Source organism: Calypte anna, chromosome Z, assembly GCF_003957555.1.
Source record: "Calypte anna isolate BGI_N300 chromosome Z, bCalAnn1_v1.p, whole genome shotgun sequence".
Taxonomy (NCBI): domain Eukaryota; kingdom Metazoa; phylum Chordata; class Aves; order Apodiformes; family Trochilidae; genus Calypte; species Calypte anna.
The window spans coordinates 69,842,467-69,914,555 of NC_044274.1; the positions used below are offsets into that span (position 1 = coordinate 69,842,467).

Genomic DNA, 72,089 nt, shown 5'->3' on the forward strand with positions numbered 1-72,089 from the left:
TTAGTGGAGCAACTTTTCCCAAACAGTGTACTTCATACAGTACAGATTGCTACAGACACTTTTTAGAGCTAAAAGCTCAAAAACACTTTTACAAACCAACCTTAGAGGAAGGCTACCTTTGGTAGAGTTGAATCAGCAACACCACCTCAACTTGCAAGCTTTTCACATTTAGAAGACATAATTAACTCAAGCACAGGCATTGCTCACATTTTAATATCCCTGCTGAAGCAGGCAGGGCAGGTTTCAGCTCTTGCCATTCCCAAAGGCAGGGAAATAAAGTTGAGAGAGGGTGGTTTTGCTGTCCAGAACCCTAACAGCAACTTGTCTCTTTTCTTTTGGAGTGCTTTGCTTGGTGCCAGCTAGTCATGTCACAGTCCAGTGTACAACCTTTTTGTATACTTTCTGCCCCAAATCCATGTGGATGTGGTGACTCCCAGTGGAACCTTTCTGAGCTCAAGCTGAACCACTTACCTGGCTGGAGTCACCCTGCAGTGTGCCTGCCTGACTGCAGGGTGTCACTATGAAACTTTTTTTGTTATGAGTCAACCCTTTTAAGAGTCGTGTTCACCCTCTGCCTCAGCCATAAGAAAGAAAAAGTGCATGCACAGGTGGCAGTGGAGTTTTATAACACCAGTCAGCTGGCAGGCAAGCTAAATTAAAGTAAGAGGGATGGAAAAGATTTGTTCAAAATCTTTTTTGCCTCCAATGTGCAATGACACCCATGGCCATTCTAGATGCCAAAAACTGTTAGGAAACAGTAATTTTATAGCAAGCTCCGTTTTAAGGACCAGCATCCTTGTATTTTCTTTCCATCCAAAAGTTAACCTTCTATTATGTAGCAAAATAACTACAAAGGTACACACAATAAATTTAAAGCATATCCCCTAGAGACCCATATTTAGGCACTTCAGTCTGCAGTGTACAAAAAGAATGCAATGTTTCTGTAGGTCATTTATTATTTGTAGTAATTGTACCTAAGTATTATCCACACTGACTTTAGAAAAAAAACAGCAACGAAATAAAACAACAAATGCCCACAAAACCTCAACCCAAAACAGAGCAACTGCCCAGCTTTTCCAACAAGTGCTGCGCTCTCCTGTTCACAGATCCCCAAGAATCTCTAAAGCATTAAGCAAATGAGACAATTTTTTTTTTTTTTTTGAAACAGCAGATAATGCAACACCAGTCAGGACAGGCCAATACAATGCATCCACCATTTCACACCATCTTCGCTGTGAAGCATGACAGTCTTAATATTCGTAAAGCTGTAACTACAAAAATGGTATTTTTAACAGTAATTTAGCAGTAAGAGGAAGATAGAATTTCCATAAATAACAGAGTCTTTCCCATTTGGCAAATACTGAAATAAGGGGAGGCTTTTGTTCTTAGGTTTGTTCTAGAGTAGGAAGTATTATGTGCTTTTCATTTAAAAAAAAAAAAAAAAAAAAGACCATTAACAGAACAACAACACTGAATTTACGTGTGTTCCCAGCAACATAGAGACATAATTAAACTATTTACAACTTGAAGGATGTTCCCTGTGCAATTTGTAACAAGTCTACCTCATGAGAAATTTTAGGCTTAAATTATTTAACAGCATCTTTACATTATTTGCTCACATAAATGGGAAGACTGAAACATCAGACATTTTCCTGTGATTGCTATTGCAAAATATTTCCCCAACGTGTATTCTTGCTAGAAAGCCTTACATACTGAAAACATGCAAGTTTGTTAACAGTGGGACAAAGGAATGATTGAAGGTTAAGAAAAATAAAAACTGTTGGCACGTCATGACGTGGGTATGAATTGTACTTACAAAATAGAATTTTTGGCTTATTTTTCTTTGTCCTAGGTTTTTATCAAAAAAAATACCGTAAGTACGCACTCTTGAAGCTTAGAACTTATATGGGAAGTAGAGTTACAATAAAGAGAGGGACAGAGAACACAGCTGACTTTAAAGAACAGTATTTTAAGCCAGGTTTTAAAAAATACTTAGCAGCATCATAAAATAAATAGAAATGGCCTACTACTAAGCACTTTCTAAAAAGCTAGTCTCAAAACTCTACTGAGGTGTATGTTTTATAAATAGCAGAGTCATATGGATTGTATACGTTGAGAGAAATGCTGCAAATTTGAATATGGTCTCTAGATTGATGTGTGATCACATATGGAAAAAGTCTGGTATTTATAGGTGGGTTTCACACTTCAATAAAAACTGCATACTTGCTAATACTTCAGTCTGGACATTAGTGTAAAAAAAAAATGAGTGTAGAAGTATTTGACTTTTAGTTGGAGGCACTGATACTAATTAAAAAATTAAATGATAAATGGCATCAGGATTATGATCCTATGAGTAAAAGCAATTTCCATTAAAAACAGCAGTGAATTTAAGGTTATAAAAAATACAGATACACTGGCATGCAAAACAATGTCCAGTGCAGCATTCCCCTCCTGGCAGTCCACAGTGAGAGACTTGAAAAAGTTAAGTGCAGCATATATAGATGTCAGTATAAACAGCCTTGAAATAACATCTTGGCCTCATGATCTCTCCCACAGAGGCAGACCTCTCAGACTGGATTTAGGAGTGGGGATGAGACAAAACCCATTTCAGTGCATGTGCTGCCAAAGCCACAGGGCATGGCAGGAATCCCTCAAGCACATATATCACTCTGAAGCACAGATTGACTGCTCTGCAACATTCTGCATTACTAGATCAGATACTCAGCTTCAGTGCTTATTGCCCTGACCCTCCTCAGAGTATCAGTGAGGTCAAAATATTGCTCTGAATTTAACAGTTGGGATTTAGGACTTAGGCTGCAGATGCTGAAAATAACAGTCGTATTTCCTCACAATGGTAAACATTCACATTTAATATTTGATTTAGGACACAACTGACCTGCTGTTGCCTTCCATTATTAAGACCTTGCTAAGCTGCCATCTCCTCCAAAAGAGCACACAATTTTCTTAGGCCTTGTTTTCATTCAGTGTTTCCATTTTCACCATACACTTATTTATTAAATCTTAATGAAAACATTCTAATAACTTTTCAAGTTACAAAATGAACTGTGGGATCATGTCCAGAGTTTCCGTGGCTAACAGACAAATGTCCCATTTATGTCATATGACAAAACGTGAAGCAAAGCATTGTAAAACTGTTCAAAATCTCCAGGGAAACATGCTAATGTTCAGAAAGAAAACAGAGGCCTTTGAAAATAAAGAGGCATAAAGCTTTTTACTTTGTAAAGCTTTACAACACCTTTAAGATTAAATACTCTGAATTTTCTGTGATAAATCCGAGACCTCTGTCACTATTTAGCTGTAGTTACTGTGACAAAACACAGAACTTTCAATTGTTCTGTTGAGATTAGCTGAAATTTCTGTTCTTACTAACCATCTGATACACTTGAGCCTAATCTAATTTTGGTGTTCATCTATTTGGTGGCATTTTTGTTTGTAGCTGAGTTTGACTTTATAGCTCAGGCAAGCAAATCTCTCTGTTCCTACATCTTCCAGTACCTGTAACTGTAAAAATGCAAAGAACAACTGCCATATAATTGATTTCCTAATGCATGTGCTTCTCTTGTACTGATACTACCTGTTTTTCTCTCATTACTCTATCTGTTGATTCTTATGCATGTCAATTCTGGAAAAGGAAAACCTGTGCAGCAAGTTAAAAAGACCTCAAAACCTGACAGATGCTATAGCTTGAGAAGGTATCAAAAGAGGACAAGTGCTGCCTGAGAGCATCACAGGCAAAGTGGAAGAATAGGTTTGTTATAATCCTTTCTCCTTTTCCTGACCAACTTCTATAAGCTCTGAAAAAAGCCCGAGTGTTGTGTTTGGACTTCCCTGTTCTTGATGGAAGACTTGGATTTATCACTATCTTAAAACATTGTGTGAAGGGACTTTTGTAATAAGAGTGCAGAAAACTAACAAGTTTGTTCATATTTCTGCTGGCATGCAAAGCTCCTTCAGCTGTTTAAAAAAACAAATCTTTCAAAATTAAGAGTAATTTAAACCAAAACACAATCCTATCTAATTTGACCCAGTCAGTCCTGTGTAGGGAAGGCAGGGAAAAAGCTGTGGGTAGGAAAAGGAAGGCAAGCTAACAAGTCAGATTACTGGACTGAGAAAGAGATCTGAATTGGGAAAGGAAGAAATGTTGATTCTTTCTCAAAGGCACCTTTCCTTCTTAAATTTCTCAGTAATTAAGTAGACAGTGGGCAAAAAGCAAGACAAAATGCTTAAGAATCCTGAATAAAAGATACTAACCTCTTGTCTGTTTTAATGTTGGGGTTTTTTTAATGTTTTAGCATTTCTTTAATGTTTTCCCCCACCCAAGTGCTGATGAATGTCTACATGAAATTAAAAAAAAAAAAGGGTATTTGCCAGCTGCTATTTTAAAGGAAGTTACTAAAGAGGTGAGCAGATACTCCTTTGAAGGTTACACAATATATATGGAAACCATGACTATCACGTTGCTATTTTTACTTTAAAAGTCACTTTTAAGAATATCAGGCAGTCGTAAGAAGCATTGCTCACGACCACAGCAATACACTCCCTCTCATTTCGCTGTCACCTCACACTTCAAAGGCATTTATTGCTAAGTTTTAGTTTTTAGTAAGCCTCCTAGACTCCCATAAGGATTAAACAGACCCAAAGACCACCTCCCACTCAGATCAGGCTGCTGGCCAAAGACCCAACCACTCAGTTCTGCAGAACAAAGGGACAGCAACTTAACATTACCAACACCCTGGTTTCACACTGTGAGCAGTGTGAAATCTGAAGAAAGAGTGAGTGCTTTACCAAAAGCTCTGTGAGGCTCAAGCTACAGACAGTCCTTTGCTGAAAGTGGTATTAGATGGCTACACTTCACTTTTGCTTTTTCAGAATAAATACCTATGCCAACAGAAACTCTGTTGCTTAACATTATTTTGAAGTCTTGTCCAGTCTCAAAAGTTTATTCCTATCCTTCAGATTGCAACAATGGGTTGTATCACCTGTTTGGTGAGCTTCTTCATTCAAGCCCACCAACAGAATCAAACTGGACTATATTTTTAAATTTTACTTCGTTAAACATGAACATTGAAAACCTAACTATAACTCAAAAGCTGTTCCTGTTGATTCTATTAGTGACAATACATCTCAAACTAACAGAAAGTGGGTCCACGATTCCAATACTGGACCTGTCATATTTTTTTCATTCTACTCATCTGAAACATATTTCCTGGGAATGTTTCAAGATCCGAATCTATCACGTATTTTTCTTTAGGTCAATTCACACAGTTAAGCCTTTGTCCCTGTTAGCTACAAAAATGGGGTGTGAAAAAGCAAAGCTTACAGCACCAGTAGCACTGAGATACTATACTGCAATGAAACTGGTGGAATCATGCAAGGTGTTCTCAGACATCCCAAACACATGCTGTAGGTACTAGCTGGTGTACATAAATCTCTCCCTAGTAACAGTAAATGCAATTTAATAAACTAATGAATAACTTAAAAGGTATTAAGCATAGTAGGACAGTGTACGACCTGCCTACAGCTTTGATTTTCTGCATTCATTGACAGTTTGTTTTCCCTTAGGGTAGGTTAGGTACATATTAAACATTTAGTTAAGCTCTTCCATTTATAAGTGCTTCATATATGCCAAAGCTGTACACAAATTCAAGAAAAAAAGAACACTAACATAAAACCAGCTAGTATTAGTTAAAAAAAATCACTGCCTTTTGCAAAGTGTTACATCTTGTTAAATGATGATTTTTAACAATCTCGTTAAAAATGCTACTGCATATAAATTTCCATTCCTGTTTTATGAGTGCACAAAATGTCTGAAAAATTGTCATTCTACTTTGTTTTGCAATCCTTCTATACTTGTAATCCAGTTAAGCAAATAAATTTTGTTGTTAAACAAATAAAGCTGTAAAGTTAAATGCTTTGCTCCTCCTTACTATAGCTGTTTCATTATACAGAAACCCTATTTCTGAAGCCAAGAGAAATTAGTTGTTACTAGACAGCCAAGTTAACACAGATTAGTGGCAAAAGATTTCAAGATTAACAGTATAAGTAGATTTTTGTCTTCTTCCAAAAGATCATAAGTCTTTAGTATAGCTAAGTACCTTTGAAGAGGCACCAAAACCAAATAGCCCTTTCAACTGAACTTTCAGAAAAAAAAGTTAATTTTCATTTCAAAAGGGATCTTGAAATTACTAGGTACACATATATCCCTCTCCCACTGCCCTGTAAGATACATTCAGTAATTTAAAATAAATTTCCATACTTTATAATTTCATATATATTATATATTTGATATATAATATATATTTATATGTACATTACATAGATACATACACTCTCAGTCAGCAGGATTAAACTATTTTGTTTTAAAATGTTTGATTGGTGTCCCTAATCTACTTGTATTACTTTGTGAATTCAATGGAATTTATCTGTTGCCTGAAAAGAAAAAATTTAAAAGATCCAAATGGAATCCGTGGATCAATATTAGCACCAATACAGATGGCTGTTACTTAAAAATGACTGCAGGGACTGAAATAATATAATTTTTATAACTCTCCTCTTACTGTACAAGCATTTCTGCAACCTATTTAGGCAGCAACACTTGTCAGGTCCATAGATCTATTCCTGTGAAATTTAAATTTTATACAACTTTCCTTACTGTAATATACAGTATCTCTTTTGTCCTGTTGGATTATTTCATTTTTCAAGGAGAAAAGTGATCAACAGCTATCCAACAGAAATTATTTTTAAATCCCCTCTTTCTCCTTCCATTGTATGGCTCAGTTTTAAGATTTAATAGATAGGCAGCCACAAACACTATAACCAGTACCCTTTTAACAGTTAAGTCACTGACTGTTGATGCTTAAAACACAAAGTTTTGAGGTTGGCTTGGTGTTTATGGAAACAAGATACCCAGAGGTCTTATCTTTTCAGCATGCTCACTATTACCTGCCACACAATAACAGTCTGACCCAAAACTATAATTCCACTTGTTACCTACCATTTGGCTAACGAAAATAACAAACCCAGTCGCAATTTTGAACATTTTAAGAATATTCACCCTGAGAACACAGAGGAAGTGTTTAAAAAAAAAAATTCTGATATGTTTTCTCTTCATATGTAGTTTTCTTCTGTTCTCTTCATCTCCTCTTGGGTACCTGGGTTTGTAGCTAGTATTTGACCTCACTTGCTTTGTCAGTTGACTTGTTCATGCCACAGTTAGGTACTGGTGATAGAAAAGCCCAAAAAGGCTCGTAGAAAAGAGGCAAGCAGCAATCCACCAGGTGAGGAAAGACAGGAGTCCCCGGAAGAGGAGAGGAGTGAAAATATTCTTTAGGCTTCCCAAAGCCATTGTTATTTGTACTACAGTTACATTCACCTTTCCATCAGCAGGTGGAGACTCGGCATAGACTGAACTGGGAAGAAGACTGTTATCTACTGGAGTGTCAGAATTCAGTTCTGGGTAGACACCCCAAGAATAATTACCTGTAAAAAAGAAATTATTAAAAGGTTTTTGTGGAACTAAACTTAAGTTCTGTTATTTCTACCATTCTACAGATAATACATATTTTTAACACACACACACAAAAAAAAAAGCTTTTGTAGCAGCAAATACTAATTGTTCATACACATGGCTTTCTGATCATGCTACTAAGGTAGGATTCATCTTGGTGTTTGAAATGGTAAGATCCACATCTGACACAGCTACCTTAGGACCCCTCTCAGTGCTGAGTATGATTCATCTGACCAAATGCAGATGTCTACTGAATGGGACTAATCACAGCCTGATAAACACTATCTTCTTCAAATAAAAGGTTAGGACTGAAAAACTGGAAAAAACTTTGAGATGCTCATAAGGTTAAATCAAGAAGGCTTTATTCAACTCACTTTAAAATACTTTCAAAAGGCCAAGTATTTGAGCAGAATAATTTATTATATTACATAGTTTCTCAGAAATAAATGAAACAAATTAGCATATACTTTGAAGATGTCAAAAGCAGAGGCAGAGGAGGACAGCTTAAAAGCCACATATTAGTGAATTTTAAATCACAGTCTTCAATATATTTCTGTATTGTAGATACCCACACATTTTAATTCTCTTCAGTACACCAAAAATGTAAAAGCTCCGTGTAGAGCAAAACACATTTTTGTTGATCCAATTTTGCCTACCTAGTGTTTTCAGGAGCAGAGTTGTGTGAAGGAGCATTACCAATGGTGCAACATACTGCAGTGCAATTACACACAGATAATAGAATACTCGAGCCACCTGGGAAAACAGAAGAGAGTAATTCATGAGTTCTGGGTGATCACAGTAAACCTTTATGAAGATATCCAGGAAAAACATGGAATTTATTAAAAAAACAATACTTCTGCATTAAAAGAAGCCATAGAAGTTTTCTAGCACTTCTTGACATGTGACATTGTCTTCCAAAGATCTAATGAAGAAATCTCTATAATGAACTCTAGTTTCAGAACATTTACAAACCTGAGAGGAAGCATTGAAAAGAAATAATTAGAGGCATCACTTCTGGTAAAATAAACAGAATCAATTTTACTTTTGCAAACTGCATGTCTAATATTATTACAGTACCCCAGAATCAAGGCTAAATATATGTTTAATTTTTAAAATCCCCATTGGTTCACAAACTAAATCCCATTTCAGAAATAAAGAGGTATTCACAGCCCAAGGCCTCATGAAAAGCAAATGAAAGTTTGATTAATACTGCAATCCCTTTTCAAAAGCAAGATATTTTTAAGATGTCCAACTATGAAGCATCAGTATTTTAAATACAATGACAAGATGAGTTTCTTTATTAGTTGATAAAAACCAAGTCTTTATTTCAGGCACCCAATATCGTTCAGATTTATCCCTCCCCCTGCTCCCAGTCTGCTTACTCAGTCTTTCTCAAGACTGGTATATCATAATTTTTATATAAGCTATTGATCTAAAAGAATAGATCATATAAAGAAGGCAACAACTCATAAAATCAGTAGCAAGAAAACAATGAAATTAAGCTAACCGGATTTTAGAAAAGGACAGAATACAGGATGACAAAAAAAAAGGTGGAGGCAGACATGATGTTTTTAGAAATACCTCTAAAACTTCAAAGAGCTTCATGATGATTAAGCATCAAAACACAAATGTGAGAAGAAAAAGTAGTAAGGCACTGACATAAGAAAACACATGAGACAAAAAATACTTTAAAACAATTGACAGAGTACGATAAAAAAGTATAAATTAAAAAGAAAGACCACTGTAGGGTGTCAGCAGACATTACAGAGGGTGATTAAGAAGACATGGCTAGAAGACAAGACTTAGAAGCCATGGCTTTCTTGAAAAGAAGATATGGAGAAACTGGGTTAACTGGATATGGAAAAAATGGATTATGGATACACCACAAGCAGAGAACACTGTTTTTTTAAGATGGCATGAAAACTCCTAAAACTAAAATTATGTATTCACAGCAATCAGTATAGATCTATCTTAAATGGCTGCTGTTACCTGTACTTCCTGACATTTTTTCTGGAGAAACTTGCTAGCCACTTTTTAAGTAACTACTGCACAGTTTACTTATGACCTTCAGATACTCAGTGAAGCCAAGGACAGGATTACAAGAGATACAGACAGTCCTAAGAGGAATCTTTGTCTTGTGGTATAGTTCAATATTGCTTCTGGAAAATGCCTCAGCTGAGTAGGATCATCAGGCAACACTAGAAACAGAAATTTATTTTGCAGGCAACATGCAAAACCATTCTGCACCTAAGCTATGAATTTCTACCTCCTCATTCTGTTGATGGTATCCTTGTATAAGTTTCCTTTTTTAAAAACTGTAAACCAAAGAAACCTTTCTTCTGCCACAGTAACATGATGGGCACAGTCTGTAACCAGGATAGCACACTTGGGAATGGTCTGACAGAATCAAGCATGACTCTTCAGGGTATGGAGAACAGGTCTTAAAAGCAGAGGCTGAAGGAGCTGGGGCTGTTCATCCTAGAGAAGAGAAGGATGACGGGAGACCTTATTGCCCTACACAGCCACCTAGAAGGAGGCTGTAGTGAGGCAGGTGTTGGCCTCTTCTAGAACCCCAGTGACCAGAGGAAATAGGTTCAAGCTGTGTGAGTTGAGGTTCAGATTGAATATCAGGAAAAATTTCTTCATCAGAAGAGTGGTGAAGCATTGGAACAGGTTGCCCAGGGAGGTGCTGGAGCTGCTGTACCTGAGGGTATTCAAAAACCAGGTAGATGTGGCATTTCAGAAGATCATTTAGTGGTTAAGCTGGTGTAGGACTGATGGTTAGACTCAATGATCCTGAAGGTCCTTTCCAACCACAGTTCTATGATTCATTTTATCCCCAAATATCCCAAACTGATCTTTGGGATTTTACCCCAACTTAAGAGTTGTAGTTAGGATTAGGTAGCAGTATTTTACCCCTCCACCTAAATTCAACTTCCTCCTTTTCTCGTGTTGTAGCTACGGATCACTGCTCAGCCTGTGCACTCCCCAAGATCTATTGACACTGAACATGATCTTCTCACCTTTCTACATATTTGTAAACAACAGTTCATAAAGGCATCTTTTGTAACAACTTCTGAACAACTTAAGGCAAGCCATCTGTATAACACAGATGACATCTCTGCACAGTTTCATTTGCAGAATTTCTCTGTAATGGTGCTATTTTTACAGGAGATGGTTTAGCAACCTTCATTCAGATTTCAGCTCTGGCACTACAGAACACGTAACAAACAGGGGGGAAAAAATCATTTGTACTGAGCATGCCAAATACATAAATTCAGTGCCACCATACATACCATTTTCTGTAAATCAACCATACTTATTCTCCCAGCTTCTTTTTTCATCTGATCCACACTCTTCTGGGCTAAATTGAGATAGGCTTGTAGATGGTGACGCATCATTGCCAACCGTAAAGCACACAGCAGGATTATAATCCACAACCTCATGGTATCAAATGTATCTTCAGACATTCTGTGAATTAAAAAAAAAAACAAACAAAAGGGTAATGCTTTTTTACAAAGGTCAGTTCCTGGTACTTGAATCATACTGGCGATAATAAGGCACAATTTAGAGTTATGAAGTTCAAGTGCAAGTAATAATCATTTGTGCTTTTTGCAGCTACTTCTTAAGTAGCCCTTTTGTAGCATCAGATCCAAATTAGTACCCATACAAAAGAACAGCTCTTAAACGCTTAAGTTCTGAGAAATGAAGTCAGAACACTGAAAAAAAAAGCTCACTCAGATAATTACAAGTTTTGAGACACACAGTTCTGGGTAGGAAATGTGTACTTGAGTTGTCTTAGGTACCCTGCCATAGCACAACCCTCACTTTAACATGAACTAACGTAAAAAATGGAAGCACAAGATATACATATTTGCAATATTTAATGTACTAGTTCAGTGATCACAGAATCACCTTAGGTGAGCATCATCAACCTGGAAAACAACAGAAGATCAGGCAATCATATCTGGTTTAAGTCTATTTGAATACTACTCTTTTAACTAGACCAACAGAGATGATGATGACAACAACCTATGCTATTTATGCAATACTTCAGATACCACTCTTCCTGAAAATTCTTTCCTTTGCTATGTTTTAAATATTTTATCTATTCTATATGCATTCTAAGCATAGATCTTAAGACACATTGCTTATGTCAGTCCTGATGCCAATGTATCTCAGCTGTCTTCAGTGACACCAAGGTTCCAAAAGGTGGTGGCAAAGGTGGTGGCAAAGGTGGTATTCCACCTCTTGCCAGAAAAACACAGCACTGTAAAGATGCCCAAACATAGCAGCTTTTATGGAAACTGCCACCTAACCATTCAACGATAGTTCCTGTTCTTCCAAAGGAACAAAAACCCTCCAGAACTCATCTGCAACCTCCACAATACCTTTGACAGCAGATGCTATAAAATTTTGAGCCTTTCACATTTCTGTGACTTTCCCAGGGCACTACTAAGACTTACGGTTTTGCTCTCAACACCTCAGAAATAATTTTTAAAGGGATTCTTACAAAGGGACACTCTCTTTGCCCAGAGGTGGGTTCATAATGTAGTCCTTAGTGATTGGTTTTACCCACAGTAGAACCATAAATAAAGGTGCCAAGAAGTTTATATGTAGCAACGTTCTGAAAGAAGAAAAGAAAAAGGGGGAAGTTATTAAATACAAAAAATTACCATGCTGTTGGAACTGGGGGTACAGATTCAAAAGGAGAAATTCAAATTTAAAAGAGTTGGGTGAGGGTGAGAAACTTACTTCCCTATTTTATGACTTACATTTCAACAAAACAGTAATATTATAAACTATGAAATCACACTGGTTGTGGATTAAAAAAAGGTGCTTTTAGAATATCTGAAAACTTGATTTATTCCAAATAATCTAACCAAAGGAGCTACCTGCATTACACCACACTATATGAAAAGACAGCTGTTAAAAATTTCTACATGATGGCATAACATCAAGCTGCACTAGTCACCACAGTTTTAATCTAGGTAGTCAGCATCTCAGATGAATAATTATTTGAAATACACTGCTATATTACTTTTTCTTTCTTTATTAAAAATATATTCATGTTAGTTTCAATGAGCTATACAGACAAGGGGAAACAGATCTCAGGGGTCAGATTTCCCAGTTTAATGAAGATTTTTATTTATAAACCTTGACTATATGAAACTTGGTACTTATATTCAATTAAAGATACTCAAGAGAGAGAAAAAAAGCTCTAACAGCTATTCCATTTTTAAAGCAGGGTAGGAAACTGCACAGTTAATGTAATAGTAGGACTATCTTGTAATCTATGAGTACAAAACAGACAGCAGAACTCAAAAAGAGGAGATAGATTTCTGGAGTTTTTCCAGAATTTAATATCCTATTTAATTTCTGAACCAAACATCCCATTCTTTTTTCATTACTGAAAAGAAAACAGTTCAAGACTTTGGTGTTAACAATCCGGTGGCTCTGCTAGTTTAAGACTGACTCAGTAACAGAATCAGCCTGTCTATACTTCCATCTCCAACCTGAGTGCTTCTACACTAGAGAAAATTTGAAGTAATTGAAAGTTATTCTAGAGAACACAAGACCTTACTGATTTCAAACTCTCAAACTTCCTAAAAGCATTAAAATGTTTGCATGTTTCAGAAGATGTCATCACATACATCTAAATCATTGGCTTCAGACAAAGAAATAATCACTGATTCCATGTTGCTAGGAAACACCATAGCACCAAAGAACAGTCCAAAGCATTTCAATGACTTTGGAAAGCATTTTACCTGAGCTTCTACTTTATTTAAGACATCCTACTGAGTTAATGGACTAGAATGTTCCAAGGGTTACCAAGAATCCCTTTAATGTTGAGTACAGGGAGAAAGGCTGAAAGACTCATGAAGAAAGACTTGAAGAATGAGGGTTGATTAATTGATTAAGAAAACTCAAAAAAGGATATTGCTGCTAAAGAAAAACTAGCAAAACCAAAAGAGATACCAAATTATTTGGTGGGTTCTTTGGGGTGGGACTTTTGTTTAGGGGTTTTTGGGTTTTTTTGGTTTTTGGTTGGTTGGTTGGTTGGTTGGGGTTTTTTTCTGGTTAGTTGGTTTTGGGAAGGGGCCTGGGGACTGGATTTTGCTGTGGTTTTGGGTTTGTTTTGTTTATTTTCCAAACATATATTCTGTACTTGACTGCAGAGAAAGGCAATGCTCTCCTGCACCCAAACTGAAAAGGTTAAAACCTTTGCATCATTGGCAGGCCAGCCTCACTCAGTCACTCCTTTCAGTCACTGTCACACAACTGTAAACAGTCACTAATGATCTGCTCATTGTTAAAAACACATCACCAAGAGTAAATACTGATCTCTTCAGACCAACCAGAAAATACCACTTGACAATGACTGTGTTTGTAATTGCATTATCTGACTACCTTTATATCTGACCAAGTTTAAATCCGTTTAACATATTTATTTTATTCTAGTTGAACAGTAAAAGTACTGGTAGATTTTAAAAATAATGTGCTTGGTGTTGCACAGTTATCTTCAACAATTCCAATATTCTCTAAACATCGTATTAGAGAAGATTTTTTTTCATAACACCACACTAGTGGATATTAATTAGCCTTTTAGTTATTGATTAATTAACTTCTGTTTCACAGATTTTATATTTCTGCCTAAGATCTTTTGCCTACATATCAAGGAAGACGTTGGAAAATTAAGAGGATACTTACAGAAAAGGCACAAGAAAATTTAAAATATTGAGTAACATATAAAACAAAAAAAACCCCAAGCAGTTTAATTTATTCAGCTAAAAAGAACAGACTGGGAAGTGACTAAGCCACAGTCTACACATAGGTAGAACCTAAAGAGCAGATAAAACAAGTCAACAGATTGCAGCTGCACTTGGATACATTCAACTACAAGGAGTGCAACTATAACATGGAGTACTTGGTTATAAATATACCAAGAGTGAAAGACACATTCTAAATAGTAGTTTTGAAAATTGGCTTTTTTCAGGGAAGGGGGAAAAAAATACAGTTTGAACATTCATAATATCCGTATCAGAAAAGATAATGGTTCCCTCAGGAAAGTGACCAGACAAAATGATCACAATGGCCTACACTGCAGAATCTGTAATTAACATGTATTAAGACATCAAAGGTCAAGGTCTATGAAAGACATTTGGAGTTTTTCCCTCAACAAGAGAATGCTGAAGAGAAATCACTAAATTGGACAAAATATCTTAGTACCAAACTCAAGAACAGTTGAAAATGAAAATATTCCTTTAAACTGGAATTAGCATTTGACCCTTATTAAATATTCTGGGTCTCTTTTGACTCTTACCATAAATTTATTCAAGGCATGACTCTCACCTGGAGGTGAGGTGATAAAAAAAAAATAAAAATAAGAGCCCATGGTTGCACCTCTACTTCCTGAAAGTTATCTTAGCTTCCAAGAAGGTAAAACGGGGGAAAGGAAGCAGCTTGTAAGCAGAAACATTCACGGTGGAGCTCTTGAAGGAAGAAAGGAAAGCTCCTTTAATTGGGACTCTAATTACAAGGCAAAGATTGTAAAAGACTGGCAGAGCACAGGTTGAGCAGAAAGAGGCAGGTGGCAAGTCTGATCAAGATACAAAAAGCAGGCAGCAACAGAAGTCTTAGTCACTACCTCCTTGTTGGAACAGTTTGCTTTGTTGACTTTCAAACATTACAGAATTAAGACTGAGTAGCATATACCTATGTGCATATATTTTCTCTTACTGTGTTATTTTTTCTGTTGCTAAATTCAGAGCATCCAGATGCATTTGAGCCAGTCGCAAGCCAGGGAATGTCAAAAAAGCACCAATAAGTGAACACAGAACAGCCAGGAACAATTTGAAGGTTAGTTTAGACACAGGACCCCTAAAAGAAAAGAAAGGAAATAAGCATTTTCTTGGGGAGGAAGTTGGGGGTGGGTGGGCTATCAGAGACTACTTTCAACTCAACAGTATCTAACATTTAATAAAAGAAGTAGACAGTATTCTATAGTTGTACTCTGGAATACCAGTATTATTACAAATCAATAAGAAGTTTTAAAAAAACACGTCACCCATTTATCTCATAGAAAAACAGAACACCTAAGCTATTGGCTAGAAGATGTTAAATTTGTTAGTAGAGAAGAACAAAAAATGAGTTTTTATAATTTGTGTTAACTAAAATACAACAGAAATAGATAACAGAATCAATGTAATTATGTTTTTAAGAGAGGAACAGATGCATCATAAGACAAAATCGGTGTGACACTTCTCACATTCTACCTTTATCCATTTTCACAGATTTATCTAAAACATACAGGTCGCCAATTAACATGTCGCTTTCCAGTGAATAATTTTCATGAACTATGCAGTATATTTTAAAATTGCAGAATAAAATATCTAGGATCAACTGAACTATAGAATTTTAAAGCTCTGGATTACAGAGAAAAACCCCAAATAATATGCAACTAACATATTCAAGAGGAAACAAAAACAAATCTAGTGATTCACATGAATTTGATCCTTAACCCAAGACATACAACTACCAAGAGACACCACCATCAACTCCATTGCTGCTGTAAACAGCCAAAGCACTGCACAAATTCAAAATAAACAAACAACATGAAAATTAATACAGAAGTTAGTAAACCTGTAATAGCTAAGGAAAAGCAGAATGAAGGCTAAGGAGCACATGGGCTTCAGTTAAATACTTCCCATGAGTTCACAGATGACAAACTGATCTCATTTGAGGAAAATTCTGTTACTCAAAACTAGAGATTCCAAAGCTTCTGAATGATACTTGAGGACTTCCAAGCAAGATATTCAAAGCTGCACTCCCACAGCAATGACATAGCCCAGAAATTAATTTTAGAGCATGTGTGCTCAGGAAAGAATTGTAGTAAAAATTATTTTACAACATAAAAAGGCTGTCTACGACAGAGATTGTACATTTATACAATGTCACAAGCTATGAGCTGTTTCTTTGCCAGTCTATACAAAACTTGGATGTCCTGTAGCAAGCAGATGTTTTTGCATAATAGGAAAAGACTGCTACAGCCTAAAAACAGGACTGAAAGACAAAATTTACTCCTACTTCATCAAGAGCTCCATAATGCAGCTTTTGCAACACATCCTTTTGGATACCACGGACTGGCAAAAAAATAACTATCATCTGTTTTAAGCAATTCATGCAAAGCTGAAGGTAATTACCATAAAAAAAAAAACAATTTTATAGCTTTGAACTGTAATTTTAGCTACAACCAAAATGTCAGTGCAGAAACTATCTCCAAATAAAAAAGAGCCCTAAAAAAAACCACTAAAACCACACACACAGCCAAAACCCCTGAGAAAGAAAAAATGCAACTTTATTTACTTGTGAGTACTGCCAAAAGATTTTCATTAACCTACCTCTTCACATTATTACAGAGATATAAAGACAAATGCTTGTTAAGAAAGTCAAAGTGGTTCAGTTACAAATGCACACATAAAACAGACAAATGTATTTCCAAAACTTACTGGGATTCCAAACCCTGCTTTTCAAGAAACTGCATAGCACTTTCTGAGAAATTCGAGAATCCTGCAAAGATACATGAAATATATTCATATTAATAAAGTTCAAAACCAGAATCCCTTTTGGAAAAAAAAATAAGATAATAGGTGATTTTGGAATGTCTAGCATAGCTCTTTCATGTGCTAATTTGTATGCCATAATGCAATAAAACTTGGTTATTAAAATATATGACTTTTGTACACTTCAGGAACATGAATAAAATTAAATTTATTTTTTAGAAACATCCATTGTTTTTTTTTTTAAACAAACAAGCTTCACTTTACTATAAAATGCAAAACAGATTAAATGTAAAACAGGAAGGCAAATACAATTAACACAAACAACGTAGCCAAACATTACACTTTTTAAAAGAAAACAGGGAAAATATATAGGATAACCTTCAGAATCTGCATTCCAAAGCAAATTTTTTTAGAATTTGTGCTACACAGAGTTCATTTTAACAGAGATATTCTCAAAAATACCTAAAAGACAGACAGGAAATAAACTTTTTAGGCCATGCAATCACTAGGGCTGCTGCAAACACTAAAGAAAGGACTTACCTGACTCCAGTCCAAACTCCAGGTAGTTTTCTGTCACAATGAGAATTGCCATTGCTTTCACAAAGAAGAAAAAACCAAAGGTGACACAGACTGATCTCTCACCTCCATCCTCTACTTTGAAATAATGGGTAGTCAATGAAAACAGTACCTTACTACATGAGAAAAGGTCAAGGAAAATTTCATAAAATATATGTTATCATTTATTTCATAAAATACATTTAAGAATTATAAAGCTGTGTTCTGGTCATCTGCACTAGGGCTGTTCTATGATATGCCATTGTTTTTAAAAAAAAAAAGCAATACGTGTTTAGCCAGTTTCAGGTTAAAATTACAAAATACTGTGAAGCACAAAAGTCATGTACTGGATAGCCAGAAATGCTCTGGAGCATAATTTTGACTTAAGCTTACTTATAGCTCATAGTATTAATACAGACTATTAACCTAGGAGAATTAAACCAGAGATTAAATATAAATTATTACATAACCATCAGTTACATCAATAAGACAACTGTATCCACAATGTGTAATATCCAGCTAAATGAAAAATGCTCTGTCAAATTATGTAACTTAAGTTTCAATAAATCTTAATTCCAAAACACTGCTTTTGAATTCAAGGACTGTGACATCAGGTAAGTGAATAAACACATTTTTAGCAACAAAGGTACAAGTGTTTTTTCCTGGATACACATCCCTAAGGTACACATCCAAACAGCAAGAACAGAACGTTTTAACAACTTCTTCTACCAGTAATGAAATAAATTTTCTCAACTACGAGTACTTTTGCTCATAGGGACTGCAAACCTGCCTTCAAGGAAACTGTGATAAGTGGCATGGGACTCTTGTTTAGATTGCTGCTTAGCTGTTTACTAAACAGAAAATATGAAAAATTAAACCTATTTCTCTACTTTCATATGCATGTGTTCAGGATTTCTCAGGAATCAAAGACCATAAAACAGCACACTTAGTGCCATCTAGGAAAAAAAAATAAATCTGTCTCATACTCATCTTGGGAAAAACCCCCAACCAACAATCTTAGAAACCCCTATATGGTCTGGTATGATATATTAAATCTTTCCATGTTATTCCAGTGCCACAAATATGAAAATATAAGACATTAACTGTTCTGTTATCAAGTTGCTTTTAAAATGTGTACTGAGTATTCTCCTTCTTTTAACTAATTTTTAAACATGATTAGTTGCAAAGTTAAACAGATTAGGATAATTTAGGATAATTATACGTTGTCAAATCCTATTACTATGAACAGCAGCTCATCATAATTTCTTTTTCAAATGGCAGGCAATATCTAGTCCATATTAAATAAAGTACTTGGAGATTACTCAAGATATTACCTGCTTAAGAACAATAACAAGAACACAATAGAGGGGAAAAGGAAAAAACAAAACAAAAAGATTAAGTGCAAACTCTACCTTTTTCCCAGTATGCAGTAAGATATTTATCATTATTGACCTTTTTTTTTTTTAATACAGGAAGTGTTTTAAGATGTAAACTACATTGAAACATGTCTTAGATATCTACTCAGTAAAATACTTGAACAATCAGAAGTTAAGCTCTCAAGAAACTATACAATTATGCAATATCACACTTATTTATTTAACATACATATTGCTGTATTTCATGAATATGCAGAAGTACTCATGCCCACACCATAAAGTGGCCTAAGCAGAGCACCCAGTAACTCGTAAGTTCACACTGATCAACTTTTCACAGAATAAAGGGATCTATCTAAAGGAAGACCTACCACATCTTAAGAACAGGCATATAGGAAGTCAGGTAGACTGTGTTCTGGATCAAATTCTAGCTCAGTTAAAGAAGGCTGTCACTTTCCTTTGCTATGTCATGGATATTTTCCAGAAGTAGCCCATGAAATTTACTATGCTACCAATAATATAAGGTTAAATAAACCCTATATATAAAACCCTGTACAAAAAAACCCCGTATAAAAAACCCCATATATAAAACCCTACATATAAAGCCCTATATATAAAACCTTCCCAGGTAACTGACAGCTTCCCAGATGAGAACTACCCTACTTGTACAATACCACCAACACCCTTCCTAAATACCTTGCCTCTCCAACAGAAACAACTGCAAACAACACTGTTTAAAGATCTGTGTACAAAAAGTTAAGTAACCTGACCTGCTCACCTGTTCTCAATGAGGAATGGTAAATAGCTGTAAAAGTACAGTAAATTACATCAGGCACATGCTACTATTAAGATCAGTCATCTCTCGGTGTTGTCCCCCTTGCTCTATCCTCATGTACTTTCTCCCTCCTCTCAATAAAGCATTTTGTACTTTTACAAACAAAATCCCTGCTTGTAAGCTGGCTGCAACTACTAAATTTAAAATTCTGATCAGTAATTCAGTTTGCTAATGCAGGGCATTCATTCTTACAGAAGCCATCTTTCCAGATTTCAAAATAGCAGAAATCATCAATCTGTGCTATCTACAACAAAGTGTAAATGAGAAATTAAAAAAAAAAAGTCATTAAAACACTCTGACATCACAATGTGTCTTCCCAAACACTAATATTACTTTTGCAAGAAACACTGTGCAGCTCATTTTTTAAGCTAAGAATTCACAATCAACAGGCTGTTACCAATATTCTGTTTAAAAAAACAAATAAATGGAAAAAAAAGGCTCAACATCTTTGTTTTCGAAGACCTTTTGTTACTCCTCTTCAGATACCAAAAGAGAGTGCATGAGACAGGACCAACTAACACTGTATCCTGCAGCCTTTCAAAAATATTAATAACTGAGCAGGTGGTACAGCAGGTCTTGTAAATGCTGCCTCCAAGAAACATGATTTTATCATTCTATGAAGCACTGAGTCTTCTTGAACCTATCTAACCATTCAGTGATTTACTTTTCTGTTTTTAAGAAGAAAAAAAATCAATCAGGAATTTCTCTATCCTGGGAGTATTTCCCCACACTCTCAAATGTGAGGTTGTTGTTGTTCACACTGTAGTGTGTCCAGTGGAACAGGGGTGAGACACAGGAATTCCTGCAATGGATGAACTGAGTGTGAACTGACACTTGAGCATCCACACAGCCTCCCAGGGGTATGTGGCATCTTTCAGAGGTAGCTGCACAAACATTCCAGCACATGAAACACACTGAACACCATCTCAGTTGTTCTTAGCACAACTGCCATCAACATAATGCAAACATGTTCTGGTGCTGGAATTCAAATCCTGAATTTATGTACTACTTAAACTTCTGTAAAAATACTGTTGTATAGACTACATTAATTTCTGATTTTTTTTCTGAATATCTACACTACAAATATGAAAAAAATACAAATACTGGGTAACTGTACGGAATGAAAATATCTGCTTTTGCAAGACGCAGCTGAAAAAAATTCCAATTATCTCTTCCATCGTCTCCTAAGCTTTCTTTTCGGTCATTCTGTCAGCCAAATACTATCATCTCTTCACATGCCACACCCATCATCAAAATACAAAACTGTTTTAGAATTACTTCTTGACATACTACATTGACAGCTTCATCTTTCTTCACTCAAAAACATGTTCTGCCCAGAGGAAGTTATGTTAACATATTTATGGAGATGTTAAGCCTAACAGAAAGTTTAGCCTGTGCTTTCTGGTACTGCTACTATCCCCTCAGACTCCACAGGGTCACACTACTTCATCCCATGAGACCAGGAACCACATAGGTAAATACACCAAGTCCTGCTCAGTATTAGGAAGCAATGACTTCACAAGGATTTCTACAAAATCACCTACTCTCTGCAGAAACCTCCAATAAAAATAAGATTTAATGCCACAGGAAAAAAAAAAAAAAAAAGTAAAAGTTGAACAAGCTGGCAGAAAACCAGTTCTGACCATTTCCTTTGTTTGTATAACTAATCAATGACCGTTCAACAACCTAGTACTGGATAGGTAATTACACAAAGCTATACTTGTATACAATTATTTCCCAGAAGTTATTGCTTTCTGAAAGAAAGAAATGGTCATACACATCAGGCCATTCTTCTCCTGGCTTTTCCAAATTTGCGTAGGTTTTTAGAAGTGCCACATGAATTTTAGACTTTAACTTCTTTCACCTCAACACACTGATAGAAGTCTCTAAGAACTTCCTCTCTAAAGCATAATGCCTACTACCAAAAACTCAAAACAACATTTTGTGCCTTAGACAATGCATGCTTAGATACAAAAATCAGCAACTTCACAGCTTGTTAAATAAAATTCAATTTCTAGCATGTGATCTCATGCTTAATACTGATTTATCTTCCCTTTTAGTCAGGTAGGAAGGCTGGTGAGAAAATATCACTTATATCCTTCTGACAGGCAGTGAAATGTTTGTGTCCTCCAGGTCTAAATGTGCAATTAGAGCTCAGGTGCTTCACCCAGATTAGAATAAAACTGGAAACGTTGGCTTAGGCTCAATGCACATAAAAATAGCAGGTGATACAGAAACAATAAAAAAAAGATGCTAAGAGCTACTTGCATTTTCACACTATTAAGACAGAAAGCTTGCACTTGCCAGACAACTTAGTCTTTTTTAATTACTGGATTTGTTTTTCCTCTGAATTGATGACCAAATGAAAGCATTAATTAGAACTGTATTCAAATAATACTGGAAGGAAGGATTACTGCAGTGGATTTTTGTACAATATGTAATTCATAACTGCTTCATCTCTAGTGGCAATCACTGTGGTATTACTTAAGCTGGCTACAGCTGAGATTTGGGAGATGAAGCAAAGAGGGTGCTGCCACCAATAAACTGAAGTGTTGTGGCTTTAGTATCTGAAGCCTGTTTTCCCATTAACCTCCCCCTCATCCTCAAAATGGGAGTCAAAGGTGTTGGCTTTCTTTTCCAATTCCTTTAAGCAGTAGCTGCCCCTCTCTCTCTCTTTCCCCCTGCCACGACTAAACTAGAATTCCTGACTTAATTCAAACAAAACAAAGGCTGTGAAGCTATGTACTAGCTGTTATATTCACTGTATTAGAGCTACTTCATCATTATAAGAGACAAGCACCAACTTTCCCACAGACTAGAAAAAAAACCTTTTGGACTCTGGATCCATCCACTGGTAAATCGAAAGAGAAATACCTGGTCTGGAAGCAAGCTACCAACAGTCCTTTTTTATTTTATAGAGTGTGAGTTGACTTCCCCTTCTAGCAAGTTTTTACTCATTACAAGGAAAAATTTGGATTATCTTTTATACTTCAGGCTACTTAAAATAAAAGATTTATGCCCTTACCGTAAAGGCAGCACAGATTTTAATATTTACCAAGCACAGACAAGCATTAAGCATATTCAGAACTTTTAGCTGAATAAAACCAAAACAAGTGTTTTTTACATAATACCACAAGCTATTGCCAACACATGCATGCAAAAAAAAGCCCTCAAAAAATCCCAGAGATAGTAAGAATCTCTGCTATAGCACAAGCATTTATGAAGAGTCCATTTTGAATATTCAAATCCTGTACCTACCCTAACTTAACACTTTCTGACTGTCAGCTGTTAGGGAGCAGAGGAGTTACCTAAATTAATTTTCTAACTCAATTTACCATAACTCTTATGTTAAATTAATTTTCTAACTCAATTTACTCATAACACTCTTGCAGGCCCTTAATTCCATGCCCCTGCTTTACCACATCTTTACAAAGCAACTTTCTTCCCTAAAGTGTATGTCTGGATTAGTATGTGGAAAGCATTTCCTAAATACTCTGCTTTTCCTCCTTCAGTTTCAGAGAATGCAACTTTTTCATAAAGCTCTGAAAACGTTCCACTTCAGCTTCTACAACTGCCTATAGGTTTTATTTTCTGTAAACTTTGTAAGAGTGTGTTGAACACATTTTAAAGTTACAAATTAATGCATCTATCTTTGCAATAAATTAGTACATTTTACTGTTTTACAGTACATTTACAATATTACTGTACTACATTCAGGAAGTATGAGATTAAACATATTGAAAGCAAAAATAATGCAGTAAATTGCTTCTCAAAAAAACTATGAAAGCTTTCAGAAATTATCTCTGACTGCCAAACTGGGCAAAACCCAATCAGTCTAGATACACAACATACTATTGGTAAGCACTAACTGTATGTTCATATAATCGTATTTTTTCCATAAATAGTCTGGTATAAATGTTTACATGATACTGATATCAGCATATAAAGAGCATGTACAGCATATACATTAGCCAGCAATGGCACTAGCTTACAAGACCCTTTTACCAGATGTTTGTGTAACCAGCCAATCAACAACAGAAAGCTTTATGTGAATTGCAGAATGATGCAAAATATTGGGAACAGATAAGAGTGGTTTGATTAAAAAACAAAACAAAACCAAAACAAGTTAAAAAAAAACAACAGAGAAGGATACACTGCAAAAGCCAAGACAAGCAGACACCAGACTACACTGATATTCATTTCCTGTGAGGGCTTCACAAGGCTGTAGTAGGCTTCAGTCACCACGTACACAACTGTGGCTGCAACAGTGAAATCCACCAACCACTGATATTCCGGAAAATAATGCAGTGCTGAAAAACACAAGTTTGCAGATGTTAAAGGTTTGACATTTTAATACAGTTCTTTCATATATAAAATGGAGTGACAATTAAAAAACGTTTTCAATTGGCTGACGCCGAGGTAGAACCACGCCACCCAAAGGAAGAGCAACAACAGCAAAAAAGCCACATATTTTTTAGTTACCAACCTGAACATTACTTTCTTGTTATTTGATACTTGACTACTACTCAAATTCACAAAGCTAAACAATTTCTCTATTACATAATCTCAGCTTTTATACATTAAAATCCTCAATTCAGAAAGCATACTTAAATCAAATCTCAGCATCACAACAGAAAATGGTTCTCTAGGAAAGTCTAGCTGGAACTCCAGGTGAGAGGTTTTTTCACCCTCTGCCAAAGATTAAAAGCTTGTTGGCAAAGATTTAAAATACTATTTATAATCATTTTTTCCCTAAAACAAACAAACAAAAAAGTGTCAAAGATACTGATGGTTTAGACTTCCCTATTTTGTTAATATTTCCTATACAGAAACAGATCAGTCTAAATTTCACTGTAAAAACTCTGGGCATCATTTTGTATTGCAAGCAGGCTCAGTGGTGTGAAAGAGGGAGCTCCTGTAGGTGCTGGGAATTGCATAAAAACAATTTATGACAACAAAGTGCAGGCAGTCCCTCCCCAACACTTTCCTTACACCTACAATTTTAAAAGTCACGAAACATTAGTGAGCATTTTCTGTTGACTAAAAACTACCTGATTTCAAACACATGAAACAGCCCAAACCCAGACCCTAAACTTATTTTTAAATAATGGTTAGATTCAATACAAGATTGTATGCTTTTTAAAGACAGTTAAACCCTCCACTCTGTATTTATGAATACTCAAGGAAACAGTTAAATCTCTCTAATTTCAAGCAAATAACACTAATGGAAACTTGTGAGTGCTTTAATTATGTGCCAGATTTTAAAAGCTCTGCATTTCTGTGTATTTTAAACACTGTCTCTGATAATTTAGGAAATCTCCTGCATAGCACTATGCTTCCTCTTTATGCATAGAACCCACGTATATAAAAACATACACAGGAAGAAAACACGCATCACACATAACTAAATACCCATAAATGAGTTTTCTTTAACAGAACAACTGCCTATGACTAAAAGATTACCATTTAAAAACATAGCAACTTCCAAAACACTTTAATGCTGCTTGTTTCTGTACTGCCACTTTTGGTTTCCAAGCATTTGACCTCAGCGATTCAGACGTGTTGTTGAAAGGTCTGTATTTCAAAATGCTACAGCACATTTCCTACTTTTAACAAGCAGAAAGTGCTTCAATAATATCTGCCACTTGTCACTTCCTTGTACAAAGCTATGATCTTTATTTGAAATAGACTATGACGTGATCTTTTAAGTGTTGCCTTACATTGCTACGAATGCCTGATGTAACAATAGAGGTACTTTATGTAGATTTCACTTACTTTATGTTACTTCACTTACTTTAATGTTACTTTTGTCTAATTGCTATTAAGATGTCACTCATAGTACAACAAAGAAGAGTTAGCCCTTGCCCTCCCACTTGTATTTATTATCAGTTGTAGTTCCATTAATTCATTGTCTATAAAAAAATATATATTCCAGCATTCATTTCAAACAAATACTTTATAGAAAGAATATGGATAGATTTGAAATAACATCCTATTGTCTGCATCTACTTATTCTTACCAATAGTGTCCCTTTCAGTCACAGATTTTGTTTCCAGATGAAGATCAATGTCTTTTGGAATGGTTAGGGGTTTGTTTTCAATATGACCATTGTATTTTCTGTAAAAATAAATAACAGATAATACAAATACATGTTATAACGCATTATTGGAAAATAAACACTTTTTTTAAGAAAAAGTGCATATCACTTTTCTGCCAATGTAAAATGCATACCACTATTTTATCTAGATAGCTAAAAGCATGAATTCAACTTCAAATCTTGAAAAACAACAAAGTATGTCAATGTTTCCTAGCTTTACCTTGCAAGGCTCTGCCACAGCAGTGTAGTTTGGATTTAAATGGCTTTCATATGTTGCCACCTGAGCAAGTATTTGGGAAAGACCCAGTGGGACTTCAGCCCACTGATTTTCTCTGTTTAGGGAGCTACAAGTAAGTTCCCAGTCTCAAAGTTTAGCAATGCAAAGACAGCTACAAAGTAGAATATATCCACCATGCCACACCCTACAGATACCCTGAAGAATATCAAAGTCATCTGAGACTTTTTAACTGAGCCCTAGACCAGGATGCTGAAGTGGATGACCAGGATGCAGGAATGTTAGAAGTTTCTGGACTGAAACTAAGTAAAAAAGACAGATAGACTTAGCAGTATTAACTTATTAAACATTCATTGGAAATAACAGCAAGCAGTAACCTACCTTAGAAGACACGTGATATGGACAAAAATAATTTAAAAAAAAAAAGCAAATTTCCTAAAAAAGCATTAGGTCTTCATGTCACAAGTGGATGAATAGCAAATACATAACACAGGCTGGATCAACCTAGAACCTCAAAGATCCATCCTACTGGACCTCAAAGAGAGATCAGAGATAGTTTTCCATTCAGAAAAGATATGTGTGGGAATACCCTTATTTCAACAGACTTAAATTTAAAATTGAAAATTAATTTTAAAATTTAAAATTTACTTGTTTCCATTGATACCCTGGTTATGAAAACAATAATAAAACCATTTATAGCAGTATTGATAGCAGTCCTGGAGGTCCAATACAACTTCAAAAGGAATGATCCATCCTGATGTCTTTAAGGAGACAGAAATTACCTCACGATAAAACATCAAGGAGCATCAAGGCTCATTTGCTCCTATCATACAGGTGACAACTTGTAAGGTGACTGAGGGCTGATCCTCACACTGATGAACCCCTCCTGATGTCCTGAATTAAGCAGCCTGAGGATAGTCTGAACCAAGGACTGCATCTTCCAAAACCAGAGTTTTTCAAAACCTATGAGAATTTGCTTTATCCCTTCTGAAATCAGTCTGAAATTTGTTGAGCTGTGTTGTCTCTCATGGAACCAAGTTCCACAATGTATGTCCCAAATCAAGATGTCTTTAAATCTACTCTAACATCACTTGGTACCTCCTTGTATAACCTAGTAATGAGGTTACTACTCCCTATCTACCCTCTGGTGAGCAATGGATACATACTGGTTGTCAGCTCCCTAAATAGAAAGCCTTAAGGTTCTTCTCCTTGTGTGGAAACCTTTCTTCTAGCCACCACCAATCCCTTTGCAAGTTCTATTGAATCATCTTTGGAATAAAGTATAAATAATACATTTGTCTCGTACGTATAAGATGTAGTTAGACTGCTTCCCTAATTGTTGGTTAGAAGGAACACATCTTGAAGGAATCATTTCTCACAGCAAAGATACATCTAAAGGCCACAAAATATGACATATTTAGAGTGGAAGCTCATTTTCATTTGTAGCTCTGAAGCTACACCCAATCACAATCTCCACTTTCCTGAAAACAAATGGAAGAAAACAGGATTCTCTCACAAGAACCTGTCAGATGAAACTGGGCTGAGAGATTGCCATTACTAAATGGAGTAAATCTTACTTCATCATTATTCAGTTATCAAAGGAGATCAGAAAATGTTTCTTTAGGTTAGGGAAAAAAAGAAAGAAAAAAAAAATCAAACCTAAACCCCTAAATAGCTAGAAGGAAACAGTAAACTCTGCTAGACTGTAGGATAGCACTTTTTAAATTAGAATGGACAGGTGGATTTTCCAAAGGAAGATAAGTTGTTGGGACATAAGTATTAAAAAGAAATTCAATAAATCATGAACTTATTTTTAAGGAATGACATTGTCTTGGCTAATTTGCAGGATGAGAATACAAGCACAATTAATCTTTAATTTTTTTCAGGAGATACTAATTCTTAGCATCACCCAAAGCACACAGATTTTAATGGACAAACTTAAAGTGAAGGTAGGAATCTAAACCATTACTAAATAAAAAAATATCAGGTGCTCAAGCCTAAAGAAGTCCCCAGTACTACTCAGTCACTTCTTGAGTGCTTGCAAACTTCTTTGTGCTTCCCAGACCCCAGTCCTTCACGTTTTCCTACTGGGTACAGCCACAAGTACCATCATCTTGTATGGTATGAGACCATTTTGATACCTGAGACCATTTCAGCTAAACAACATTTGGTGTTCCTACACTTCATTTATGCCAAGGCATACATAATCCATGAGACAGAATGAAAATACACCCATGACCATTGACAGCTTTAATTCAAAGTAATTCATAGTAACTTTGGACCTTTTCATTAGCCCAACGATTTAATGCGGCACAGGACATTCTGAACTAGAAAATCTGCCTAATATTCATGTGCTCTTACAAAGTACAGCATAATATACTGAATTTTAATATGCTTTGAATAAAATGGACAAGTTGACCCTAAAGCTCATTTTCAAGCAAGCTCCTTAGATCTCCTTATAATTACTTCATACTGGAAAAAGCATTTGTTTATCAGCAGCTACTACATTTTGCAAGACTATAGGCTTGACAAAGCAAACCCTTCATCTAGAAGAGACACAGGAACAATCAAATAGACACATCTTTAATTCCTCTTTAATTCCCCTACACCATCTGTTTCGTATCTCCTTGGCTCACAGGAGCAGTGCATTCCATTTTGTGCAGACTCAGAAGGTACATCCAGACCAACTCAACAGGAACAACTCCTACTTTGTATTTCTTCTCCAACAACAGCCACTTCTTTAGAGAACACGAGGTATTTTTGACTAAAAAGTGTTATTATTCATTCTTCTGTTACAACAACAAAGCAAAGGAATCATTTAAGCTTTGACAATTACCACCCTGGTTTCTTGGATGCTCCATATACCCAGTGATTAACATTTACCCTAATGCAAACAACTACCTACAGCTATTACAGCTGCATGCTCCTAGTGACATGTTAATTCAGCAAGAAAACTACACCATTATAGTAACTAAATCACATCAATAATATTTGGCTGTGTAGACATGAAAACACAGCATCACATTTGAAACTTTAAACAGAGAAGTTCAGTAACTAAAAAAGGACTTAACAAATACATGGCAGACATGTGATACAGGTTCCTACTAAATTTCACAGGAAATTTTCCAAATATTACAAAATGTAAGTTTTTGTGTCAGTATACACTAAGATGGAATTCTTTCACTCAGCTGAGTGCATGTAATTGTTCTGGTGAAAGTGACAACACGTTTTAGATGGAAAAAATCTGGCAAGACTGAGGAGAGCCCATTAAAAGCAACAGACAATTATTATTTCATAATGAGGTTGTGGTTTTCTGTTTCAGACAGCTATGGGTGGACTTACAGATATGTATTTAATTTCACATATGAACAATTGTTATTAGTTAGACAGTTTTAAGTTGTAGTGCTACTTAAAATCATTTTGCCTCACTCTGTTATAGAGAACTGCCACATAAAATGAGGTTCTGAATTTTAAAGACTATTGCAACAAGCATGTAACAAAAAAAACCTACTAAGTATTAAAGGAATAACAACTTTTTTACCTCAAAGTGTAGCAAGCAAGGTTGCTAACCATATACCCTGAGAACTACAAAAGATGGGGGAAACCAGTTCGTGGATACTACGAGTCCATACTGGAATAAAGAAAAAGTATTACAGGAAAGCTCCTATGTCATCAAAAAGAAAGTCAAGGAAAGACTGTGTTTCAAACACAGTCAGTTCACCAGTCTTGAATCAACACAGCAGTTCTTGGTTCTTGCCACAGTTTTACCTCAGGAAGGCTGTTCCAGAACATTCCACATTAATGTTCCACATTAAGCTGACAGACAGCTATCCCCTCCCTCTCAGTCACCTTTTTGCTAGGTTAAACAAGACAAGCTCTTTTAGTCCCCTCTTTTAAGACAGACTTTGTTTCCTGGGTGATCCTAGATGCCCTCTGTTCATCTGTTCATGTACAAATCCATTTTTCCTGACCAGGAATGATCAGAACTGCACATAGTAATCCAGATAAAGTTTTACACTGGTGCCTTGTCCAAGAGGATTAATATTGCCCTATGTCTTCTACTAGAAATATCTCACCTTATACATCCTAGAAGCACATTTTTTTTTCCACAGCTGAGTAAGAGTGGGGACTCATTAGTAATCCTACATTGAACTAATAGATTCAAATCTTTCTTCACTTGCTTCAAAATTAAAAGCTCCAATCCTATAGATTTGCTTTCCTCAGTTTTTCACCCAAATGAATACATTCACACAAAAAAACTTCCTTGACACCAAACTAGCAACTTCAGACCAGTTTTGTGAACCATAAATTAACCAGTTCTACACAACTTGGTCACATTCACCTCTCTTAAATTGGAAGAACACAGTATGATACAGAGCTGTGACATTTAATGCAAGCAGGACACTCATATGCAATAACAGTTTCTAATTCACACAAAAATAAAGGTTGGTGGGCAAAGGTATTGTAAATTGTTATATATTATAACAAGTCCTTACCTATCTTTTTTGCTCTTCCCTCTTTGTTTCCCTGCAAGAATCCGTAGTTCATCTTCAGTAGGATGCTGATACCACCTTAAACTAAACAAAACAAAATATCAAGGAAAACAATCTCAGTATTAGTGTCTTGGTCGTTTTTTTTAAAAAAACCTGCCCATCAATATAAACCTATATGCATATTAAAACACTGGTCACTTGCCACACTTCAGCAATGAAATTGCTAAAACTTTTGAAGGGAGCGCCACCCTGCAGGAAGACCTGGACAAGACTGAGGAGTAAACTAATAAAAACCTTCAGAAGATCAACAGAGATAAATAAAACATCTTAGGCAGACTACACCTAACATCAATATTCTTTTCCTAAGCACCTCCTCTGTGGTATTTTCAACTCCCATTATAACTTCTACTGAAAAAAAAAAAAAAAAATCACTAATTTACATGTAGCTCAGCTTCAAGTTTTTCCACTTCCACCAGCCAATGCACCATCAATTGCTCATTTATGTAAAAGGCAAGTGCCAAGAAATTTCTGAATAAAAAAAACAAAGATGGATAAGTCTCTAGGGCACTACATTTTATGTTATTCTCTAAACATTTCAGAAATCTGGCAGAAACAAGATCTTTTCCACATTCAGCACAGGAGCATTGTTGTCCAGATGCAAGAAGGAGGTCACTCTGACCTCTATGCTGAAAAGCTGAGGCAGAGGAGCCCAGGTATAAAAGAGAACAGACTCAGAAAATTTATCTGTATTTATGTAGTTATTTATTATACGTATTACTAGACATATATATATGTATTTATGTATTTATATATTAAGTACCTTTTCCAGATTAGGAGGCCACTAATTGGTGACACAGATAAACACAAGGAAATAATTAGATATGATAATGGAACCCACAGCTATCAGTGCTTCTCATGTTAAGAAAACCTCATAAAGCAGGACCAGTGAATTCTACAATGATGATTTAGAGGTCATGTAACTTCCAATTTCAGAACTAGAGAGGGTAAATCTTGAAAATAATCATCAGACTCAAATAACTTCAATAAGACTTCAATAACTTGATAAGACTTGATACCCAGGTCTGTTTTGGGAAGGCTTCTGTCCCAAGGGGAAGTCTGGTCCACCCATCTTTAATATTCACAAAATTTGGCCTTTTATGTTAATACAAAAAAATGTTATCATTCTTCATGGAGCATTGTCTACGCAATAAATACTGCAGAAGGCTCAGTGCTACAAGACCCGTGTTAAAAGCAGAAAGAGTCCTTAATGCAAGCAGCCAGGAGAAGCAATACTATTCATCTATTCATCTTTTTTTTTCCAGACAGTGCCAAGGACACTTTATCTGTGTACATGTGCTGCAAGGCACACTGGATAAAGACCACAAGAAAGAATAGGTAAGACTGTAATGAAAGGTGTCTGTCAGTAAATATAGAGTCTTCTGGCAGAGCTTAACAGACCCCTCTGTCCTGGTACTGCCCTTGACACTACACGAAACCTGGCTAAGGTGAGGGAAGAGGGAATGAACAAAAACAGGTGGAAAGATGATCCTGGAAGTCCCTTCCTACCTGACATGCTCTGGAAAATGGTGCAGCAAAAATACAACACAAGAAAAGCTCCCATTTCTGGCAATTTAAATTTTGGTTTAATGAAGCATTAAACAGGCAGTTGCAGAATGCTCAGGGACTCAAGCTAGGGTGAGTCGCAAAGAAAGCAGTGAAAGGAGAAGTTATGTTTCCAAAAGGAGGGAGGGTAGATTTAGGTTAGATATTAGGAAAAGAATCTTCACCATGAGGGTGGTAAGATACTGAAATAGGTTGCCTAGGAAGGTTGTTGATACCCCTTCCCTGGAAGGGTCTAAGGCCAGGTTGGGTGAGGCTTTGTGCAACCTGATCTGGTGGGAGGTATCCCTGCCCATGTTGGATCTTGATAATCTTTAAGGTCCCTTCCAACCCAAACCATTCAATGATTCTAAAAACAATCTGGTTAACAGGGGGGTTCCAAAAACCTGTGTTTGTAGGTACTGCTGGGCTAAAGAATCAGCTGATGATGGGATTTCTTCAAGAGAAAAAAGAACTTTAGCACCAACCAATAAAACGTCTCAGAGATTTGAACCGTTTCACACTGCAAATTTCCCTTGGAGTAATTCATGAGCAGTTCAAAAACTGAAAATGGCAGCTACTACAGACTGCATTAAACATGGAGTTCTGAGGAGGAGAAAAGGGGGTGAATTGTGTTTCTGGGGGTTTTTTTGAGGCATCAGTAAAAGTGAAAATTGTTTCATTAATTTCTTTTTATCATTTGGTCCCAGGTGAAAAAAAATTGCTGGTTTTGCAATTTTCTGAAAACTTTGCACATAAAGATATTTGTTAAGACTGAGAATCACACAGATAATCAGAGCATCTACCTTTTCATCTGAGAAGACAAACTACAATTGAGAACCTAACTTCTTTCTATCTTAAATACAAGCTACAGGACGTGAATAAAACTTGAGGAATAGTCTTCTAATTCATCATTCATCATCTCCCAGATCTGAAAGTGCCAGAAGTAGTTCAGTAATGATGAAAACCACCTATGTTGGAAGCTAACTTTTCACAAGCTTTTCTGCACAGATGGGAGAAATTGTACCTATTACAACAGGACATAATTCTTGTTCATACTAACACATAGACCACAAATTGCAATTAATGACAATAAAAGAGTAAAAGAATATGTTGCAACTGATTCATAGATACAATTAATTGGATACCAGAATCTGGGGACTTTTTAGTTAATAAACCTTATGCAACTTGCATTTAAAATCTCAAAGCCAAGAGACAAAATATTTTCATAAAGGCAGAGCTTAAATGGTATTTTGTATCTGCTATAGCTTATATGTATTTAAAACTGAGCTCCCACAACTGATACCTCTGTGGCTTTGACATTTCCAAGTTAGTCTGAATGGCAACAGCAGCAAAGATATGCCCCAGTTAATCTGAATGAAGGTCATTAATGAATGCACAAAAACCTTCCATTTTCTCCTGTCTTCCTGAGGTGAACTGAAAGCAGAACACAACTGAGCAACTTAAAGCCAGAATTTTGGTAGAAAATGTTTTACTAGTTAAAAAATGTGAAGGCCTATGCAGATACAATGCAGATGACTGACTTCAATAATTAAAAATATTCAAATTCTGTTCAAACTCTGAAAAAATAACATTTATTGAAAAAAATCTGTGTTTCTTTACAAATTTAAGCAAATAGTTTCTCAATATGCAATGATAGCTGTTCATTCTGTAAATGACTAAACCTTATGTCTACCTGTTCTAACAATGCTAAATTTTGAAGGGTCTGTTTCCTTTTAATGGATTGTGAGTGTGCACATAAAGGCACAGTTGGAATCAACTGGTCACTTAGGAGTTGGTGGCTTGCTTGGTAACATGTTTATCCTGCCTTCCATCTGGAAAGGGCTCTGTATACATCCCAGACTATCTTGCTTAGAAAATCCCCCCCAACACTTTGGAAGAAAGACATGCCAAGTAACTTTAAATAAAATAAAAAAACTTTAAAAAAAAACAAAGAAAGAATTAAAAAAAAGTTTTGGGAAGAAAGAACTATCAAGTATGCTGAAGTAAACTGACAAAGGAAAGTATGAGCAGGCAGTAGCTCTCCCCAGGAAAGTGGACTGGTTAAGAGTGGGCCTGCCTGTGCCTACCCCTTATGTGTGTAAAAAAACCTTCACCCACACAGGTATGTCAAGGAAAACACAGTTGGAAAAAGACAAAGGAAAAAAGGTTAACACAGAAGACTATTTGTGAGCCAAACTTAGAAGACTTTTTTTTATTTTTATTTCCTGTTATTAAAATTCTTGTTGCAGTGAAGCTTCTGACTTATTTTTATTTCTGGAATACAGAATTATTTCTGACTCTTAACATAATTCTTGTATTCAGGAGGTTATTCACAATGACTGAAATTACTATGCAATGAAACAGTTACAAGATAAATAGAACTGTGAAAAGCAACAATGAGATTTTTAAGGCTACTAACATGAAAGGCAGTAATAAGACTCCCCTTGACTCCAGTGGGAACAGAATTCCATCAGCTCAAGTGCAGAAATCCTTCTTTATGTATTTATCAATTTGCAGGTGTGCAAAGATAAAAGGAGGAATGGATTATGGGAAACATTTGAACAGCAAACCTCACCCTATGTCTGGCATAAGGCATGCCTTAGAACAAGGATAGAGAAAGTGAGAACTTCACAAGAACAAAGAACATGGGCATAATATTTGGCAAATCTTGAAAAAGAGCAATTAAATATTTAATTTTTTTTATTAAAATTTAAGTAAATCTTAAATGGGACAAAAAAATAGAAAATTTTATTTGAATAATTGCTGATAAAAACACAATGGTAGTTGCACACCAATGTTACATACAGTGGTATGTAATTTCATATTCATTAATGTAATAATCTTTTTAGAGCACAGAAAAGTGGCACCTTACAGATGTTGTCAACAACAAAACTTCAGAGATAAATTAAAAATATGATTCCTGTTATTCACGTGGCAATTACAGTTTTCCATTATACCTAACCAACAGATACCTAACACCTATCAAAACAACATTTAAGGTCATTTTTCATTACCAGCTCTTTGGGTGACAAGATGGGAAAACATCAAAATGATGTGATTCTGAGATACAGAGGGAAAAGGCAATGGCAAAACAAACAGGACTGGTTAAGATTCCTATGGAGCACCTCATTATGCAAAGCTACTCCTTCAGGAATCAGAGTAGAGATTTGGTACTCTCAAAATTTTAACAAGTACAAAAGACAGCACTCTGCCTTGTAACCACACAAAGTTTTTTTTTCTTCCCAAATGTAAAAACACAGTGCCCATGATTCTTTTAATACTTAAGATACTGATTTATATTCAAAACAGCTGCTGGTTTGCGTGATTATTGTGGATACAGCTACAAAGGAAATGCTCCCCTTGCAACTCATTATGTTTGTTTGATCTATTGTTACGAGGAGGTAGTGCATTGAAATTTATATTAATCCAGTCCTATGAAATACTAAAAAAAACTAATAAAAAAACTAAGCACTCTTATATTCAAGGCTAATCAGCAAGTGGATTATCAAGAACTGAAACAAAGTAGAGGGAAAAAAAAACTTTCAGTGATTCAGTCTCTTATATTTAAAAGTATGCAGCTTGTGGCTTTAATCAGGTTAGAGCTGGACAACATATAACTTTATAGCTGATACAATAGCAACAAACAGTCTTGTTCTTTTACAGCAACACTATCTTCAGACATTGAGCCTTTAAGTCAGGTGTCACAGTGCTACGGTAATAAATTTAAGAACACCAGTGTGTTTTTCAAGAAAATAACCTAAATTAGTATGTTTTGCTGATACTACTCTAATGCATAATTTTATTACCATATTCACACACAGTATAGCAACTGTTTCTCATCTTACCTGCCACTACAGAGAAGCCAACGAGCAAGAGAATAGTGAGGTATGATCTTCTGTATGACACTAGCCATTACCATGGTAACCACCAACTGTACACCTATCACACCCTGTAGAGGAATAATTTAATGATAAGTCAGTATGAGTTTTAGAGGACTGATGAAGTACCTTTAAAAAGAAAAATAAATTAAAACCACCTTGTATGGTAAGGATAATATTTTTTTTCTCTCTTTAAACCAGAGGGGGGAGGGGAGGTCGAAATAACATGCTGTATCAGTTTTCAAGAAATTGCCTGGAACTTGCTATCACCACTTACATATTTTTATCAAAGGGAAAAGGCATAGCCAAGTCTAAGGTCAGTACCACATGGCCCCCGTTTCACTGTCTCTAAGGCCACAAGTGGACGTGGCATTTCACAAGATATCCTGCCTTAAAATTACATCACTGATTACAACCTTGGGTTTTTGTGGTCTCCTCTGTTCTGACATGATTTAACAGCAGAGACCACAGAAACCCAAAGGAATGAACAACAATTTACATCTACACCGTGAATTTTTCAGCCTCTGATTAGTGCTGAGCATTTTCTCCTCATCAGACTCCAGGCACGGGTGGTGAAGGGAGGTCAGGACACACCAGAATCTGCACATCTTCACTCCTATGTCCACCTCCTGATCAGAATTTGGCACTTGAGTAGAGTCAGCATCTCATTCCCAATCACTCAGCAAGCTTTAATTCTGACCATCAGTTGTTGCTGAGTTTTATTTTAAAACACTGAGTGAAATATTGCATCACATTACTTTGTGTCTGGCACGTGAAATTCTATCAACACCATGAAAAAAACCCAGCATGAAGCATGTACACTGTATCTCCTCCATTTACATGCAAAATTTTTATTATTATAACATCACAAGAGAGAAAAGAGAACCACTGAACACAGATAAGCAAAGGAAATTTACAAAAATATGCAAGTAGCTAACATTCAAGTATCAAGTATCTAAGTATAACACACGCAAAAACACACTAAGTATCAACCAAATAAGGCACTTCTGAAGTTTTTCAGAATATTTATTCATGAAACTTCTTAAATCAGCACCAATGTTCCACATTTAAGTGTTGGCACATAAAAGTCCATAGCCACTTTCCTTCTCAGATTTCAACTTTCAGACATTGCTGTTCACTAAATTACAAACAAAATATTTCCCCCTGTAACTGCTGAAGTTGGGAATTACTCTTCAGCAGCTTTGCTATAGAAGGTCAGGATGCAAAAGCAATTCTATACATGGAAGCAGTGTGCAATTAACCATTGGCAAAGACAACATGGATAAGCCCATCCATGAGAAACATTCAACAATCCCCAAAGGAAGAAGATTCAACACCTCACTGGCTGCAGAGCATGCAGCAGTGCCATAGTTCAAACACACCCTCTCCCACCTAGAATACCTGTTCTCTTGGAGGAAATTTAACCACAGGTTTTTAACAGGAGTTCCTCTCCATGCATAAACAATCCATCAGGGAAAGAGCAATTCTTACAGAATGGTGAAAGAGCTGAGGCTGGTAAGGATCTCTGGAGATTACCTACCTGGACCTCTCTTGTTCAGAACAGGGTCAATTAAGGCAGGTTGCTCAGAAGCAAGTGTTCAGTCAGGTACTGAATGTCTCCAAGAATGGAGCCTCCACAACCTCTCCACTATGCCAGTGTTTGACCATCTTCACTGTAAACTATTTTTTTTTTATTTCTTGTGTTTAAATGGACATTCTGTACTGTGCCCACAAGTCTTTCACAGGGAAAAAATTAGAAGTTTTACTCCACCTTCTTAATTCCTCCCCTGTGAGTAAGATGCCTCCTGAACCTTCTCTAGGCTCAACAGTCCCCATTCTCTCAATCTCTCCTGGAATGACAGATGACCAAAGTCTCTTCAACACTTTTCTGGCCCTGCACTGGACTCTCTCCAGTAAGCTCGTGTCTCTCTTGTACTGAGGAACCCAAAACCAGATGCAGCAATCCAGTGTCTCACCAGTACTGAGCACCTCTGTCTACCTGATGGTCATTCTCAGCATGATGTAAGCCCAGGGTGCCACATTTGCCACAAGGGCTCACTGGTGGTTTATGATAAATTTAATGCCCTCCAGGACCTCTTCTAGGTCTTTTTCTGACATACTGTTTTCCAGGTGGACAGACCCCAGCACGTACTGGTGTCTGCACTTAACTCTTCCTCAGAAATACAGCATTTCCCCTTGCTGACAGCAACACAACTACGTGATGTAGCAGCCTCTCCAGGTTCTGTATCATCTGCAAAACTTGCTGAGGGTGCATGCTCTTTTATCTTCCAGATTGTTAATAAAGATGTTAAGTAATACTGGCACCAGTACCTACTCCTGGGGCACACCACTGGTGTCCAGCATTCAGCTAGATTTGTGTCACTAATCACAACGCTTAGCCCTCAGCACCACATCAAGTTTTTAGTCCACCTCGCTGCTCACTTATCTAGTCCACATTTCATTAGTTTGTCTACAACGATGTTACAACAGACAGTGATGAAAACCTTGCTGAAGTGAAAATAAACTGTGCCCTTGTCCACCAAGCTAGTGATTGCATCACAGAAGGCTAACAGGTTGGCCAGGCATGATGTTCACTTCATAAATCCAAGCTGACAACCAGGAGAGGGGAGGCAGAGAGGAGCAGAGAGGAGCAGAGAGGAGCAGAGAGGAGCAGAGAGGTGCAGAGAGGTGCAGAGAGGTGCAGAGAGGTGCAGAGAGGTGCAGAGAGGTGCAGAGAGGTGCAGAGAGGTGCAGAGAGGTGCAGAGAGGTGCAGAGCAATGCCAGAGCCAAGACCCCAAGGTCAGTGAGGAAGGAGGGGGAAAGGTGCCCATGCAGAGGTTTCCCTGCAGCCCATGGTGAGATGGCAGCTGTGACCCTGCAATCTACAGAGGAGCAAGGTGGAACAGTCCCTGAAGGACCATGGTGGGGTAAATGTGGATTTGCAGCCCCTGAAGTGTCACAGGTGGGTAGAGGTGAAGCTGCAGCCTGTGTGTGATCAAGGAGAGGGTCAGGTGTGGCTCTGCAGCCATGGAGGAGCCCGTGTCAGAGGAGGCAACTGTTCCTGAAGCAGCCGTGACTCTGCAGACAGCCCGGGCTGGAACAGTTCCTGAGGGACTGCACCCCATGGGAGGGACTCAGGTCCCAGGGGTTCCTGAAGGACTCTCCTGTGTTGGAGCAGGGGAAGAACTTGAGGAGTCCTCCCCTGAGGAGGAAGGAGCAGCAGAAACACCGTGTGGGGAACTGACCCTGAACACCCCCTGCCTGTCCCCTGTGCCCTGAGGGGAGGTGGCACTGAAGCCATTTGGGCTCAGGAGGAAGGGAGGGGTACGGGGAAGGTGTTAAAATCTGGTTGTGTGTTCTCTTTTTCCTCGTAGATTAAATTACTTTTTTTTCTTAAGTTGAGTCCATCTGGTTTTGCCCATTACTGAAAACCTCCCTGTCCTTCAGCCTTTAGGTGAATTTCCTCCTCCTTCTCCCACAGTGGGGTGATTGAGCAGATGTCTGGTTGGTCCCTACTGGACCTAAACCATAATGGTTTCTTTAGTACAAACCTCTCTTTGCTAACCCCTGCCCCTTTACGTTGGTGCCACCAGCTCTCTGAGGTACCCCAAAAAGCAAGACCTCACTTTTGATTATTTTCCATGTCACCAAGACCAGGGAACAAGATGAGGATTGAAAGCAGTGTATGACTGTCAACACTCTACCAAGGAATTCTTCCCATGTTGGGAGTCCCATGTACAAGATGACTCAAAGCAATTCCCTAGCAAAGGGGAAACATACTGAGAATGAAAAAAAGTGTTAATAAAACAAACTGCCTCCATAATATATTTTATATATTTAAATTAATTGCTCAGGAAATATATACCCTGTAATACCTTTACAAAACAAACCATTCATTTTAAAGTCAAATGTTTATCCTGACCACTTTGTAAGCCCAAACACTTCAACTCAATGTGAGAAAAAAAAAAACCAAACAACATACTGTCCTTCTACCTAGCAAGCCTACCAAACTATGATCCTCTGAATTCAGTATCTCACCCTAAAGTTACATTAGTATTTCTACGGAATAATGTTTTTATTCGGACGACTGCCTCATCAGGTGCCTGCTTGTCTTTTGAATTCATAAGGGAAAGAAAAAGTCTTTTTACTCAAAATAACAAGAGGGAAAATGATGCAAATGGAGTCAGTTATTCCTTATACAGAGTAGCAGGCCCACTACCTGAACTAAAAGTCACTAAAGGTTACTGCTGTATTTCTTAAAAAAAAACATAAAATACCCACAAAATATTTCAGCCTAGAAATAAAGCCACCCTATCAAATGTTAATCCATTAAAAACAAATTAGAATTATAATCCTCAGTTTATTTTTTAATCTGACTTTGTGGTGGAAATGGCCTTCTAGTATTTTTCTACAAGCCACTGAAAAAACCTGACATATCCACTCACTTGATCATTTTTTTCTTGATTCCTGAAGGCTAGTAATCAACCATGAGAAATATGTTTAACAGAGTAAACCTGTCCCATGGAAATTAAAACAATTCCACTGCATTGTTCTTGCAATCAGCCAAAAACACATGGCAAAGGAATACAGTAGGTAACATCCATGGAAATAAAGCACAACATTTTGCCAGCTGTGTTCTCTTGCCTGTTTGAGGCTACATTACATGTATTTTTATTAATGCACTCTGGAAAAATGTACACCCCAAGCTAGCTCACATTACAATGCTAGAACAAATTTTTTTTCTTCCCTTACTCAAAACCACAAAATACAGGGTTCATCCCAATTCAAGATATGTTGAGATTAAATCTTTCATATGCATTACCAATAACATCAGTTTAAGATCAAAACCACTTGTTTCAGGAACACCAATGAAGATGAGGTGTATTGGTTCCTATCTTACATCCTAAGTACTCTAAATTAGAGGACACAGCACTTAGAATTCAGCTAGAAATCCTCCACTTAAACAAAAAATCTAGTCCTGATTAATGGAGTACAGAATGTGTTTGAAGGAGAAGACACTCAAAGGCAAATTCCACAATCACAAGGGGGCTCTGAGGGCCTCTGGTGAACAAAATCTGGAACTCATCAACCCATGTGATCTGTGATAAAGTGAGCTCACAACCATTAACAGGCTTGCCTCAAAAGTAAAGAAGCATTATTCACCTCTTAGAGATGAGGAAGTGCTACAGAGATTAAATAAAGGGTCTGCAGCTACAGAACAGCTTGTGGAAAATGACATCTGAAACCACTTCATAAGACCTTGGTCATTCTGATTCCACTATCATGCTTCAGCTTCTCAGCTTAGAATTGGAAACACAAATTCAAGACACTGAAGACAGAAGTCAGTCCCTCACTGGTCAGAGACTCTTCTGTCAATCTGTTTAACACCAAGAGGAATTCAGCCCCAAGACAACACAACTATATAAGAGAGTCAAATCAGCTCCTGTGGAAAACAAGAGGCTGGCAAATAACCTTGTGGTCAAAGACAAGACTGAAATAGCATGACCATGAAGGGATTACACTAATAAACAGCTGTCTGCCTGTGTTTCTGTGACAGAGGAAGGTCTTTGGTTAGAGGTGTCTTAAAAAGTCTTGAGATAGTTCCTGGACCTTAACATCGTTTTGACTTCTGGTTGTGCAACACAGCACTCGGTTTTCAGGAAAGCTTTTATGAAAACACAGCAGACAGAGTATAACTGAGCTACAAAAGAAGTGTGAGCAGCTGCATCAGAGGGAAGCTTGCCAGATTTCTTAAAATGGTGGAAAAAAACACCAGGTCCAAAAGGCAACAGTGTAAAGTTATGTACAATATAAGCTAGACTTTGGTCTTCATAGTCTGTATCTTTATGCTACATAACTGGAGACACTGTTACTGATAATTTGGAGAGCAAAAAGTAAGAATAAATCATTAAGATAAAGTTACAATACTGTTATCTACAAGTGTACTTACCATACGCCAACAGCTATCTCAATAATAAAAAACCCCAAATGTTTCCTGTACTTCTGCCTAGAGGACATTTTCCCTTTCATCATCAACTGATTTACAGAACAGGCAGAACAAGATAACCAAGCTTAATATTTTTCTGCCAAGACACTACTCCAGTCTCATTTTGACCTTGCCCAAGGTTATTCTCCCATATCTGTACTAACAGGTCAAGTTTTTCCCCTCCCCACATAACGAGGTATTACGAATAACTCAAACATCTAGCTGCATGCAGGATTTTGCAATGACTGCTTCTGACAGCAACCATCTCCTCCACTGCAGAAGAGGAGCTGCTGTCTGCACCAGGACTGCAGCAGCAATACAACTGCATGCCTGGAAAAGCTCCTCGCAGAATCCAACTCACAAGAGGCAAGTCTTGTAAAAACAAGATTTTACCAGATGTGTACTGGAGTGTTCTGTACATGCTGACTTAAGAGCATATTAATCTCTTTCAGTGGTAGCACCCACACACACTAACAAAGCTCCTATTTTCCATGTGGGAAATGGCAAAGCTTCCCTTCCAGTGACAAGCAAGCTCTCTAGGAGAATGAAAGATTCTCATCTGTAATTCCAAAAGCACAACAGTATTTGTTAAACCCAGAAGCTAGATTGATACAACCTGTTTGAAATGCCATTTAATCAATGACGCACTGCTCTTGCCATTAGATGAGACTTTTCTATAGCAAAATTTTCTCCGTATGTATACACGCCCATGCTCAAGCTGGAGCTTGCAAAAGGCAGAGCTCTCCTGAAACAAAATGCGACTCAAAATTGTTTTCTAAACAGTAGAAAACACTATATGGGATGGCCAAAGTAAAGTGAGCTTACCATGAAGTCTTAAAATTAAGATTTCCAGTCAAAAAGGCTACTTTAGCAAAACATCTACAGTCAGAATGATACCTGACACCAAGAGCAATCCGAGGCAATTCAAATCTTACAATTTGTATATATCACACATTCATAAAGGTGATTTTGGGAAATTATACCCAGAGACTCTTAAAAATGTTGAGGGGTTTGGGTTTTTTTTTTCCCCACTGCCACATGTTCCCTAAATTTTCATTTTCCTGCACCTACACTGTTTAAAACACTAGAGATGAACAAGAGGTACACAAAGTGGAATGCAGAGCAGGCAAGGAACTCAGGGCAACCACTGATGTGATGTGCTCACCACCACGGGTCATTCCCACCCAAAGGTCACTTCCACCTTCACCTGTGTTTTTCCACACATTCAAAGGAAAGTCATGAACTGCCAGACAGAGGCAGTCCCCAGGCTTTTAAATCCCTTTTCTTTAGAACCAAAACTCCAGTCAGCCAACAGTTTCCCCCCACACTCTTCCTTCTTTTCCCCACTGATGCTCTCCAAGCACAAAGATTACAGAACCAGCCATCATTAGGCAAATCAAGTTATTGCTACAGAAATCTTAGCACCAGAATGAGAGCATCTACAGAAAACATAGAATAACCACTATTACTGAAGAAGCCAATACAGAATGCCTGTTGTGCAGAACACCAATATCCAACATATGATTTAATTACAAGTAAAACTAGTTCAGATAACATCCACCACAAAGGAAAAAAACAAGGTTGTATTCTATTGTTAAAATTCAAAGATTTTTAACACCTAGTTTTCTCATGCCTCCCCATTTATCACAAGTAGGAACTATGGAAGCTCTCACTCTCCAGAACACTTTTTTTTTTTTTTTTCAAATAGCATAAGCTCTGCCATTACAGGAATCATTCTAGGTATAAAAACTGAAAAGTCTTCCATGAACAGGCTAAACACAGTGGCTTTATCTTGCATCACAACACCAGTGCAGAGCTTAAAGCTGTGAGACAACTGGCATTCCAGCTACATAGATGGGTCTTGGCAGTCTCAACTTGGCAGAGCATTGCCAGTAAATTGCTGTGGTGACTTGATTTATAAGCCCCCTGATGCAAAAGAAATTGATGAACATTTCATTCTCCTGTTGCTCTGGAACTGGGGAATACAGAGTCCAAACAGCACAAAAGTAGACCACCACCTTTTCTCTTTGCTGACGTCATGGAATCACACACAAAGATTATTTGTCCACACTGCCAGCAACCAGCAAACAAAACTGGACCTGATTTTTCAACCCATCAGGGAACAGAAGCACTCTGTTTATTTAAATCAGGACCTACACCAAAAGGAAAAGCCATGCTGGCATGCAACTTTCCAAAAGCAACCCCAAACACAGTTAGATGACTGCACCCATGCATCCCCTGAAAATAAATGGCAGTTTCTCAAGACCTTTTGGTTAAATATCCTAACCTCTAGAGAAAAACTGAGGAAAATACCAAATGAGAAGAAAAAGACCTCTGCAAAAACCCTTTTTAGATTTTCATTTTCAGTAAAAACACACCACAGTGGAAACAGGTGATTAAATCTTTAAGTATCAGAACAGTTAAAAGTCAGATTTTACTCATAACATTGCCCTAAAGTATAGTCCCTCAGCAAGATTTCCATCACTTGAAGAAGCATTGTGTTGCCATAGTTAAAAAGACAAAGTGGCATCTGTAATACATGTATTTCTCTTCCATACAGATAATGGGACATAGAAAACATGTTTTTCTAACTGCACTCGAGCATCCCTGTGCTGCTCCATACAGCACCTACCTGTAAAATAAGTATGTTAAAAGCAGAAGCAATCACCTTCCAGATTTTAAAAGGTAACTGAGATAAAGACAAAACTCAGCAGATCTCTACAGCAAAGGAGATGAGCTCATAAATTCTCAGCCTCCACTATTTAAGCTACAAATATGCAACACACTTATGCTGCTAGCACTAATCACACCAGCCAAACTTTGCTCTCCTGTTCCTATCTATAATATCCATGCATTTACACTGTATTACCCTCAGCAAAGCAAGTGGTGTCTGTGCCAAAACATCTGTTGAGAACAGTAATCTGAGGCAGGATTTTTTCCACAAACCTCAAGCCTGTGCAGGCTGCCACACCTGCAGTGTAACCCTGAGGAGTGAGGATAAACCAGCAGTGTGAAAACCAAACTGTTGCCAAAGGGTTTTACATGCATTGAAGGAGACCACAGCTAATGAAATTAAAACTGTTCACAGGGAGCTGTGACCAGACAGCACTAGGTGTTTACTAAAACACATGCTAAACCTGATGCAGACCATGAAGTTCACTCTATTTCTCTGTGGAAAACTAACAAAAAGGGAAATAACCACTGGGAAGTAAAAAATCATCCTGAAGTGGGGGGAGCCAAGTCCATGATACGAATTAAAAATGCCATTAACAGCCCTAAACAGCCCCCTCCCCACCTCCCCTCTGCTCCAGAAGTCCCCAAACCCAGGACCACAGCCTCAAGCCACAGGACATCAACATAAAGCAGAGTCCACAGCAGAGACCTCAAAGCCCCTCCCCAGCCCCCTCACAGCTCGCTGCCCAAGCCTCTCTACCCCCTCCCCAACCCCTTCTAACTCCTTCCCCAACCCCTCTATCCCCTTCCCCATTCTCCTCACAGACCCCTCCCTAACCCCCTCAAGCCTCTTCCCCAACCTCCACAAAGCCCCCTAACCCACCTCCTCAGGCCCCTCCCCAGCCCCCTCTAACTCCCTCCCTAACCTCCTCAAAGCCCCCCCCCAGCCTCCTCACAGACCCCTCTGCAACCCCCTTAAACCCTCTCCCCAACTTCCTTAACCCCCCACAACCTCCTCACAGCTTCACCTCTACTCCCACCTCCCTCACCGCCCCCCACCCCTTCCCTCAGTCCCTCAGCCACCGCCTCCCCATACTCCTCATAGCCCCTCCCGAACCACCCCAGATCCCTCCCCAGTTCCCCCTAACCCCCTCCCCTCCCTAACCCCCTCAAGCCCCCTCCCTAACCTCCTCAACCCTCTCCACAGACCCCTCAAACCCCCTCCCCTCCCTAACCCCCTCAAAGTCACCTCCCCAACCTCAACTCCCTCCCCACCTCCCTTAAACCCAACCTCTTCACAGCCTCACCTCTACCCCCACCTTCCTCACCGACCCCTCACCCCTTCCCTCAGCCCCTCAGCCGCCGCCACCCCATCCTCCTCACAGACCCCTCCCCAGCCTCCTCTAACCCCCTCAAGCCCCCTCCCCAACCTCCTCAGAACTCTCTCCAGACCCCTCTAACCCTCTCGCCTCTCTAATCCCTTCAAAGCCCCCTCTCCAGCCTCCTCACAGCCTCACCTCTACCCCCCCTTTCTCACCGCCCCCCCACTCCTTCCCTCAGCCCCTCAGCCGCCGCCTCCCCCGCCAAATCTCCTCACAGCCCCCCGCGCCAACCTCCTCACGAGCCCCCCCGCCGACCCCTCCGTCCTGCCCTGCTCACCATGGTGCCCGAGCCGGCCCCGCCCGCCTCCTCTCCAGCCGCCCGGCCCGCTCCCTCTCCCAGCACATAAAGTCACCGCCGCCGCTCCCGCCAAGGCCCCGCCGCGCCGGCTCCCGCCCGGCGCACGCCTCCGCCGCGGAGGTCACGGAAGGACCCCACCGGCACCAAGGCCGCTGGAGCTCTCCAAACAACTGCCGGCGTCGATACACAGATAGCCAGCCCGGATCGCACCTTAGCCTCCACCCCTGCGGGCCCGCAGGTCACTTCCTCAGGAAAGGGAAAAGGCGGCGCGGGGAGATTCCCTCCGGAATGCCGCGCCCGCCGGTGTTTTGACGCTAGCCCGATCGGGCATCCCGCGGGGCAGCTAACTCCGGGGAACACACCGGCGCGACCCCATCCACGTGAGGCGGGAGGTCGCCTCGGAGCACTGAGCACCTTTGCGGGCTCGGGGGGCGGGGGGGGAACGGGTGCCCACGGGAGAAAAACGGGGAGAGGAGGGGAGGAGAAGAAGAAGGGGAACTCAGAGAAAGAGGAGGAAGGGAGCGCGGGGTGTATAAAATATGGCAGCCCCACTGCGCATGCGCTGCTCTCTCCCGTCGCCGTCCCCTCCTCCCGCCATCGCGGCGCTGGGGCGCATGCGCAGAGCGGGAGGAAGGAGCCGGAAGTGCCGCTTCCCGCCATGGCGGTGCCTGAGGGGAGAGGCTGGGGTCCCCCTGATCCCTGAGGGCTGCCAGGGAGTAGCGAGGCTTCCCGAAAAAACTCTCCCCGGCTGGAAGCACCCGCGGGAGGCTGTGAGAAGGAGAGGGCGGCCCACTGCCTCCGGAGAACTTTTAACCTGAGGAAAATGTCCCCCCGGGTTTTGCTTTCCCTTAGGTTTCCCGTGGCGTGGCGGCATTCGGCCTTTGGCCCCCGCCTTCCGCGGAGTTCCTGTGGTTAAAGGACGAGGAGCAGGCTGCCGTGTCACTTCGATGAAATAAAACAGCTCCCTTGTAAGCCTTGCTGCCTTAAATCTGCCACCGACACTCGTGGACTGGGGAAGTGGGGAGCAAACACGCTGCTTTGATGTATAAGTAGGTGCTCAGGTGGATAAATAGTCATTTTCTAGAAAATAATCTGCACGTTGACAAACTTCACTTGCATAGAATCCCAAGAGGGATTCTCAGGGTGAACCTAAATCTGGCTCTGCTCACAGATGCAGATGTTCTGGGCCCCTCAGCTCAGGAAGGAGATTGAGGTGCTGGAGCAGGTCCAGAGACGAGCAAGGAGGCTGTGAAGGGATCCAGCACAAGTCCTGTGAGGAAGGGCTGAGGGAGCTGGGGGTGTTGAGGCTGGAGAAGAGGAGGCTCAGGGGAGACCTCATCACTCTCTGCAACTCCCTGAAAGGAGGTTGGAGCCAGGGGGGGGTTGGGCTCTTTTCCCAGGCAACTCTCAGCAAGACAAGAGGGCACAAAAAGTCTCAAGTTGTGCCAGGGGAGGTTTAGGTTGGACATTAGAAAGAATTTCTTTCTGGAGAGGGTGATCAGGCATTGGAATGGGCTGCCCAGGGAAGTAGTGGATTCTCCATGTCTGGAGATATTTAAAGAGAGCCTGGATGTGGCACTGAGTGCTATGGGCTGGGAACTGCAGCAGGAGTGGATCAAGGGTTGGACTTGATCTCTGAGGTCCCTTTCAACCCAGTCAGTTCTATGATTCTGTGCTGAGGAGAAGATAATATAGTAACTTCTTCACAGCTGCCACACAGATTAATGAGCTCTGGCGCTGTTTTTCATTGTTCCTTGGGAATATGATATGGCTAAAAAGAAAAAGCCAACAAAGCCCCCTTGACATCACAATAATAAAACAATAGGGCAACCAGGCTTAAAAGGAAATCCTCTCAGATGCCAGAGATTACCAAGGGCAAACCCAAGATGGTTTTGACCTATTCCAACCAATTCATTTTAGTCAAGAAGACAGGCTTCCCAGTTAGCACTTGGTTTGGAGGTCTTTGTGGCAAGTGTGGCACTGGCAGTTTACAGCAATGATAAATTCTAAAGGAGTTCTGTTCACACTATTAATTGTGTTCCTGGCATATAGAGAAGAGTAAATAAAGGTAGCTCTTTAAAAACACATCAGTTTCTAAACTCGTGAGTAGCATGAGTTAGCGTAGGAATTACAAGAGATCAGGTGCAGTTGGAGAGCAGTTAGAGTCACATCTAACACTGCTGAAAGCAAAAGTCTCAAAGTGTGTCTTTTAAAGGAAATCTGAAGCTTACCTCTGGAACTCTTAGGAACTTCATCACCAACAAGAGTGTGTTGGCATTTTATGAAAAGTAAGCATTTTGTAACAAGCAGGGCTGCTTCATGAACTGAAACAAGAGTTGTGCATTGGTTGGCTTGAACTCTAACAAGCATCAGTTTAGGGTTGAACTCTCTTTTTTCCTCCACATTAAGTTTTCCTTCCCCCCACAGTATCACAGAATCACAGAATCACAGAATCCTAGGGGTTGGAAGGGACCTCGAAAGATCATCTAGTCCAACCCCCCCTGCCAGAGCAGGGCCACCTAGAGTACCTCGCATAGGAACGTGTCCAGACGGGTTTTGAATGTCTCCAGTGAAGGAGACTCCACAACCTCCCTGGGCAGCCTGTTCCAGGGCCCACAACAAGTATCCTTTAATTTCCATGGGAAAAAAAAAATCAATCTTTTTTGTCTAACAGGATGTGGCAAGTAGTGTGACTTAAAACACCACTGTAGGTCTAGGCAGACCTCAGCTTGCCAGTTTTGCCAAGTTTGTGCTGAGATCACACCATTAGGGGGTTCATAAAAATTTTTGTGCCTGGAGGAAAGAGCAGGACTCATCAACACAGGAAAAATCACCCCAAACATCGCTTGAAGGCACCCCAAAAATCACCCTGAAAATCACAGGAATGCACCCCAAAAAGTCGCCCCCAAAATCACCCAAATACACCCCAAAAATCACTCTGAAATTCACCCCAAAATTCACCTCGAAATTCACCCCGAAAAATCACCCCAAAAACTCCACATGAATGCGTCCAAAAAAATCACCCTGAAAATTGCACAAAATCACCCCAAAAAATCATAGAAATGCACCCCAAAAATCACCCTGAAAATCACCCAAATACACCCCAGAAATCACCCCGAAAGTCACCCCAAAATTCACCCTGAAATTCACAAAAAAAATCACCCCAAAAACCCCACACAAATGCACCCTAAAAAATCACCCTGAAAATTGCACAAAATCAACCCAAAAATCATAGAAATGCACCACAAAAATCACCCCGAAAATCACCCCTAAAATTACACAGACACCCCAAAAATCACCCTAAAAATCACCCCGAAGATGACACAGACACCCCAAAAGCCCCCCCAAAAATCACACAAATGCACCCCAAAAATCAACCCAAAAAATCAGCCCTCAAGTCACACAAACACACCTCAAAAAAGTCAGCCCAAAAATCCTGGCCTCAGGGGGTGTTGGTTGCAACCTACAGACTGGGAGTGGAGCTGATCACTGTCCCACTGCCTTCGTGGAGACCCCGAGCTGTTTTATCAGTGGTTTTATTTCATGTGAGCTCAGTGAGGCTGTGCCCTGGGTCTCACTCAGATCATAGAATCACAGAATCATAGAATTGGCTGGGTTGGAAGGGACCTCAGAGATCATCAAGTCCAACCCTTGATCCACTCCCGCTGCAGTTCCCAGCCCATGGCACTCAGTGCCACATCCAGTCTCTTTTGAAATATCTCCAGACACAGAGAATCCACCACCTCCCTGGGCAGCCCATTCCAATGCCTGATCACCCTCTCTGTAAAGAAATTCTTTCTAATGTCCAACCTAAACCTCCCCTGGCACAACTTGAGACCCTGCCCTCTTGTCTTGTTGAAAGTCGTCTGGCAAAAGAGCCCAACCCCCCCCGGCTCCAACCTCCTTTCAAGGGAGTTGCAGAGAGTGATGAGGTCTCCCCTGAGCCTCCTCTTCTCCAGGCTGAACACCCCCAGCTCCCTCAGCCCTTCCTCACAGGACTTGTGCTGGATCCCTTCACAGCCTCCTTGCTCTTCTCTGGACCTGCTCCAGCACCTCAATCTCCTTCCTGAGCTGAGGGGCCCAGAACTGGACACAGGACTCAAGCTGTGGCCTCCCCAGGGCTGAGCACAGGGGCAGAATCCCTTCCCTGGACCTGCTGGCCATGCTGTTCCTGAGCCAGCCCAGGATGCCACTGGCCTTCTTGGCCACCTGGGCACACTGCTGGCTCATGTTCAGCTTCCTGGCAATCCAGACTCCCAGGTCCCTTTTTGTCTGGCTGCTCTCCAACCACTCTGTCCCCAGCCTGTAGCGCTGCATGGGGATCATAACTCCCAGATAATAACTCCCAGCAAAGAACATGAGGGAGCTGACCTCGTTTCAATCAAATTTAGAGATAAAATATCTAAGCAGGGTCCTCAGCCTTCAAAGTGCCTTCTGATGTGACAATGCCTTGCCAGAGATTTTCCTCACTTCTGTACCCATCTAAACTTTGTGTTTTCAGGGCTTTAAAGGCCATGGAACAGGCCTGTGGCACAACTTTCTGATCCTCAACACAGCTGTTATGAAATAACTTTTACACTCTGGTGCAGCAGCAGTCTTGCTCTAGGCAACCTCAGAGTCTCAAGAAAACAGAAAGAAAACTCTCACAGAGATTCCCTTTTTTCAAGTCAAGTGCTGAAGGTCTCATGGCTACCCAGGGGACAGTACTTTGCTGTCAGGAATTGGGTGGGTTCAGTGACTTCCATCTGAGCCTCATAACTGGAAATTGATAAAATGTCATAAATTATTCCACCGAGGTGTTTTCTCTCACAGCTTCCCACATGGCAAAGAGCCCAAGAAATCTGCCTCTGGAAAAGGATCCTGGAATGGGTTGAAAAAGACACGTAAGAGGTCTGTGAAGCGATGTTAAAAGCAAGGCAACCAAGCTGCTGTAACAAAGTTAAAAAAAAATTTTTTTTTTTATTTTAAATAATACCATTTACAGTGCCTGGATGCCAAGGCAGTAAGCAGAAGGTGCATTTAGATCAAAAAAAGCCAAATCACCATGTTAAAAACAAACAAAGTAAACAGAAAAAATTATAACAATCCAAAACAGAATGCAGCTACTTAGCAATGTTTTAGAGCAAGTTGCAGGGACGAAGAGGAGCTCCACTTTCTACAATATTCCTGGATTTGAGCTGTCTAGCACAAGCCAAAACATAAAACATACTAAAAAATTCATCTGTTCCTCTGAGTCAAGCACAGGGACATAGTCAAGGAACTTTTCCCAGCTGCACTGTTGTTATTCCACAAGGGGTGAATAAGAGCCACTTGAAGAATTCAGTGTCTCTCTTCCTGGAATTGTGTAAGTTCTGCCTTTTTTATGAATCTCTGAGGGAAGTTCAAGATCCTATTTGCTTGCTCTGAGGAATTTGCTCCATGTAGAGAAGCAGATCCAGCTGTAAGTCTTCTAAAAGCTGATATGAAACGTGACACCAGGTTTGTCACTTACACTCTACCCATAAATCTTATGTTTCACATTTCGGTTGATCTAAATGCCCCCTGAGTTGCTCTGGCTAATTACTGAAGAGGTTTAGCTGTCTCTGGCAGTCATTCAGAGATCTGAATCAGATACTGAACAATTAATTTGTCTCCTACTCAACCACTGAAACTTGGGTACAACTTTGGGCACTTGACAATTTTCATATATTTTTCTTGGTCCTGTCAAGGCCCTGGATGCATTAATGGGTTTTAATCTCCCTTGCAATTACCATAGCATTGAGATCTTTTCATGTATTTGGCATTATGAGTTTACCACCCCATAAGGGAAGTTACTGTTTTGTGAAGAGGATTCTGGGATAAAGCCAGGGCTGACCTAAAACCAGAGTGTTTCTCCCTAGAGAACCCTGTAAGCAGGAGAAAGTTTACAGTCCTGTGTCAGTACACAATTTATTTTTGAAGGAAACAAGAACACATGTTGCAGTGTTCTGCTTATTCCTAACTTTCACTTTTGGGAGATAATTTCTATTTTCCTAAAGTGAAGACTATCAAGAGACTCACTTAAAGCCTAATTTGACCCATGAGAAGATGCTGAAGGAAAATGGCAGCAAAACCATCAAAATCTGTTCCAGAGAGGGCTCATTAGTTTCTTTTGAAAGACAGCACGTCAGACTGGAAAGTTTCTGTTTACATGAATATTTCTGAATCTTCTGAGTAAAATAAAAGTATTTCTCAGCATTTTAAAATAAAAACAGAGGGCTTTTAGCATACAAAATGGGAGTGGGGTTACTTGGTGGTTGTTTTGGCTTAGGCAGGTGGCTGCTCAGCTTATTTAAACTAATTCTGTGAATAGTGGGGTTAATGGAGCTTGGTTTCCTGTGGATTCCTGCCTCATGATTTTTAGATAAGAAACGAAAGTTTCTGGTTTAATTGTGTTTGCGGTATTTATGATGTCTCTGTCCTCCACAAAGGCAGTGTAATTATGATTGAGAATTTCACTTTACAAATGTGCTTGGTACAGGCCAAATGGAACAGAAAAGCAGCAGCCTACAAGCAGATTTACACATACACAGGAATTTATATACAGCCATACTGCAGGACCAGGATTGCCTTATTTCCACAGGAAATCAGGCCAAAAGGAAAACACTTGTGTCTGTGCCACCAGTGTGTTTGTTTCTCCTGTTTAACCACACAAAAAAACCCAGAACATTATTGGTACAGAGGCTGTGGGTTAATTTTATTTTGAAGGGGATGAGGTGGGGGGTGTAGTAAGTAGCCCCACACAGCTGGGTCTAGCCTGAGTTTCCTAGATATTGATCCCTAGCCCCAAACTCTTTATCATGTATTGAAATGATGAAAAAATTATGTATGAAAGTACATCTTTTTATGTATTGGTTCCCATGGTTATGCCACACATGAGCACACATAGGTAGCTATATATGTAACATATATATATTTAGATGTGTATTTAAAACTTATGTTATCTAAAACACTGAGAACTCTGAATCAGAACATAACAAACTAATCAAAATGTAGGCCCCAGATTTGCCACTTAAATCAAGGTGCTTCTCACTGTATCTACTATGTGTCATTTCTGAAGTGGTTACTGTTCTTTTCCACCGAGCTAACTTGAAATTGTTACGACCTGAGCTATTATTTTATATTTTGATTGCGAGGAAAAATCAGCCGCTACTCATAGACATCAAATGAATTTACAAAAATAACAGGCTTTATGATTTAAGCAAATTACAAAGATTTATTTCAGGGAAAGGAGACAATAACACCACCTTGAGAAGAAAGGAAAAAAAAATGTTTACAAGAGGCAAGATTTTATCTAAATTAGTCACTCTGATGAGAGAGTTGTTAAGAAAAGAACAGAAGAAACAAGAGAGCAATTAAGTTTTATCACATCCCTGGTCTCTGGCTGGGGGGGGAGGTGTAGGACCCCCTGTTCCTGCTTGGCTGATGTTCTTTCATTTTTTTTTTCCTCTGCTGGTTCTGTCCCGTAGCTGAAGCCGAAGTGGAGCGAGAAGGAGGGGGAAGAGAGAGCCCGTGTCTTCTCCTTTTCTCTTTGAGTTTTTATACAGCAAAAAGGTGTCTGTCATTTCATAAATCACTGGCACACAGGCTTGCCAAAGATGACACACAGATCTGCCATCCCAAGTACTTCTCTTTTAATTATTGTCATCTTTCAGCCCTTGTTACCTTGCTGAACTTATTATCTTTGTCTTGGCAGTGTAACAGGAGGTGACCTGATTGGTGGTCTTATCTTTAGGTGCCTGCCAGGCATGATGCAAAACAAAAGCTAGTTAAGTTTGGGGTAAAAATCTGCTAATTGAGAATATGTTTGATATATTTTTACAAGAGCAGAAAAAATACTGATTCCAGAGACATATTTCGTATTTTCAAAGTGTTTGCATCAGAAATGTACTTTCTGATACTTAGCATGCATTCCTTTTTTTCCTAAAAAATTGAGTTACAGAGCTGCAAGTGCCTTCTTGCTGAGAAGTGTAGTAGAGCTAGAAAGTCCTGTGGTGTGCTCTGACCTCATTTAACTGCTACATGTTGAAAGGGGAGCCCCTGAAGGATCAGTACTGGGACTGGTCCTGTTTAACATCTTTGTTGGTGACATTGAGTGCACCCTCAGCAAGGTCACGGGTGACACCAAACTGTGTGGTGTGGCTGACAGGCTGGAGGGAAGGGATGGTATCCAGAGGGACCTTGACAGGCTGGAGAGGTGGGCCCATGCCAACCTCATGGAGTTCAACAAGGCCAAGTGCAAGGTCCTGCATCTGGGTGGAGCAGTGCCAAGCACTGATAGAGGCTGGGCAGGGACTGGATGGAGAGCAGCCCTGAGGAAAAGGACTTGGGGTGCTGGGGGATGAGAAGTTCAACGTGAGCCATCAGGGTGCACCTGCAGCCCAGAAAGCCAACAAGATCCTGGGCTGCAGCAAGAGAAGCCTGGCCAGCAGCTCAAGGGAGGGGATTCTGCCCCTCTGCTCCTCTGAGACCCCACCTGGAGTACTGGGTCCAGTTCTGCAGCCCCGGGAACAAGGGAGACCTGGAGGGGCTGGAGAGTGTCCAGAGAAGGGCCAGGAGGATGCTCAGAGGACTGGAGCAGCTTTGCTATGGAGACAGCCTGAGAGAGTTGGGTTATTCAGTCTGGAGAGGAGAAGGCTCTGAGGAGACCTTATTGCAGCCTGCCAGTATCTGAAGGGGCTACAAGAAAGCTGGGGAGGGACTTTTTAGGATTTCAGGAAGTGATAGGACAGGGGGAATGGATTCAAACTAGAGGATTGGAAGTTAGGAAGAAATTCTTCCCCATGAGGGTGGTGAGACCCTGGCACAGGTTGCTCAGAGAGGTGGTGGAAGCCCCATCCATCCCTGGAAGTTTTTAAGGCCAGGCTGGATGGGGCTCTGAGCAACCTCATCAAGTGGGAAGGGCCCCGGCCCATGGCTTAATGAACTTAAAGGTCCCTTCCAACCCTGAAATTCTATGACTGTGAACATAAATATCTCTGGCAGTACTACTTCCTTTTCAAAAGCACTGAGTGGTTCTGATGTTTTCTTCTTCATAGTGTACACTGAAGTTTCATCTGTATTGTTTCAAAAGCAGCAATCAGAATGCAATTCTTTTAGCTCTTGGCCAGCTCATGCTGGAGCTTCCCAGAAGAGCACTCCTGTATGAAAAAAATAACCATGAGTGAGCAGACTACAAACAAGTATTCCAGATGTCCAATGCAAAAAAAAAAAAAAAAAAAAAAAAAAAAAAAAAAAAAAAAAGTTTTTTTCAATGAGTTTTATAAACTGGCTTCAGGTAGATGATGCTGAAACAGTCAGTGTTTCAGTATTAACTGGGAATACAGGACCCTCAAGTTTTGGGAGGTGTTTGAAAAAGCTGAGTGTCTTCAGTCATGCCCTTTTAGATATCTGGGATTAATATGAATGCTATAAATAAAATTTATAAAACATTATTTATCAAATAATAAAATAAAGATTGAAAAAAAATTTCAAAAAAATAAAAATAATTCTGTTGGTGAACTCTCTGTTGTAAAGATCCCTCCTCTAAAATTATTGTCTAGCAGCCTGCAATGGTAAGCAGCACAGAACAATTCAAACATACTGAAAGTAAACATTTCAGCCTCTTTCCTAAGAAATTAAACTGGTTTTAATCACTGTGTTTGCATGTGAGTATGTACAAAATAGGTGCATAATTATTTCACCTGCATGTTTTAAAGCTTGTCCAGTTCCTGCCAAAGATGCCTGAAGGACACTAAGCTCTAAGAGCCTGATGAAAATTTGAAGCAAGTGGCAAGAGGAGACTCATTACTGCTACCAGTGAGGGCAGTGCCACAACGTGGGCTCACCCCTTATTAAAAACTACATGGAAGAGCACATAAAATTATAGAATCATAGAACTGGCTGGGTTGGAAGGGACCTCAGAGATCATCAAGTCCAACCCTTGATCCACTACCACTGCAGTTCCCAGCCCATGGCACTGAGTGCCACATCCAGGCTCTTTGGAAATATCTCCAGACACGGAGAATCCACTACTTCCCTGGGCAGCCCATTCCAATGTCTGATCACCGTCTCCAGAAAGAAATTCTTTCTAATATCCAACCTAAACCTCCCCTGGCACAACTTGAGACCCTGCCCTCTTGTCTTGTTGAAAGTCGTCTGGCAAAAGAGCCCAACCCCCCCCTGGCTCCAACCTCCTTTCAGGGAGTTGTAGAGAGTGATGAGGTCTCCCCTGAGCCTCCTCTTCTCCAGGCTGAACACCCCCAGCTCCCTCAGCCCTTCCTCACAGGACTTGTGCTGGATCCCTTCACAGCCTCCTTGCTCTTCTCTGGACCTGCTCCAGCACCTCAATCTCCTTCCTGAGCTGAGGGGCCCAGAACTGGACACAGGACTCAAGCTGTGGCCTCCCCAGGGCTGAGCACAGGGGCAGAATCCCTTCCCTGGACCTGCTGGCCACGCTGTTCCTGAGCCAGCCCAGGATGCCATTGGCCTTCTTGGCCACCTGGGCACACTGCTGGCTCCTGTTCAGCTTCCTGTCAATCCAGACTCCCAGGTCCCTTTCAGGCAAAGCATCAGCTGGTCCTCATATCTTGTTCAAACATTAGGAAACCAAATCACAAGACACAAATCCAAAGGAGAGCAAGCTTCATTAGCTCCACTGCTAATGTGATATTTGTTCTCAGGCAAATTTGAGCCTGTGATTTAATAGCACCCATAAAGTCTTTTTTACACTTTATGCAGCCTCTTAAGCAATAATCTGTGTTCTCCAGAAATCTTAGGGGCAGGTCTGCACCTGGCCTTGCAGATACTCAAAAGTAGAAACATACAGAGAGACAGAAATACTCTATTTATATATATTTGTATATGTGTGTGTGTGTGAAAAGCTCTGGTGCATATCTTCCATGTGTGTTTATGTAGACATGTATGTTTGTCAATATACTAAACAGGTTTATACTTACAGAAAGCTAGACAAAATGCTATCATCACCCTCTTATTTGAAATTTTCAGAATAGGTGTCTCAGTTGAGGACTTTTCACTCAGACTGGTGTATGGTGGGGTGTAGAATCTTCAGAACCTTTGGTCACTGAAGTGACCAAAAAATGGATTTATCAAAATGAGCTTACCCTCTTGGGAAAACATTGGTCTTAAGGCAGAAAGCAACCTCTTCTCTTCCTTCCCCTCCCCTTCCACCTCCTCTGTTCCAGGGAAATAGAAATGTGGAAAGGAAACCTCTTCAGGTTGAAAGAGGTGGGTGGCATGAGACCACTTGCAGATGTCTTTTCTCAATTATGGCCCCAAGACTATGACCATATCTGTAAAATGAGAAATAAGTTAAATCTGAGTTTTCAAAATCATGGAACTGCAGGTGGCAAAAGCCTCCCAAAAAGAGCAATTTTTGTTTTGTGTCTCTTATTTGTATCCACATCCCCTGTTGGTGTAAGACTGGTGGAAACAGTAGGTTACTAGCAATGCTCTAACCAAAACTACACAAAGCAGCTTAACAGGGTTGTTTTTTATTCTGATAGGGTTATTTTTTGCAGAAAGGCTTTGATGACTAGGAGTGGGGAAAGAAGAGCTAAGACAGTGCTCAAATAGCCCCTTGTCTTTCAGAATGCTTCTCTGTTTGGCACAACCATTTAAGGGCTTTTCCCCCCCTTTCTGAGTGTTTTTGAATCTTTTATAAATATTGCATTTTAGTCTATTATCTATGCAAAAAACAAGCAAACAACCAAATAAAACAAACAAAACAAAACAAAAATAATAAAAAACCCAAACCAACCAAACAAAAAAAAAACAAAAAACAATGAACCAACCCAAAAAAACCCCAACATAACAACAAAAAAGACTCTGTTCCCTACAAAAATATTTGAACTAAGCCTGCTTGCTGAACAAGGAAGGATTCCTGATGGGATTTTAGCTCAGAAGTACTCTGCAGATTGTACCATCAGTTATATACAAGTGGGAACAAGCCCAAAAGACAAGCAAAAAGTATTTTGGTCATGAAAATAAAAAGCTGTAACTACCTTTGGATTTACACGTGCTTGACACAACCTACCCATATACATTCTGAAGGATTGTAGAGGACACGAGGAATGTGAACTCCTCCCTCAGCAACCCACAAGTAGCAGGCAGGATTATGTCACTATTAAATTATGAGGAAATTAGATTTCAATATCTGTTCCCTCTTCAAATCCCTGTTCACATTACACAAGCAGTGCTTGACTCCAGTAGACCCATCCTCTGTTTCAGAGCTCTGTGTGTATTTTGAAGAGCATAAGTATTGTGAAGACATTTATTCTAAGGTCTTTTGGGTATGGGAGAATTTTTTGAGCTTAAAAAGGATGTAAACAGGAATGGCTTTTTCAGTAAGCAATGACATATTTATAAACCATAGTGTAAAAGACCAAAGGGAATGGGAGCATTTTGCATTTAGACATGAGAAACATGCAGCTGAGACACCCTCTCACATCATTTTTAGTCCCCTTTTCTTCTCTCTGCCCCTGTCTCAGGAGTAGTTTTGATATTTTCCATATCTACGTGAGAGCTCATGAAACATTTCTTTGTTGTGCATCACTTAGAAAACAAAAATGATAGAAGTTGTTTTGCTTTTTTTCAGTAACAGAACTTTCCTCATGCTGAAAAATTTCAATAGCTTAAGATCTTGCCCTTCCACGTGTCTTCCAAATCCTGAAAAAGTGACCTAATAAATAAGAGATAATTACTGACACAAAGCAAACAGTATTTCTGGGAATTTGGTCCTAATTTCTTGTGAGCAGCATGATCTTTAAACACCCTCCTTCTTTCTTCTTCTGTCAAACTCAATCATTGTTTCAGTATAATTTTTAAAAATTAATTTTCCATAAGAAAATGGATACAAACAGTTGTCTGATGTTAGACAACAGAGAAGTGAAAATGACATGCTGCCCTTTTGATATGTCTATTCAATATTTACTGTCAACTTCAACTAACATTTATATAACATGAATATTTTAAAACAAACTCATTATTACACCCAACTACTTACTTGAGTAAATACATTAACAACTTAGCTCCACCCTCCCATATTCCATTAGCTATCTGTCAGTGAAATGAAAGAGAAGAAGAACCAGCAAATAATGGAAAGTAAAATTGATTAGATATCTCTGGTTTGGCAGAGCTTCTATTTCTCCATAGAAGATGTAGTTTCCCTGTGTTTACCAGGAGACTACCTTGGGAATCACCTTCATGGTCAGAGTTAGCACTTTAAAAATCATACGTACATTTTCCAGTTTTAAGATTAATTAATGCTGCTGAGGCATTTTTGTGTATAAATGGGATACATTCAAGACACAAAAGAACCTGTTCTGGAGTGGCTTTATAACTGTGTGAGTGTGTAAGGGTCATGGCTTGACTTTCAAACTAAGGTTGGTATCCAGGATAAAGATAAAATTATAAAAGTTGAAGATTATGGCCTGTGCCCAGAGGGACCATATATTCTGCCATCTCTTTTTTTCCCTCTTGTCTTATACAGGGCTGATTATTTTTCTGACTAGCTGAGAGATGGAGTGATGTACAGGGCACCAGGCTTTACATCTCCTCCTGCACACCTTCTCCAACAGCCCTGCCAGGAGGTTCCTCCCCTGTTTGCTAGCCCTGGTCACTCTGTGTTTTCCCTGCTGCCTTGCATCCTGTGTCTTGCTCAGCTTTCCTTGTGTGTACCCTGGTACATATTACTTTTTGCCATATACACGCGAGGAAAACTGATTTTAGTGCAGTTTCTCTCCCTGGCAGATGACTTCTTAGGTTTAGTTTTAAAAATGTTTCACCCCAGTCACTGTCAGCTCAACAGCCTGTGTTGACCAGGACTATGATTCTTCCCATGGAATATGCCCTTGTTGTTCAGAAATTATGCATTTAGTACATATCACTAAGCCATTTCAACATTAGATCATCTTTATGTTTTCATTATTAGCATTTTTCCCAGCTACATTGCTTTTGGTATTCACCTATCTGGTTTTTTTTGTTCAACTTCCACTGAATGGACATCCCAGCTGATAAAATGTAATGGCTGTGGTCACTCATGGAGTATAGGAACACACTAATACACAGTGAGTATTTGCTACAAGATGAGCTACACAGGGTGGCTCTGATAACAAAGAATGTTATCAGAGGAAGAGCCACATTAAAACATGCCAGTTAGCAGCAGGCACTTTTTAAGAACAGTCACTGATCAGGAGGAGCAGGCTCTTGAGTATTTTTGTGTGTTTATAATGGTGTGAACCTCTGTCAGAATTTTTTCCCTCAGCGAAGAAGAAATATACAGCCCTTATAGTGGGACATGTCAGAAATCTTTAGTTTAAAAAGAGTAAAAAAAAGAGTAAAAATAAAATAAAAATTAAACTGGAGAGAATTTAGCATTTCTGTTTCAACTCTGTCCAAGAAGAAGATGAGAGACTAGCTCCAGGTGCAACAAGCTCATCAAGCCTACTAAGAGCCTTGTAAAAATTAGTGTATTTTTGTAAAAATGAGTGTATTCCCTTTCCTAGGAGAGGAATATTTTTTTCTAATCTGCAGTCTGTTGGCTAGCCCTAGAAATCTGTTAGCCAAAGAGCTCTCAGGTTAAGCTGAGAAGAGTTGCCTGTGTACCCAGTCAAGTGGATTTGAGAGGCTGATACTGTCTGGGGACTCCCTTTATGTAAAGATTTTTTGCAGCATTGTTTTCTCTGTTTGGACACAAGTTAAAGCCTCTGTGCCATGTTCATCATGACTGCTAACTGTGGTGTTACTGCTCTGTCAGCTTACTCTGAATTATTTGGGTTATGTATAACATATGTTTTTTAAGTTTCACAACTTATTAATTGATTTCTGTCATGTGTGCACCCTCCAGGTCTTGAGAGATCATCATCTGCAAATAATGGAAACACTTCTAAAAGGAGGAGTGGAAATGACATGACAAGAGAGGAATGGAATAGAATATAACTGGTGGGAAATTTAAATTAATTATTCTTTAAAATATTTTAACTGTTATTTTCACAGAATTTTAATTACCTTGTTTACAGGTAACAGAAAAATCCAGTAAACTTTGATCCAAGTCTGATGTCCTCACCTGTGAGGGACAGAGGAAACAGCACAAGTTTCTAGTGATACAGATGTATAGTTACATACATTAAATAATCACAGGCACCTCATTCTGTAGCCAGAATTTGCAGCAAATCAGAGCTCAGGTCAACCTAATAATGTTAACTGCCGGAAGAGACTTGGTGTGGGCTTCTCTGTAGGAGAGACATCTTCATGGGTTTTTTCTGCTTCCTAACTGCATCTGTTCATAAAAAAAAAGGGGGTACAGAAAATCACCCTGCTCGGTGGGGGGACAGGAAGAAAAAAAAGGAAAAAAAAAATAAATTCGGAACCCCTAAGGTAAGGGGAATTATGGAGTGGAACGTTGGGGTTTTTTTCTGTTTAAAAACCTCTGCAAGAGGATGGAGACCAAACTGCAGCACCTGGAGGAAGGGGAGCATCCCTCCCTCAGCCTTCCCCCGCGTTCCGCAGCGCCCGTGGCAAGCCCAGCAGCCCTGCTGCTAGCCCAGGGCCAGCTCGTCCCGTTTTTGAGGGGACAGGACCTGATAGCCGGACCCCAGGCGAAATAATTTCCAGGATTCAGTCTTGTTTTGCAGCACAGCCCTTGCTTTCCTCCTGCAGCGAGTGAGTGCAGCAGGACAAGACCGGAGGGTCTTGGAAACGGGGTGGCTATAGTCCTGCTCCAAGGGATCCCCCCGCATCCCTTCCACCCGCACGGTTCGGGGAGCCCGAAAGGGATTGTTGCACCTGGGGTAGAGCATAAAGCGAGTTAAAACTCACTAAAAATCTTTTCAGGGCAATCATTCTGCGCACAGATTGCATCGCCACAATGCCAGTGTCTCGGAGGCTCCAGAACCCCCACCCCTCGGTTCGGAGGTGCTTGGAGGAGAGGTGAAGAATTCCGGAGGGTGTATTGTAGGTGCTTTGCCTGAAGGATGCCCTGTGTCAGACACGATTAAACCGTCTGAGGATGGTGCTGCCTCTGTACCGGAAGAAAGTGGATATTGTGAGCAAATCGACTGTCACACACGATTTGGCAAATTCTGATTTGCTCTTAGGAAAATGTCTGCTAATCCTATTAAGCGGGAGGAGGGAGGGGGGAAAGGCACGAGTGGACGCGGGCCGGCTGCGTGGCTGCTGCTCCCCTGTGGGAATTCGGGATTTAGGGGTCGGGGTTTACTTTGGGTGCTGTCCCCAAACCCCCCTGCCCCACACCCCCCACACCTACTCCCAAATCCTGTGAACGTGGGCAATAGGAGTGGCGAGGCACGGAGGGAAGGGGAAGGGGAAATTTGGGGTTTCTTTCTGCAAACTTTACAGGGGACATTTGTTTCCCCACAGTTCCTCCTCCGGGGGTCGGCTCAAACCCTGTCCTGGGGTCCCTACAGCCCATCATCTCCTCGACCCCCATCCCCCACAAACCCGCATCCCCTCAAACCCGCCACCCTCTATCCCGCTCCCCCTCATCCCCACTTTCCCCCATCCCCTCATCCTCGGATCCCCGCAGCCCTGTATCCCGCATCCCCTCATCCCGCATCTCTTTCTCTCTTCCTCCCCGTATCCCTTCACCCCTTCATCCCCTAATGCCCTCATCCCCGCACCCCTGTTTCCCTCACCCCCGCCTGATGCCAGTCCGCGGGCAGGAGGGAGGGATGCGGCGCTGCTCCCGCTTCTCGGGGCGATTTTCCATCACCAACTACCCCCTGAGCCTGATTTTCATCCCTGCGCGGGGCTGCTGGGACTACAGGTCGCCGCTTTCCCCTGTACGCAGGGGGTTTGTAACCACCAGATGCAAAAGCTGATTTTTTATCCCTTTTGCACTTGTGTTATTGTATGCATCACATTTACAGCATATGCTCATCTTATATACGTTGATTCCGACTTCGTGGAGTGGCCTTTGGGTTCCTAAAGTCTCCATCACGCCCTTAATCGTTTTCAAGCAAAGTTTTTCTCACGTTTGGAAGGTTTCTGGAAAGGCAAATAAGACAAAACCAGAAGTTTGGGGGCAGGCAGAGGGGGCATTGCAGTAGAGGGGCTCCTTGGGGTTTTCCCGAGAGTGGGGAGGACAAGGTGAGTAAAGTTGAGTGGGTGGATGGGTGAGGTAGACCCCAAAACCAGGGTACCCCGTGGGGTCGGCAGCGGGACAGACCCCCGGGTTTTACCACTGCACAACCTGAAATGGATGGGTGCTTTTTTTTTTTTTTTCTGTGGGGGTTGGATCCCGATGAAACGCCCTTGAGAAAAGGAGCATCCCGACCCTCAAGTATAATCACTGCTTGTCCAGCTTCCTCAGCGTTATTCGAATATTACGTTAATTCTCTACGCTGCAAACTTTTAATCCAGTTCAGAGGATATATATATAAATATATATATATATATATATATATATACACATTATCTTATCCACCTCCCAGGGAAAACTTGTCCACATTATGTACACCTGATGCATGTACAAATGGATGCAAGTCCCTGTATTACGATTATTTTTTTCCTGCTGTTGCTGGGCTTGGGGATTTTTTTTTGTGTGTGTGTTTTTGTTATTATTATTATTATTATTATTATTATTATTATTATTATTATTATTATTATTATTATTAGTTTGTTTGGGGTTTTTTTTGGCAAAAAGCTGGTCTGAAACCGGAGGGGCATTACAGTTGTCAGCGTGATTTGAAAGCGAGCCTGTGCAGCGCTTCAGCCTGCCCTCAGCAATCAGGCTTTAGGCTCACAAGGATTTGATTGTAGGAGTTGCCTTATTTGCATTGATGAGGATGAACCAGCTGCTGGAGCATACAGAACTGCACCTGACACAATCACCCAGCTCAGGATTAGCACAGGGAATCAGGAATCCACGGCGCTGCTTGGCAATCTCAGCCCTACATTAGAGTCACTCATGCAAAATGACCCAAATTTGCAATGAGCACAATTAGCAATCCAAAGATGCATATTAATTTGGGGGCTGACATTTTCTTGTGTTTTACTTATTAAATATATAAAGATTACGTGCAGCTTAATATGTAAAGCTGAGGAAGATGAGCTTTTTACTCCCCACATGATACCCCCAGAGCATCCTGACTACAGTCCCTGATATTTAGGACAGACAAGAAGTTTCGTACCCCCTAATCCAAAGGATTTTGGGATACTGGGGGGTTTTAGTGTTGGGGCTTTTTTTTGGTTTTTGTTTGGTTGGATTATTTAGTGTTTTTTTGTTTTGTGTTTGGTTTTTTTGTTTGTTTGTTTGGTTTGTTTGCTTTTTGTTTTGTTTTTTTTTTCCTTGAAGAAAATGGAGGGTCTTATGTTTGGGGGTTGTCTTTTTTTTAAATATTTTCCTTTTTTTTTTTTTTTTTTTTTTTTTAATTTCTTTCCTTTAAGGGATCGCTTCCAGCTTGCGGGACAAAATGCTCCTGTGTTCTATCCTCCCCTCCCCGCATGTGTTCAAAGCAAACCTACTCCCAAATCACACCTACTCCCCTCCGTGGAAGAGAAGAGGTTTTTTTTCACCAAAGTTAAACTTCTTGTGCAAAGTAGTCTCCCTCTACACCCCCGACACCCAAGGTTCTTGGATTTACGACAGAAATAAAAACCCGAGACATATTTTCTCATGGCTTTCGCGTATTTAGGTATTAAAATTCTCACCTATCTTTTGGGGAAGGGTTTGGGGGGAAAGGAAAAAGAATGAAAGAAGTGATAATTCGAAGCAAACGCATGCAATTCAGAAGCTAAAGCTCCCATTGGAGAACAGAAAATTTAATGAGCTTTTAATGGAATGCGATGCTCAGAGTAGTAAATTATTTGTTAGTTGACGATGCAATCAGCATGCTGATTAAGGTTGCTTGGGTTTTTTGGTTTTTTTTTTTTACTAAACATTAACTGAATGAAAACGCTAAGTCCTTGTTGTTCTGCTTGGGGGGCTTTCGTGAAGCAAATGGACTCTCAGAACAGGGATTGTCAGGAAAGGTGAGTGCACTCCAGGTGTCGTTTGGATACGGTGATAAAATACTTCTGATAAATATTTAAAAGCGTTTTAAATCCACAGTGTTCGCCTAGCATATTGTGAGCTGCTTGAAGACACAGTGGGCCTAGGAAGGCCTCCCATTAGTCCCTGGCTCTCTCTTGGATGGCAGATATTAGATGAGATTTAGTTATTTTTTAGCATTCAGATGCGTGTTTGGACATAGAGATAGGCAAGTTACAGAATTAGGACACTCAGTCTGCAAGAGGAAATAAAAACTACTTAAAGGATCAATTACTAGGTTAGAAGTATAATTAAAGCTCTCCTAAATCCATCCGCAATACTTACGGTGTTAAATAAGGAAATATTTTTTAGTCCTTTAATATCAAATGCTGGGCTTTTTGTTTGGTTTTTTTTTTTTCTTTTTCTTTTTTCTTTTTTTCTTTTTCCCTTGGTTTTGATTATTTGTTTGTTTGTTGATTGTTTGGTCTTGGTTTTGTGGTTGCTGTTGGTTTGTTTCCACTTTTTTAGGGGCGTGCGTTTTGGGGTTTTTTTTTTGTTGTTGTGTTTTGGGTTTTTTTGGTTGTTGTCTTAAGGGTTTCTTGTGTGTCTTGTTCTGTGGTTTTTTTTGGTTTTTTTTTTATGAAGAGAAATCCCTTCATTTTCACCGTCTAGTGAGATTTCTTTTTAATTTAGTGGGCTCGAAGCAAAGCAACAAAACAAAACTCTGGTGGCATTAGCACCACAATAGGGAGGGCGTTTATTGTTCTGTTATGTATGTTGACTGTAAATATTTGGCCCATTGAATCCTCAGACAAGCCTTGGATTCCACAGATCAATTAATTCATTGACTGAGTATGCTCCTGTTTCAAGGCAATGTTTATCGGTTTGGTCACCTGTTACAGAAGAGAGACAGAAAGGATTTTTTTTTTATTATTAAATCAAATTAAATTAAAAATAAGTAAATTTAAAAAAAAGGAGAGAAACTGCATTTTATCTTAATGACGACAAAGCTCTTCTTTAAATCCTAATTAGTTAAATTGTCGCGTTATTCACTCACCATTACCGGATACCTTTACAATCCGATAAATAACTATCTATGTGTTTTAACTATTCCGGTTTATGACCCAAGAGGTTAAAAGCCTTTGACTGGCATTTGACTTCTGACCTCATATAAATGTTATCTTATCAGTTCCTGCTTGTTAGCTTGTATTGAGTGCTTGTCCCTGATGGCTTTTAGATAAAGGGGGTTTTATTATATTTCCTATTGAAACTGAACCATTTGCTTTGTTCTTCGTCTGTAGTCTCAGCCCACACAGTAACCTTGTAACCTAACAATTTTTGCTGAATAGTCTAAAACCCAAATTATTTACAGTTTATATGAAGCCTGGATTTTGTCAGAACTCGCTGAACTGAATCTAACGTTTTATTATATATATACGGTTTTTTTTATTATTTTATTTTATTTTTTTTTTTTATTAAGCCAACGTTGAACGTTCCCTTTATTTTACTACCATCATTTTATTAATCTTTAGATTTCGGCCAAGAGAAGGGGAGTTAACACAGTGACACAAAGGTTTGTTTTTTTTTTTTTTTTTTTTTGTACGTGTTTGTGCTTGATAAGCTTCTCCGAAGCCTACAGACGTTTTAAATATCCAGATATCCGTTTTACACTGTATTTTCTCGTCCAATAAAGCGATGTAGCTGTCGCATCCGTCTTCTCTCACTCCACCTTCCATACTGACTCTCTCTCTTTTTTATCTTGCATATTGCCTGTACTTTGCTGTTCTCCCCACTCACCCAAACTTGTCGATATTGGGATGATGACTAAGTGTGCAGTAGGCGTTGCTCCAGACAAACATATCCATATAAGCACAACTGGGTTTAATACGGTTTTTTTTTTACTGTCTCCAGTGCTCCAGGGGAAAGCAACAGTTTCTTTTAATTTTCCTACAGAAATTGGTCTATAATAACAGAGAAAGAACGAAAAGGCAGCCATCTTGTGGGTGTCACAATGCACATTTTCTTCTTGGTTCTTGTCCACACAGTCTTTCTTGTTGCTCTTTTATTGCCTTTCACCCTAATTAGCCCCGAAGATAGAACCTAATATGAAAAAAAGATATTTGCAGCATCCCATATCCTATAGTAAACTTGCATGCCCCTTTGACACTTCAGTCAATGGCTGTCTACTGGTTACAAGAAAATGATATTGGCCTTTATATTTACTCATATGTATGAATGAAGCTTTCTTTTTCTTGCTTTTTTCTTTTTTTTTTTTTTTCTTTTTTCTTCTTTTTTTTTTTTTTTTTTTTTTTTTAATAATTCTTTACGGAAATCTATTTATAAAAAGCAAATAAGAAACCAAATATTGTTATTGCGAACGAGATTAATTTGCCTGCAAACTGACGTGCAGGTATAACATTCAGGAATGGTAAAACAGGAAATCTCCTGAATGGTTCCTCTCCCAAATAAACGCTGTTCTGGCTAATATAGCTGATAGCTTTTGAAAGACCTATTTACAGTTTTAATCGTTCATCTTATCTCTATGGAAAGCTTAAGAGCTCTGGTTCCTTTTAACTTACATGCTATATCGATCTGTCTATCATATTTCAACAAAAACAAGTCTCAACTCTCTAGCTATTGTATACTTTAAAGGTATCGTGTAAAAAAATGTCCCTAAAAACCAATTTGCTTACTGTAACTTAATAATTGCACCAACGGGCATTATGGAGCTCCTACCTTGTTATATCCTTTTTGAAGAAGTTAAGTTATGAAGTTCAAAACTCTACCACCGCAAACATGAAAATAAAGCGGTGAAATTATTTATCAGTGAAATAAATGCCGTCAGCAACACCGTCATTAACGTGCAGAATTTTTGGTTCAGGAGTAGCTGTTATAGATGTTATTGATCATGCCACTATTGGCAAATAACATAAACTTTTAGCAGTGGATTCAAAGGAGACGATTTAAAGTTGTTCACAAACTCGAAATTAATCTTTTCCTCCTCCTCCTCCTCCTCCTCCTCCTCAAAAAAAAAAAAAGTCTCGATATGCAAAATTAAATAGCAGCACTTATTAGTATGTGGTTCGCCAGCTCTTTGTAAATGCAAAGCACGTTGGAAGTACTAAGCGTTATTAATAACTTTGAGGACGTGGATTACTCGTGATTCTGGTGTTTCAGAATAACAATCACCGTGTATGTATGTAAAGGAAAAAAAAAAAAAAAGAGAGAGAGAGAGACAGGAACATCCCCCTCCCCCCTTCTTTCTGCTTTTGCAGAACAGATTAAACCAAACTTTTGTTTCTCTTGTTTTCGGAGAATTTTTTCCTGAAGTCTTTACAGACTGAACAACTGGCGAGATCCCTTTCCAGAAGGGAAAATTAGTGCTGATCAGGAGGAAAACAATCATCACCTCTTCCTCACTCCCCTATCCCGCCCTCCATATAGACACCCTCTGCTCTGTATCAGCCCAGGACTTGGCACCATCTTCCCGGCGCTGCTTTTATCAGAAAAACCTCAACCTGCCAGGGGCACGCGCAGCTCCTCCTTTATCCAAACTCTACCCTAAAAAAACCACAAACCCTGCGTACCTGCCTTGTCTGGGGGAGGCGGTGCCGGTAGGGACGACAGTGTTTTATTTCTAGTGCAAGCCTATTAACTATGTGTCTTTTAAAGTATATTTATAATTTTTCTTGGAGGGGGAGAGGTCTCCTCCGGCCGCGGAGCCCCCGCAGCACCTTGCGCACCCTCCTCTCCCCCCTCCCCTCTCCCTGCCCTTCCCCCCAACCCAGGGGGGCTGACAGGAGAAGGTTCTCTCCTCCTCCCCGGGTAAGAGGAGATCACATCCTCTAATAGATTGATTTCCTCCTGTCTAAAGATAATTAACTCATTCTTCTCCCCTTAATGGCATTAGCGCCCACGTCCTGCAGAAGGGTACGAATATTCCAATTTATGCCCCAGACAGCACACCCCTCCTCAACCCCTTCTCCTCCCCCCAACCAGACCTCGTCGACCCCCCCTTGGTCACAGCCCCCTCCCGGCCTTATTTTGGGTTCAGGAGACTCCCAGGTAATTCCCCCCCTTCCCTGGAGCGAGGGGATGGATGGCCGCAAACCCATCGCTCCCTAAATCACACTCCCTAAATAACACCTAATCCGGGGGGGTATCTTTGGAGACGTAGCTTTGCCCCCTGGGATTTGCCCAGAGCAAGGGAGGATGCAGGGGAGGACTGAGTTTTTGGCTCCTTACATCTCTCAGAAGCTCGACCCTCCCTTGATGCATCCCCTGATACCCCCGGGAATCGGGCTCTGGGTGTATTTGGGAGCATCTCTCCCCCCACACGCCAAGCACCTCCTGGATGGATATTCCCGATTTTAATTTCGTTGGAAAAAAAAAAAAAAATAAGCAAAGCAAAACGAGGCAGGACGCATTTGGGCTATGATGGCGTTGCAGCTTGCTGGGGGGAAAAAAAAAATTGAGCTACAAAAGCATTAATTTAAGGGCTCTAGATGCAGGAAGAAAATTGCCCGGCTAGAAATTAGCAGCCTGTCCTGGTATTCGGAGAACAAGAGTGACAACTTACTGGAAGTTCTCAAGGAATCATTTATATTTCACACTCCAGCAGGCAGCTGATTTGAGATTGTCTGTTAGCATAACAAAAGCTCCGAGCCTGTGAACTTCAGAAACCTTTCGACCTCTTAGCTGCTGGCATGAATAGCCCGCAGCCCTATCTATAGAGGTCTTCCAAAGCTCCCCTGTTCGTGGCCAAATTGTTAATCAGGGGAGTTTAATATAGTTTTCAATATGTCCCATCTCTTACTGGTGGGTAAGGTGTCCACGGATCTCGTTCCGTCCCGAAAGAGAGTTCTCCTTTATTCAAGTGCAAGAGGGGCAGCTGCAGAGTCCCGAGGCTAACCCCCTCCCACAAATTCAGCATCCTCTGGCCTGGAGGGTGTGGGGGGCATCCACAGCACTCCCAAAACTCCCCTTGCATCACCTCATTATCGCAGCCCCTCCTCCAATGGGGACAGTGACCCTGACATTAAACCTGCACTTGATTTATTTAGTTTGAGTTTATTTAGTTTAGTTTGAGTTTAGTTTAGTTTTAGGTTTGTGTGTGAGGTTGGTTTTTTGTTTGTTTAGTTGCTTTGTTGGCTGTTTTGTTGTTCCTTTGTTTGTTTGCTTGTGTTTTGTTTGATTTTTTGGTTTGTTTATTTGTTTTGGTTAGTTTTGGTTTGGGGTTTTTTGTTTGTCTCTTCTCCTAATCTTCATGTTTCTTGGTGGGCAGCACCTGGGTTTCTCCCCACAGATTGAGCTGCAGCTCAGCCAGCTCCTTCAAGGAGTTTCTGGGCTGAGATGTGGGGGATTTATTTCCCCTCCTATTGCTTGGGATTTTCTCTCTCTCCTTTCCATCACTCACCCTTCAAAAAGTTGCCAGGACCAAAGTTTCTTCAGAGAAAAAACAGGGAATGAGAAACACCAGTGTTTGAGGGTGGAAGATTTTTAAAATTACATTTATTTCTTTGCAGCATGGCTTGGTGTTTGGGTTCTTGGCATGCTTTTGGAGTTCTGACTGCTGTTTGTCAGAGCTGGCAAGTGATGGGGAATAAAAACTGTGGTATCTTTTGGCAACATGGCCATAAAAGGGTGAGGATTTTTCCATGGGCTGGAGCTGCAGCCTGTATGGACCCTCAATACACCACATAAAGAGCTCTTGGTGCACACTGAGAGCAACACTCTCTGCAGTAAAGTTTGTCAGAGTAATATTCCTTTAAAACTGCTAAAATAATTCCTGAATCCCACTCGTATCGAAAGGTCTCGGAATAATTTGTTCTTGAAATAAAAGGGCAAACCAGCATGAAAGGTGACACATGAGTGTGGAGACAGGCAAATCAGAAATGCATTTTCTGTATTTTGCTGTCCTGAAGGAGGGATTTTGTGTCTTTGCATTTTATTTGCATGTTTTGACTTCTACCATTGTGTCTGTGACACAGCCAATGTTCTTAATTCCTTTTTCTTCCCCCTTTTGAAGCTCCATCTTTGTGCTTGATTTCCTTGATAAAATTTTCACAGATTTCAGATTTTTAATTTTTTTTCCAAAATATAGAGAACTATACTGAATCAAGATAATTGTGTGCTTCTAATATTTGCCAGATATATTTTCAAACAAAAATTCCAGAGGTTTCTTTAAGTTGTGAGAGGGAAGAATGACAGCATTTTTTCCTTATTTTTTGTTCATTAATATTTTTGTTGGTTTTTTTTTTTCATTAGACTTTTCCTTCACTGCAATCTATGATCTATGGCTGTCACATTACTGTCACATCTCTGAATTTATGTTAAATTTTCTTTGAGAGTCTAATAGGCTTACAGGAGAAGATGCTTTTATTTTGTGCCTGTACAAAAGTATATGATTTTGCCTTTCCTCCCCTATTTTTAGATTTCTAATTAATATAAATATATTTAAACTGTAAGTAAAATTAATTCAACTCTGACTGAAAAGTGTGTGGTTGGTTTTTGTTGTTGTTGTTTGTTTGTTTGTTTTTTCATTTCATCCAGTAATTAAGGAACAGCTTTTCTTCACATTAGAA

The 72,089-nt window shown here is 39.6% G+C and overlaps 1 protein-coding gene across 2 annotated transcripts; it reads right to left on the bottom strand.

Moving 5' to 3' along the window:
- Positions 1–6,577: 6,577 nt before the first annotated feature.
- TMEM161B (transmembrane protein 161B) lies at positions 6,578–46,727 on the bottom strand. 2 transcript variants are annotated; one of them, XM_030467273.1, is made up of 12 exons: positions 46,710–46,727; positions 36,127–36,230; positions 30,683–30,763; positions 25,874–25,971; positions 24,008–24,164; positions 17,632–17,783; positions 17,038–17,098; positions 15,269–15,409; positions 12,042–12,155; positions 10,825–10,999; positions 8,185–8,281; positions 6,578–7,500 (listed from the first exon to the last, which is right to left on the bottom strand). In XM_030467273.1, exons 2-12 carry the CDS (start codon positions 36,198–36,200, stop codon positions 7,223–7,225), a joined length of 1,428 nt encoding a protein of 475 aa, XP_030323133.1. In that variant the 5' UTR covers positions 36,201–36,230; positions 46,710–46,727; the 3' UTR covers positions 6,578–7,222. The 2 variants fall into 2 exon arrangements, with proteins under 2 accessions (XP_030323133.1, XP_030323132.1); XM_030467272.1 differs by lacking the exon at positions 46,710–46,727 and adding an exon at positions 46,479–46,528.
- Positions 46,728–72,089: the final 25,362 nt, after the last annotated feature.

Coding starts and splice junctions, on each gene's coding strand:
- TMEM161B (XM_030467272.1), bottom strand. Junction 25,972..30,682: donor GGGAAGAGCAAAAAAGATAG/GTAAGGACTTGT, acceptor TTATTTTTACAG/AAAATACAATGGTCATATTG. Junction 24,165..25,873: donor GACTGAAAGGGACACTATTG/GTAAGAATAAGT, acceptor TGTGTTTTTCAG/CACTGCATTATTTTCCGGAA.